Source organism: Elaeis guineensis, chromosome 7 (genome assembly GCF_000442705.2).
Source record: "Elaeis guineensis isolate ETL-2024a chromosome 7, EG11, whole genome shotgun sequence".
NCBI classification, from domain to species: Eukaryota; Viridiplantae; Streptophyta; class Magnoliopsida; order Arecales; family Arecaceae; genus Elaeis; species Elaeis guineensis.
In genome coordinates, this window is record NC_025999.2 from 59,385,869 (window position 1) to 59,457,957 (window position 72,089).

A 72,089-nucleotide genomic window follows, 5' to 3' on the forward strand; every position below is an offset into this window, starting at 1 on the left:
TTTTGGATCTGATAATTGAAAAATCGATGTGGATGCATATTTAAAAACTTAATAGCTCCACAGGATATACACTGCATACTTGATTATAAAATAATTATTAGTGCAAATCATGATAGTAAATACATTATCAATCAATACGTGATCTTCCATGCATCACAATACTAATGATATCTCATAATCAAGTTCTTTATATAAAATTTTACTTTATGAATAGATAAAACTTTATATCTATTTCTTGATTATCTTTATATCACATGATAAATAGTGATCAGTATAAAATAAAATAAACTAAATTTTATTATAAAATCTAATGTGATGACTTTATATATAGTGTCTAATAAATATCACTCATATATCATCATGGCAGCATTGCATTAGATCTTCTTGTTTATGTGGATAATATTATTCTTACTAGCAATAATAATATTATCCTTCGCTAGCTTATTATTGAACTTGTCAATTCATTTAAAATGAAGGACATGGGTTTATTATCATACTTTCTTAGCTAAGTGAATCGATCAAGTAACAAAATTTTTCTATATCAATCCAAATATATTCTAGATTTGTTATGATGCACCAACATGCTTAGATGCAAACTATATTCAAAAGTTGGACCACATGGATAGCCCTTCTTTTATTTTATCTGAGTATTGTTGGAGCCCTTCAATATATATCCTTAACATGGCCAAATATAGCTCTCTCAATCAATTAGATTTATCAATTTTCATAATATCCAATGGAGGTCCATATGATAGGAGTCAAATGCATAGTTCGATTTCTCAAAGGCATGTATCATCACTTTTGGGCTTTAGCTATGACCAAACCCATTAGAGCTTATTGTGTTGGATGCAAATTGGGGCTAGCAACTGCATTGATAGATACTCTACAAGTGGTTTCTTGCATTTTTCTTAGACCTAACCCTATTTCTTAAAGTGCGAAGAAGAAAATAATAATTGCTCGATCATCTACTAAAGTGGAGTATTGATGTCTTGATTAAACTATGGTTGAACTACCATAGTTATACCCTCTATTGTGTAAACTACATATTCCTCTCTTTTCAATTTTTTTAATCTTGTGTGATAATATTTTTATCTATCTCTCTCATTTTCAAGTCAGTTTTTCATGCAAGAACTAAACATATCAAGATTGACTATCACTATATCCAAGAATTGATAGGTCATATGCTTTTAGATGTTAAATTCATATCTTTTATAGATTGTTGCTAACATCTTCACCAAATCACTCCAATGGTATTTGGTTTCTATAGTCCAAGTTTCACACTCAACTGAATACTCAACTTAAGGGAGAATAATAACATGCTATAAATTCTCTTTATTCAAAATTCATCTTTTGAATTTTGTATACAAATTATTGTTGCAATAATAACTTTTGTCCTACTTTTTTCCATTCAAATTCAAATTCAAATTTTGAATCTAAATTGTTGCTGAAATATTTTTCTTATTTTTCTCCTATACATGCTTTATATATTCAATATATACTAAAAAATATCGCAATCAATAAAGTAGGATTTTAGTCATCACACTATATCCCTTTCACTTAGCACGATCTTAAAGGTCTGATCAGTGGGTGAACTATAAGGGATGTATAGTTAACTTTGTGTCTATAGTTTATGTCAATGACTCTTTACTATTTTATGAAGTTAAGGAATAGGTTACAAGATCTCTCAAATATATCTTATATAGTTGGGAATTCATCTCTGGTTTGAAAACTAATTTTGATAAAAGCCATTTTATTTACTTGGGTGCAACTATTTTTGAAGGAGAACATATACATAAGCTTTTGGGTTGTAATGAAGCTAGTCTTCCTATCACCTATTTTGGATTCTATTTGCATCATTCTGAAACTAGAAGTTCTTGATTGATAAAATAACCAAGAAGTTAAGTGGATGGAAAGGGAGACTTCTTCATATAGGTTTTTTATTAAATCTAGTTAATTATTCTATCAGGGATCCCTACATGCTAGCTTTTAGTTTTTAAGTTATCATTTTAGGTGCTGAGGAAAATTGATGTTATTAGACATACATTCCTATGGAATGGAAGGGTGGCTGTTGCTGGTCATGTCTGGGTACACAAGTAGAAAGATGTGTGCAAAATTGGTAAGATCAAGTGGTTTTCTATGAATACTACTTTGAAAAAGAAAATTATCAATGGCTGAGAATCATAGGAAATGTCACGGGCTGATGCCAAGTTCTTGTGCCTTTTTCAATCTAACAATGAAATCATAAACCATTTGTTTGTCAATTATAGTTACTTGAGACCTATTTGGGATGTCTTTTTACTAGAACCAAGAATCTCGCAATGGCCATCTACTGTGCACTCGCAATGTCCATGATTTATATTGAGAAAGACTAGAGACTGGCTTGGTTCACATTGGCAGCAGTTATTAGTTGACCTAGTTGGACCCATTAGAACAGGAGACTCTTCTTTTTTTTGATGAAAGGGATTTAAAAGCCACCCTATTTATTAAAGATTTAAAAGGATATACAGGAGAGACACTCTTGAAGAGAGAGAAAGAAGAGAATAGAAGTAGAAAGATACAAAGAAAATAAGTGTCATACTGGGTTTATGGTCCAAGTTTGCATTCAACCCATTTGCAAGAGTGATACGTTTTGTTCTTATCCAAAATGGATAATCGAAACAACCCCTTATTTCTCCCAATTGTACACCTCACCTCTCTCACATGATCCCACTTCACTGCCTTCATCTCTTGCACCACTCTTCTCTTGCATCCACTTAACATTGTGCCCTAACTCCCATTCACTGCTTCGAACACCATCATCTCTATCTTTGCTTCTCTGTCCTCTCTTGCCTACCTTCTCTTTCACCATCTCTCTCTCTATCGCTCATCTCTATTCCTCTCCTCCCCTCCATGTGCATGTACAAAACCAAGGGGAGGATATCATGCCCTCTCTCCCATCCTCTCATCCTCTCTCTCTCTCTCATCCACCCTCTCTTTTTGTAACACCCCACCCCTAAATATAGGATGGAAGTACTACACCCCATCCTTAAATAATAAGGACGAAGGGAATAACTAAATTGATAACCTGCTCACAATTAATTTAATCAATAACTCAAATTGCTAATACAGTTAATTCAGTTAACTCATCATTTCTCAAAGTCAATCCAATATTTCATTTAGCCAGCCATGGTTTGTACACATAGTTCCAAAAATAAGATATTTTTAATATTTACTGATTTCTATAGCTTAAACATATATCATATAGAATATCACAAAATATATTCTTCTCATAGACTAACATAACCAAAAGCAGATAGATCCCATCCACTAACTAGCACAACCAACTTCTACTAGTACAAGTGCTGACAATGCCACTTCTATGCTACGCTATGTTGCTTTATATCTGTCAAGAAAAAGTAAAAAACTACATAATGAGACCTAAGTCCCAATGAATGAATAAACTATCTAATAATGAAAAAATAGAAATGCTTAAGTTACTTATTTAACATGAGACATAAAATCAAGTGCAACACATTGAATTGGATATAGCTTATAAAATTAAAATTATCAATAAACTGTCAAACTTTGATAAGCTGAAAGTGAGTAAACTGGATAATGAATAATGCCATAACTGAAACTTCAAAATTTTTAATACACTTTCAAACTTCATGTACCAAACAATGATAACTAAATGATGAGTCATGCTATTGCTAGGCTACTGTCAATTACCCTATAGCGCATCTTTACCATGGATAATCGATACAGTACATCTGATAAGCCCCCACGAATATTCTATTTTGTCAGGAGGGGCCGGCTGACATATGCTATATGAAATGCTAATGCTGATGATAATGCTAAGGCACACCCGATGGGTTGATCACTCCCATGAATAGCCTTTACACTGAAAGCTGAATCATAATTCTAAACATTAAGAAACTAAATTTCAAATACTAAAAACTCATAATCAAATCAAAGTGTGAAATTGTCTGAACTGGTTACACATAAGTATATACAATAGAACAACTTTGCTATATAAATTCATTTTATGTTTCCATGATTGTCTAATATATATAAACTGAAAACTATCAAAAATTTAATCACTTTTCAATTGTATTACTTTTCATAGCAAAATAAAGTAAGGAAAATATCATAATTAGATGAAAAATCAACTCACCTCCAAGCTAGCTATATCCTCTGGATGCTTAATTCACTCAAAGTATCTCCTGAATTCTTATTCTTCTCCTAAAGAGTAGATACACACTGATTAATATCATATTAGCATGATACACAAATAGAAAAACACATACTCAACATCCTTATGCCCGTTCTTTAGCTATTCATATTTCTACTTCTGTTTCATCTTATTTTACTCTGATTAGGGTTGGCTAAATATTCACTTATGTTTAGCGATTTTCAGCAATTAAATCATATCTTATTCTCACAAGTGGCTTTAAGTTCAGTCAACACAATATCAATTAATTGCCAGACAATTCATATCGATTCCAATAAAATCAGCAGCAGCATTGATTTCCTCAATTTAAATTGACCATTTATATTTCAGTTTATTAGAACATCAAACTCCATAATTGTCATTCAAAGCTTAACTTAAATTCAGCATAGGATTTGAAATTCTTACCTCATTAGCTGAGACACCACAAGCTATAGTTGCTACTATGGTCTTCTTCTCCTTCCCACTGTCAGCCATTTTTTTTCAAATCAAGTTGTCAATAGATTCTCTTCTTCCTAGTTGAGCTCACGATCTACTCTAGCTTCTTTTCCTCTCTACTATTTTTTATTTTTACTCAGAACTCAAACAGCACCTAGGGAAACAAGTGAATAACCTATGAAATTGAATAAACTAAGAACTAGCTTATTATGTGTCAATTCATAAAAATCCCACAAAATTTTGACTTGTTGATGTGTTGCCCAGCTGAATTTTTGGCTATTTTTTTATTTAATCAACCTGCTAAGTCATCCCCTTGAAAATATTTTTAAAATCTTAACTTAAAATATCTTTGCTGAACCCCATCTCTCGGATTTGCCACAGCTTAGTTGACTCAGTCTGAGACTGAGTTGGCTCAGCCTACAATTTAGTCAACTCAGCTCAAAAGTTAGCTAACTAACCTGCACCATCACAATTCTTTTTCTGATATGCATTCTATTCTCTACAACTTAGCTGACCCTTCTTAAAACTTAGTCGACCCAATCCCTTGGGGTTCAGAAATTTGCTATAATTCATCAATTTACACCTCAAAATTACCATCCATGTCTACTTTATTTAAAGGATCCTTTAAAAGGTCATTTATTCTATGCTTAATTACCATCAAAACTAAATTTCAATGTCATGGTCAATGATCCTGCTCTTCCATCATCTCCTTCTGAATCTTCTCAAGAAATTTAAATTTTAATGCCACCTCTTTTTCTAGTTTAGGATGTTACACTTTTAGTCTCAATCCCCTCTCTCTTTGATTTAATCCCCTAAAGGGGTTTCACCATGCTACCTCACCTCTCTGATCATGCTGTGAAGGAAACAGGATGAGGTCAGTGGCTTATTTCCCTTATTATAATGATGGTTTAGAAATTAAGATTTTTATAAATTTTTAGTAATTATTTTGAAATATTAGCATAGCACTAATTTAATATGTATGATTTTGGGGTGTTTAGGTGCTGAAGGATCTTTATGAACTAATTATATTATCTAGATATTGATATCTACAAGGTAAGTAACATTCACTCTTTACAGTATTTGTTTAAAATTAATTACGTAAAGTATTATGATGACTCCAAATTCAATTGTACATGAAATTCTATAATAATTGTATTTCTCTTAATTAACTATATGATTTGAATCATCATAGTGGATCAAGCATATAAAATTATATTAGCTACATTTTTAGTTATAAAATACAAAGTGGTACTGTGAAAGAAAAGAATACTTTGATTCTGTGTGTGTATATATATAACTATGTTTGTGTATCACCTGACTCTTGACTATGAGATGAGTCTAAATTTATTATATTATGACCCCACCATGAGGTAATCATGGTGCTATCTTGCCATAAGGGTATAAATATGGTGACCCGACCATGAGGGTAATTATATATTTACCATAGGGATATATATGTAACACCCCACCATGGAGGCAATCATAGTGATACTTAACCCACAACGATATAAATATGGCCATAGTCAAGATTGTGGAGCTAAAATGGATTGGAACTTATTACCCAAGTACAAGCATATGAATGTATGTATACTTGATCATGAGATTGAGTATTTTACCCGACTATGACAAGATGGACTAGTTCATTGGTAAGTACCATAAATATATTAATAAGAAGCATCAAAACACATACTAATTAATCTTTACTCTTTAGAAATTGATGCTTCTTCTTACCTTTTGCAGAAAAGATGCTCACCATTTCAAAGAGCCCAATTCGCAGGCCTAAAGGAAGTAGATTTGACCCAAAACGGAGATCAAAAGGAGCCCAAAACCCATCCCGGAATTGGCCCAAGACCAGCTGGTTCACCATGGACCAACTGGTTGGTCCACAGGCTAAACCATAGTCCATTCATGCGGCACATGGGGGATGTTTGTGTTGGGAATAGTATCCCAAAGCCAATTATCAGCCTGTTGACGGTTGTGCTCTTTGTTGTATTAGTACATAAATTATAAATAAATAAAAATTATTTTGATATTTTTCATCATAAATTATCATCTTCTAATGAACTCCTGTATTGTGGTGAAGTTCTTAGGACTATTTAGACTCGACAAAGGAGGATTTGTCGTTTAGTCCTTAAATCTGTTTGCGACCAAATGATACGTTGTTACCAAGGACAACAATGTTTATCGAGCATAGGTCGTTGTGTGCCATATAGGATGGTTGTCCTCTTAACCAAGAAGTGTGGAGACACTGGTATGGCATACAGATGAGATGTAAGGGTACATCTGCACTGAACGTGACCGACTCTGGAGCTATCTCTGCTGTCAAGATTTGCTCCGATGGGATATGGGTATAAATGTCCCTCCGATCTGAGACCGCCACAGTGACTTGCAAGCAACTCACTGCACTTAGGTACTGGACTACCTAAATTTCTAATTCAGTGACGGAAGGCTGCTGGGTGTAGTCAAGTATTTGACTTGTCGGTGCGTGTGTCAAGATGGGATTGACCACTCCAGTTCAGGAGCTGTGTACAGTCGTATTTCAATATAACAAAATCTTGACCAGGGTAGTCCTAGTGAGGAGTCACAGGACTGATTGAGTTGAGCATGTCTCGGATGATCTAATCAGGGTTGACAATTTAACCTTGAGTCATCCTAAACACAGGGGTCAAAATGGATGAATTATACAGCAACCATATTCACATAGGTTCTGAGTATTGCGATTGTGACTATTCAATCTATCCGGATGTTGGGTACCATTGATAGATGGTCACTTCGTTTAGTACAGGAATTGGTTCCTGTGCTATCGGCTTAGGTTCGAACCTGCGGGGTCACACACATTAGAGGTTTCTATCTGATCTGATGGCTGATGAAGAGTCTTAATATTTATGGACTATGAGTCCTACATGTCTGGGACTCTGTGATCGAGAATCAGGATTCTCTGATCACAAGTCCCACACATTTTGGGTATCGGGGTCAAGAGTCCACTGGTTTGGGACTCTACGATCAAGGTTTCATATTGATGGACTTTGATATCCGATTGCCTATCAGATTTGGACTCAATATTTATGAGAGGTTTAATTAATGATTTAATCACTAATTAACTCAATTTGATTGAGTAATTATTTTTGGATCAAGTCCAATTGAATTGGATTCAGTTGGGTTTGACCCGATTAGGTTAAGAGTTGACCTAATCCTCGAGATGGTTTGATCCCTGATTTGAGGACTTAATCAATTTCTAATTTGATTAGAATTTTATTGAGCCTAATTAAGCCTAATTAAGTTAGGTTTAATTTAGTTTAATTATGCTTAACCTATTTAGATTAGGTTGGCTCAATTAGGTTCAAACCACCTTGACCTTTCTCCCTGTGCCACCTCACTTCTTCTGCATATATTTGAATTCACAAGAAGCAACTTCTCATGAAGTTTCTCCACGGAGAAGGCATCCCATGCCCACCCTTGTGTGCCAATTATCTGGATAAAAATAAGTTGGTTGGCCATTCAAATTCAAAAGAAAGTTTGAATTTGAATGAGCAACCAACTAATCCATGCGCCATGCTCTTATCTTGTGCGCCCCATATTTTACATGAGAAAGTATTTCTCGTGTAAACTCTCCATGCAAAAATCAACTCACACCCCTTCTCTTCTCATGCCCAAGTGGATAGGGATGAGTTGGTTTTGCATTTGAATTCAAATTTGATTTGAATTCAAATGTGCAACCACTTATCTTTATTCTCTCACACGGATAAGTCACGTTCGATGTTGTTTTAAAAGGAGGAGAAAGGTGGGGCGTGCGTAGAATTTTTTGGAGAAAAAGAGTGGGGCATGAGGAAGCCTTGTGTCCAAGTAGGAAGTCCATATCCTTTCAAGAGAAAAAGAAAGAAAAGAAAAAACAAGTGGGCGCAGGGTTTCCAGTGAGTTCCCTAGGGTTTCAGCCTTGGGTTCGGGAAGTGAGAAGGTGAGCTACGAGTGTTGTGAGCCTACCAAATTTTAGAAAGATCTTCAACATCCTCTCAAGCATGTCTGCTGATGATCTGGAGTATCTAAAGAATCAACAGATATCGATTGAAGGAGTTCAATCAGCATCGACCATTGAAAGGGCTTTACAACGAGCTAGCACTCGTGAGGAGCCGATCAGATCGGGAGCCTCGTGTGGATGATCTGCAGAGGCCAGACGTATTGTGTGGCTGTATCATGATGATCAGACTCTTTCGACGGTGATCAAATTACGGTGATCGACTACCCGCACAAAGGTATTATGTTCTGAACATAGAAGAGTAAATTATTTACTGTTCAAATTTGAATTTCAAATTTAAATCTATGCATGTTGTATATCATATTTAGATCCTAGTATAGGGTAAATACATGTTAATTAATTAGATTAATTAATATTTTTTACTGTTAAATCATAATTTTGAAAAAGTTTTAAAATTATCATTTTATCCCTGCACTGAATTTCGCTTCAAATGGTATCAGAGCAGGTTTTAAGATATGATATATAAATTTGCATGCGTAGATTAAGTTGTAATCTAAAAGTTTAAATTTAAAATTTAAAATTCAAAATTTAAAATTTGAATTTTGAAAGTTGTTCAAAATTCAAAATTCAAACATTTGAAATTCAAAATTTGAATTTTAAATTTTAAAATTTGAAATTTAAAATTTAAAATTCAAAAAATTGAAATTCAAAATTTGAAATTTGAAATTTAAAATTTGGTTGAAATTTTAAATTTGAAATTCAAAATTTAAAATTCAAAATTTGAAATTCAAAAATTTAAAATTTGAAATTTGAAATTTATTTGAAATTTGAAATTCAAAATTTAAAATTTGAAATTTAAATTTTGAAATTGGTATATTTAGATATACTTGATCCAAGTAGTAAGTAATCGAATTGGGTTGGTTGCTATGACCGTCCGGTCATAGGAGAAAAGTAGGGTTTAAAGGCCCTCTCTTCCCATTCAATGGGGTCTCCTATGGCGGTAGGGGTGCTGCTGCAATTATATCCCATGCAGATGAAGCAGCAAAAGGACTTAATTGTAAAGGTTCAATTGTAAAATTTATCATGAATGTGTTAGATTAGATCTAAAGGAATATTCATAATTTATTTTGATTGAGTTATTTTCTGTTATGTAATTAGCAATAGGATTGCTATTTATGAAATGTGCTGATCTATTTGTGAAATGAGTCAACATATTTGGTGAACAGAAAATAAAATCTTTCAAATTTGAAAATTATTTTCGAAAAGCCAAATCCTGACCCATCAACTCAAATACTTAATTAAAAGAATTAAGTGTTGTTAAGTTGGTCTAGAATTGTGAATTAAGACCTAAGACAATTGCATAAACTTGTGGGTCAATGGGTTAGATGGATTAGGTTCGTAATTGGGTTAGACCTAAGGTTAGCTTAAAGAAATGGATTAAATTAGAGTAATTGGTCAAATCTAATCAAAAATTGAATTAGATTAGGTCAAGGACACTCTAGACTCAACTCCAATAGTTGTAGTTGAATGGGTCCATATCTTTAACTAGACCAAGATGGACTTAATTCATGGCTACATGGTGGAACCTAATTTACTAAGTTGATCAAATTAAAACTAATGAACCGGTTGGTGTCTAAGATAAGTTCGGTAGTTTGACCAGTGGTTCTTAAGTGGGAGCTACTCGCATTGATTCGATCTCTGACGAGTTAATGACATATCCCCACCACTGATCTCACTTACCTGGCCAACCTGGTGAGTTAGGTTTTGATTAGATCACTTGGTGATTAGGGCTCACCCATGTCATTAGGTAAATCAGTTTGACTGATTTAGGTGCTCCTAATGCCAGCTTTAATTAAATCCTTTTTTAATCTGACTTAGTGAAGTCAGTGGGAGGATTGAAATTGGCTGGATATTTTCTTCTCATCTATCCTTTAATAAAATCCTCAAAAATTATTAGGTCCTAAAAATGATTAAGTTATAGTGATAACTAAGTCATAGCCTCCCATTAAGTGAGTGATAATGAGTCCATTTGTTTAATAATCATTGGAGGCCCAAAGGCCTGATGCTTATTAACTAATGGAATTATCATTTATAATATGATAATTTGGTTTGAGTATTTCTGATGGTGGTCAGGTTGGCTGGCCAAAGTCGGGCTTGATAATTTATTGGTCTGATTCACCAAATCAAGTCATGTTAATGGTTGGACCTAACCAGATCTTTTCAATGGAGGCCAAAGCCTACTGATTAGGTTCTGGGGCAAAATCAATTACTAGAAGTTGTTTAGAGAAACAACTGGTTATAAACCTACTCATAGATGCACATGGGTTGACCAACCAAAGTTGGGCTCGTGTGTAGTCTGTGTGGATTCTAGTACCCACTAAGGAATTAAAGTAATTCCTCGAATTGAAGGTTGAGGCTACCAATTCGTAAAAATACTGGGAGAAACTTTAGACTAAAGTCCAAGTCTTTAGTATTAATAATTTATGTACTAATTAAGGTCTGATTTTTCTTTATGCAGCTATGGCCACTACCCTGTCGCTCCGGTCATTATTAGATAATGACAAGCTCATGGGACCTAATTTCGATAGCTGGTATCAAAAATTAAAAATTATCCTTGAGCATGAGCGGATCCTTTATATAGTAACAGATCTGGCACCTGAGGAGCCAGCCCCGAACGCTAGAGGGACAGTCCGAGACACTTACCAGAAGTGGCTCAATGACTGCACCACCATTCGGTGCATTATGCTGGCGGCAATCAATGATGAGTTCGGCCGCAGGTTTGAGAACACCCAGCCGCAGGAGATGCTTCAAATTTTGAACGACTCCTTTGGCATGCCTGATGATGTTGAAAGGCACAAAACTAGTTGTGCCATTTTCAATGCTCGGATGAGGGATGGGGCCTCAGTCATCGATCATGTACTGTACATGATCGAAATTATTGAGCACCTAAGTAAACTAGGCTTTCCCCTGCACGAGCAGCTCGGTAAGGATGCGATTCTTAATTCTTTGCCCAAGTCCTTCCTCCCCTTCCTTACTCATTTTTGAATGACAAAGCCTACAGTGAACTACCACGGATTGTTGGGGTTGCTGCAGAACTTTGAGAAGGACCACCAGCTCCATAAGGAGTCGGTGAATGTTGTGGGAGGGTCTTCTTCTGGTCGTCGATTCTTTAAGAAAGGGAAGAAGAATAAGAAGAAGAAGAATAAGAAGGTGCAGCCGCATGCTGGGACGTCTGCACAGGATCAGACCAAGAAGCACAAGCCCGATCAGAGCCAGGCGGAGTGCTTCTTTTGCAAGAAGCAGGGGCACTGGAAGAGAAATTATCCTCTATACATTGCCTCCCTGGATCCAAACAGGCTGAAGAAGAAGCAAGGTAATTATATGATAACACCTTGCAACTTTTTTATTTGTGATACTACTGCCTGGGTATTGGATACCGAAAGCCCTTATCATATTTGCAATTCAATGCAGGGTCTACAGGTTAGTAGGAGATTTGATGATGGCGAGAGGTTCCTGAATGTTGGAGATGGAAGCAAAGTTCCAGTTCTAGCTTTAGAAATCATGAACCTTGTAATCAATTCTCATAATGTAATTCTAAGTGAATGTCATTAATGTCCCAGCTTTTTATTAAATATTATTTTTGTAGGCCTTTTGGCCATGTACGGTTATCAATTTTTAATAAAAGAAAACGTTTGCAATATCATTTTGAATAGTGTTACAATGTTTGTTGGACAACTAGATAATGGAATTTACTTACTGTCACAGCTTGTTAATGTGGTTCAAACCTCTGGTAAATGTCTTAGAATAGATAATGTGTCAGAAGTCTACCTTTGGCATTGTAGGTTAGGTCATATCAATAAGAACAGGATAAACAGGTTGGCTCAAGAAGGAATTCTTGAAGTTGGTGATTGTGAATTACTTCCAATCTGTGAGTCCTGTTTACTTGGGAAGATGACCAAGTCACCTTTTACTGAAAAAGGTGAGCGAGCCAGTGAACTCTTGGATCTGGTACATTCTGATGTATGTGGATCCATGAGCTCAAGTGCAAGAGATGGATATTTCTACTTCATAACCTTCACAGATGACCTATCGAGGTATGGGTATGTCTATTTAATGAAGCATAAGTCAGAGTCGTTTGAAATGTTCAAACTATTCCGAAATGAGGTAGAAAAACAAACTGTAAAGTGTATTAAAACTCTTCGATCTGATCGAGGAGGTGAATACCTTTCCAATGAGTTTCTGACATATCTTGGAGAGAATGGGATTCTCTCTCAGTGGACTCCTCCTGGAACACCACAGCATAATGGTGTGTCTGAAACGAGGAATCGGACCTTGTTGGACATGGTCCGATCCATGATGGGGTTTGCTGGTCTGCCGATCTCCCTCTGGGGATATGCGCTCAAATCAGCTTGTTACCTTCTAAATAGGGTTTCGAGTAAGTCTGTAACCAAAACGCCATGTGAGTTATGGATAGGACGTAAGTCAGTACTCTCGCACCTTAGGGTTTTGGGGTGTCCGGCTTATGTTAAACGTTTAATTACGGACAAGCTTGGACCTAGGTCTGACAAGTGTAATTTCATAGGATACCCAAAAGAGACCAAAGGATATTATTTCTACCTAACTGATGAGCAAAAGGTGTTTGTCAGCCTTAAGGCAATCTTTTTAGAAAAGGAGTTCTTTGATGAAGGGATTGTTGCTTCTAAGGTCGAACTTGAGGAAGTTCGGTAGGTGGAAAAACCGACACAAGTAGCTGAACCTGAACCGGATTTGGTTAGACCAAATTCGGAGCCCATTGTTGATGCACCCTTAAGGTGATCTGGTAGAGTACCACGTCAACCGGACAGATACTATGGTTTCTTGATCCGGGTCGGAGATCCTATCGAACTTGATGAAAATGATGAGGATCCGATCACCTACATGGATGCAATGCAGAGATCTAATGGCTGATGAAGAGTCCTAATATTTGTGGACTATGAGTCCTACGTGTCTGGGACTCTGTGATCGAGAATCAAGATTCTCTGATCACAAGTCCCACACATTTTGGGTACCGGGGTCAAGAGTCCCACTGGTTTGGGACTCTATGATCAAGGTTTCATATTGATGGACTTTGATACCCGATTGCCTATCGGATTTGGACTCAATATTTATGAGAGGTTTAATTAGTGATTTGATCACTGTTGGGTATAAAATATCCTCCAGCCGAAGTTCGTGATAGGAGTGACCCTCCAGGGATTCTACCGACGTCCGACCTTCGGCGACATCTTTTCGAACCTCTCCGACGGTCGAGCCTCCGCAACATTCCCAAGTTCTGCCGACGGATAAACCCCCACCAGCGTCGATCGGATTCTTTACGACGGACGGACTCCACCAAAGTTTCCACGATGATCGACCACCTTCTAGACTTCATCCGGACTCCTACGGGAGCCGGACTTCATCCCCGACTCCAACTATAGGTCGACTTCATCCGGACTCCTACGGGAGCCGGACTTCATCCCCGACTCCAACTGCTGGAAGACTTCATCCGGGCTCCTACGGGAGCCGGACTTCATCCCCAACTCGGACTGCAGGTAGACTTCATCCGGACTCCTACGGGAGTCGGACTTCGTCCCCGACTCCAACTACAGGAAGACTTCATCCGGACTCCTACGGGAGCCGGACTTCATCCCCGACTCCGACTGCAGGTAGACTTCATCCGGACTCCTACGGGAGCCGGACTTTGTCCCCGACTCCGACTGCAGGTAGACTTCATCCGGACTCCTACGGGAGTCAGACTTCGTCTCTGACTCCAACTGCAGGAAGACTTCATCCGGACTCCTACGGGAGTCGGACTTCGTCCCTGACTCCGACTGCAGGTCGACTTCATCCGGACTCCTACGGGAGCCGGACTTCATCCTGAACTCCTGTTGCAGGTAGACCTTATCCGAACTTCTACGGAGATCGAACTCCGACCGAACTCCTGTAGCGGACAGATTCTGGACGAACTCCTACGACACACAGATTCCAGCAGTCGGACCCCTCCAGCGGATGAACCTCTCCAGCGCCATCCGACACCCACTGACCGGTCGACCCTCTACCGAATTTCATGTGAAACTGAACTTCGTCTGCAAAAAGTCTCTGACTGAGCTCCTACAGTGAATGGCCCTCGCCTGTAGTATTAACGCCCAACAACACCCAATGGTAGAAGGCTCGCCAGCAACATCCGATCTCCTCTCAGTTGGATAGCTACCTCTCTCCACCAGATGCTTCAACCGAGCTTCGACCGACAGGCCTGGTTTCCCTGATAGGCCACAGTAATGGCCACAACTCTGCTCCACCTCCTACGACGGATTCCGTGCGGCTCCACCACTCCTCACAACAGGCTCCACGTGGCAGGCCACAGTAATGGCCACAACTCTGCTTCACTTCCTGCAACGGATACCGCGCGGCTCCATCACTCTCTGGTAGGCCACAGTAATGGCCACGACTCTGCTCCACTTCTTGCGACGGATTCTGTATGGCTCCTCCACTCTCTGGCTAGTCGCGTCAACGGACGTCGCTCTACTCCCCGCAACAGGCTCCACGTGGCAGGCCACGGTGATGGCCACGATTTCACTCCACTACTCCTCATAACAAACTCCTGGCCCCGAGTGGTCCATTGCCAGACGGTTACAAACGTCGCTATCAGTCTGTTGCACCCTCCACCTATAAAAGGGGGACCCCAGATATGTTATTCTTTAAGCTCTAATTTCTATCTCGAAACTCTGCAAAAATTTTTGTTCGAGCACTCCATTCTTGTTGAGGCAGAGAACTGACTTGAGCGTCGGAGGGTCTTGTCGGAGCAACCCCAACTCTGGTTTAGACTTCCTTTGCAGGTCCCGATGGCAACCGTGACTCCCCCGACTCCAGCTTCTCCGACGTCGGTGGATTTTTGCACCAACAGGATTGGCACTAGAGAAAGGGGCCCTATGTCTTCGCAGTACCTTTGTTTTTAAAGGAGTGGTCAACGGGATCGCCTCCGGTTATCTTCTCCAACATCCTCTTCTCCTTCCTCCATTAGATCTTCGCCCGATGCCTCCCCGTAGTGCATCCACTCGGTGATCCATGGCCTCCGCGGCTAGATCTCAGGCTCCGGCCTCACCTCCAGTTTCCCAGGCTCCTCCTCCTCCTCCGGCAATGGTGGTTGGCACGGAGTAATTCGACCTACTGGTTCAGCAGGTCAGAGGCCTCACTGAAGTGGTGCAGGCCATGCAGCAGCAGCAACAGCCGCGGGCGTCAGTGCGACTGGAGAGAACGACGCCGGAACTCCAAAATCCGATGGTAGGACGGGCCACTTGGGCCAGCCGCCCCATCTTTCCCGAAAGGACGAATTCGAGGGTGGAGAGCCCTCAGTCAGATCACGATTCTACTCCTGGAAGATCTCTACCTCCATTCTGTCAGAAGACCCTCGAGACCCGCAGTCGAGAGGATTTCTTGGATCAAAAGCTCTGGGAGATGAACCGGTGGATCGAAGAACTCCACCATGCTCCCCCCACTTATGGTGAGGACATTTGTACTGACCCTCCCTTCTCTCAAATGATCATGCAGGAACCGATCCCGCCAAACTTCAAGCTCCCTCAATTTGAAAGCTATGACGGGACTTCAGACCCGATTGACCACCTGGAGGCCTTCTGGATAATGATGCTGCTCCATGGTGCACCAGACGCCATCCTGTGCCGAGCCTTTCCATTCACCTTGAAGGGAGCAGTGAGAAACTGGTACTCGGTGCTGAAGTCGGGTACCATCTTTTTCTTTGATCAGATGAGCCACCAGTTTGCGGCTCATTTTGTTAGCAGCCGGTGTCCCCGGAGGGGTTTGGAGTCTCTCATCAACATCAAGCAAAGGGAGGGGGAGTCCATTCGGGCTTACGTCAACCGTTTCAATGTCACCGCGTTGGAGGTCCGGAACTTGGATCAATCGGTCGCGATGGCCGCTCTGAAAGGTGGCCTTCAGAAGAATGACCTTCTATTCTCCCTGGAAAAGAAGTACCCTAGGAATTTTGCTGATCTGTTGGCTCGGGCTGAAGGGTACGCCCGAGCAGAAGAAGCCTTCAAAATGAAGGATGAGGAGACTGCAAGAGAGCGACAGGTGGGAGACTCGAGTAAGCCCGCAGTCAAAAAAGGGTCGAGAGAAGCTCGGCCACGTTCTTGAACTCCTCTCGGGCACAAGTGCGCCCAGACTCCTCCCCGAGCATGCAGGCAGAGAAGCCCGGAGCACCGGGTTCGGCGGGGCTCTCCCCCAGAAAGATTTCGCAGCTATGCCCCCCTCAACGCATCGAAAACCCAGGTGCTGATGGAAGTCAGAGAGCAGCTCCCAAGGCCAGAAAGGATGCGCATGCACCCCGAGAAGTGCAATCCTAATAAGTTCTGCCTCTACCATCGTGACCACGGCCACGACACAGAGGAATGCATTCAGCTCCGAGATGAGATCGAGGAGCTCATCAGACGAGGTCGGCTCGACAGGTTCATTCGATGCTGGCCTGAGGGTAGAGAGGATCGACCAAGGGCCCTGCCGCAGCTTGAGCCGTCGAGGAGGGAAGAGCAGTCCGAAGATCGGCCTCCAATTGGGATCATCAACTCCATCTCTGGAGGACCTTGACAGGAAGCAGACCTTCTACAGCCCTGAGATTTGAAAAACTTGTAGATGTATTACGAACGACTTCGCTTTAAATCAAGATTCCCTTCAGATTTGCACGTCTTTTCCCTTTTGGCATGGACTTGTAACGACAGGGGACGACCCCTTCGGACAACGAAAACAAACCCTAATGTGCGCAAAGTTGAAAGTTTGGTTATTTTTAGACCGGATGGGGGGAGAGGCCCATCAATGCCCATATGTGCCCCCACAGCCCTGTTAGGGACAGGGGGAGAACCTCGCCCTAGCAGGAGCAAAGTTGAAGGCCCGGTTCTACTTAGAGTGGACGGAGGGAGAGGCCCTGCAACACCCATATGTTCCCCCACAGCCCTATTAGGGACAGGAGGAGAACCTCGCCCTAACATGAGCAAAGTTGAAGGCTCGGTTACACTTAGACCGGATGGAGGGAGAGGCCCAGCAACGCCCATATGTGCCCCCACAGCCCTGTTAGGGACAGGAGGAGAACCTCGCCTTAGCAGGAGCAAAGTCGAAGGCCCGATTCTACTTAGACCGGATGGGGGGAGAGGTCTTACAACGCCCATATGTGCCCCCACAGCCCTGTTAGGGACAGGAGGAGAACCTCGCCCTAACATGAGCAAAGTCGAAGGCTCGATTACACTTAGATCGGATGGAAGGAGAGGCCCAGCAATGCCCATATGTGCCCCCACAGCCCTGTTAGGGACAGGAAGAGAACCTCACCTTAGCAGGGGCAAAGTCGAAGGCTCGGTTACACTTAGACCGGATGGGGGGGGAGAGGCCTTACAATGCTCATATGTGCCCCCACAGCCCTGTTAGAGACAAAAGGAGAACCTCGTCCTAACCGGAGCTGAAACCGATTACGTTAGAAATAGAAGAAGAACCTCATCCCGACACCAATTAAGGTCTGGTCATCCAAGACCAGATAGGAAAAAGGGAGCCTTCTCAGCGATCCCTCCACGCTTCCGCGACCCCGCTAAGAGTAGAGGGAAAACCCTCACTCAAGAAAAGAAAAAGAAAAAGGAGGGAAGGGTTAAAAAGTGAAAGCGACGAACTACATCAGCGATAAATGGAAAACAAATTACATCAAAAATATAAGAAACCTCGTCTCAGCGAGGATGGGGGTTCTCATCAAAATCCCTGATCTCCAAAAGAGCTCTCAACACAGGCTAGGGATAAGACGGCTTCCTCAGGGCGACGAGAAGCTCAGACCTCCGAGCTCGAACCCTGAAAGGGGGCATCAAGCTCGAGTGGTCCTGAGCAAACCCGCGGCCATAAGCAAAAGGATGGGTCGATGCGACGGCGATCGGGTACCTCCGAACGACACCGATATCAAGCAAGGCAAAAGCCGAAAGAAGCTCGACAAACGATAACTCAACATGCGAGTAAAAGAGGTAACAGAAAATTCTCCTCTCATGTCATTAACTAAGTACGCATTACAGAGCCCTTGAGGCTGGAGAATAAAGATGACAAGAAAGGCAAGCCGACGTGGCGCCGACCAGGAATCTCCAGATGGCATCGGCATCGAAAAAAAAAAAGAAGAGAAGGAGAGAGATGAGGGGGAATACAACAATAACAATAGTGAATGAAAGAAGTTCGGACAAGGTAACAAAAATCTCTTTTTCATTCTCGATTAACAAGGTGTACGTTACAAGGCCCTGAGGACCGAGGAAAAAGAACATTACTACAAGACTCGAAAGGAATACATTGGAGACCACTTTAAGCTTTCGACTTCTCTTTTCGGTTCTGTCCTTCTCAGCGGTATTTTCCAGTGCGTGTGATAAACCCCTCGGACCCTAGGGGGAAAAGGGGGGATAGAATTCAAGGGGCAGCGACAGCAATGGCAGCGGCGATGATGACCTGTATCGGGAAGAACCGAAAGTACCCCGGAGGCCGCGATGATGCCGGAGGCATGCACCACCACTGCGTACTCCATGACAACCACCATCCTAGGTACTCCGGCAAGGTCGGCATGCGCTACTTCTACCATCCCCACAACAAGTTCTACTGTCCCACCGTCGGTGCCGACCGCCTCTGGTCCCTCGACCCCGACGATGTCAAGAAATCTGCCACAGCTTATGACGACAACTCTGCCCCCTTGACCGGTGTCGCCCCGTTCAACTACTTCAAAATTCTCGGGCGGAATGCGCTCACTGGTGGGTTTTGTTGTTAAATCCCTATTGTTGAAGGAATCCTCCCTTGAGCCCCCTTCGAGGCTGCGGGAACCCTCAGTGACAGTTCGACAGCCGCTGAACTTGCAGGCCACTGTTTTCCCCCTCCAACTCCTCTCGATCCATAGCATCCTCTCGAGATTGGCCTCCGGGGCAGAAACCCTGACGGGAGAACTCCTCGAAAGGGCTCGGAAGACTGAAGGCGGTGGGGAGCCGACGAAGATTGGCGCGAAGAATGCTTAGAGTCAAAAGGATGCCGATGGGGTGGCTAAACTCTCAGGCAGAAGAAAGGCGTCGACTCTCAGGTGAGGTGAAGTCCCCGGAGGGAAGGAGGGGGCTTAAATAAGTGACGGGGCCTGGCACAGTTATGGTGGTGGATATCCCTAGGTCAACCAATGCCCGCCACGTATCCCACTCACCGTGGCGTAGGGCTGACCGCTAGCGGGACCATTATGGTGTGGCGCTTGGGACTACACTCCGGTAGAAATTTTGAAAGGACTCTTCGGATCACCCTAATTGGAAAAAGACTCCAGCACGCGCGCATTAAATGCCAGGGTATCTGAGGGCGATCGTGCACAGGATTCAAGGGGACAACTTCGACTGTGAAAATTTTTCTGTACTTCCTTCGTTCGAAACTCGAACTCGAAAGTAGGGGGACTGGTGTTGGGTATAAAATACCCCCCAGCCGAAGTTCGTGACAGGAGTGACCCTCCAGGGATTCTACCGACGTTCGACCTTCGATGACTTCTTTCCGAACCTCTCCGACGGCTGAGCCTCCACAACATTCCCAAGTTCTACCGACGAATAAACACCCACTAACGTCGACCAGATTCTTTACGATGGACGGACTCCACTCAAGTTTTCACGATGATCGACCACCTTCTAGACTTCATCCGGACTCCTATGGGAGCCGGACTTCGTCTTCGACTCTGACTGCAGGTCGACTTCATCCGGAGTCCTACGGGAGCCAGACTTCGTCTCTGACTCCAACTGCAGGAAGACTTCATCCGGGATCCTACGGGAGCCGGACTTCATCCCTGACTCGGACTGCAGGTAGACTTCATCCGGACTCCTACGGGAGCCGGACTTCATCCCCGACTCCAACTGCAGGAAGACTTCATCCGGACTCCTACGGGAGCCGGACTTCATCCCCGACTCTGACTGCAGGTAGACTTCATCCGAACTCCTATGGGAGCCAGACTTCATCCCCGACTCCGACTGCAGGTAGACTTCATCCGGACTCCTACGGGAGCCGGACTTCGTCTCCGACTCCGACTGCAGGTAGACTTCATCCGGACTCCTACGGGAGCCGGACTTCGTCTCCGACTCCAACTGCAGGAAGACTTCATCCGGACTCCTACGGGAGTCGGACTTCATCCCCGACTCCGACTGCAGGTCGACTTCATCCGGACTCCTATGGGAGCCAGACTTCATCTTGAACTCCTGTTGCAGGTAGACCTTATCCGAACTTCTACGGAGATCGGACTCCGACCGAACTCCTGTAGCGGACAGATTCCGGACAAACTCCTACGACACATGGATTCCAGCAGTCGGACCCCTCCAGCGGATGAACCTCTCCAACGCCATCCGACACCCACTGACAGGTCGACCCTCTGCCGAATTTCATGTGAAACCGAACTTCATTTGCGGAAAGCCTCTGACTGAGCTCCTACAGCGAATGGCCCTCACCTGTAGTATTAACGCCCAACAGCACCCAACGATAGAAGGCTCGCCAGCAACATCCGAGCTCCTCTCAGTTGGATAACTACCTCTCTCCGCCAGATGCTTCAATCGAGCTTCGACCGACAGGCCTGGACTCCCTGACAGAACACAGTAATGGCCACAACTCTGCTCCACCTCCTGCGATGGATTCCGTGCGGCTCCACCACTCCTCACAACAGCTCCATGCGGCAGGCCACAGTAATGGCCACAACTCTGCTCCACTTCCTGCGATGGATACCGTGCGGCTCCACCACTCCCTGGCAGGCCACAGTAATGGCCACGACTCTGCTCCACTTCCTGCGATGGATTCCGCATAGCTCCTCCACTCTCTGACAAGTCGCGACAACGGACGCCGCTCCACTCCCCGCAACAGGCTCCACGTGGCAGGCCTCGGTGATGGCCATAATTTCACTCCACTACTCCTCATAACAAACTCCTCCTGGCCCTGAGCGACCCACTGCCAGACGGTTACAAACGTCGCTATCAGTCTGTTGCACCCTCCACCTATAAAAGAGAGACCCCAGATATGTTATTCTCTAAGCTCTAATTTCTATCTCGAAACTCTATAAAAATTTTTGTTCAAGCACTCCATTCTTGTTGAGGCAGAGAACTGACTTGAACGTCGGAGGGTCTTGCCGGAGCAACCCCAACTCCGGTTTAGACTTCCTTTGCAGGTCCCGACGGTGACCGCGACTCCCCCGACTCCAGCTTCTCCGATGTCGATGGATTTTTGCACCAACAATCGCTAATTAACTCAATTTGATTGAGTAATTATTTTTGGATCAAGTCCAATTGAATTGGATTCAGTTGGGTTTGACCCGATTAGGTTAAGAGTTGACCTAATCGTCGAGATGGTTTGATCCCTGATTTGATCAGGGGTTGGGCTTAATCAATTCCTGATTTGATTAAGATTTTATTGAGCCTAATTAAGCCTAATTAAGTTGAGTTTAATTTAGTCTAATTGTGCTTAACCTATTTAGATTAGGTTGGCTCAATTAGGTTCAAACCACCTTGACCTTTCTCCCTGCGCCACCTCACTTCTTCTGCGCATATTTGAATTCACGAGAAGCAACTTCTCATGAATTTTCTCCACACAGAAGGCATCCCATGCCCACCCTTGTGCGCCAATTATCTGGATAAAAATAAGTTGGTTGGCCATTCAAATTCAAAAGAAAGTTTGAATTTGAATGAGCAACCAACTAATCCATGTGCCATGCTCTTATCTTGTGCGCCCCATATTTTACATGAGAAAATGTTTCTCGTGTAAACTCTCCATGCACAAATCAACTCACGCCCCTTCTCTTCTCAAACCCAAGTGGATAGGGATGAGTTGGTTTTGCATTTGAATTCAAATTTGATTTGAATTCAAATGTGCAACCACTTATCTTTATTCTCTCATGTGGATAAGACACGTTCGATGTTGTTTTATAAGGAGAAGAAAGGTGGGGCATGCATAGAATATTTTGGAGAAAAAGAGTGGGGCGTGAGGAAGGCTTGTGCATAAGTAGGAAGTCCATATCCTTCCGAGAGAAAAAGAAAGAAAAGAAAAAATAAGTGGGCACAGGGTTTCTAGTGAGTTCCCTAGGGTTTCAGCCTGGGGTTTGGGAAGTGAGAAGGTGAGCTACGAGTGTCGTGAGCCCACCAAATTTTAGGAAGATCTTCAACATCCTCTCAAGCATGTCTACTGATGATCCGAAGTATCCAAAAAATTGGCAGACATCGATCGAAGGAGTTCGATCAGCATCGATCGTTGAAAGGGCTCTACAACGAGCTAGCACTCGTGAGGAGCCTCTCAGACCAGGAGCCTCGTGTGGACGATCCGCAGAGGCTAGACATACTGTGTGGCTATGTCATGATGATCAAACTCTTCCATCGGTGATCAAATTATGGTGATCGACTACCCACACAAAGGTATTATGTTCTGAATACAGAACAGTAAATTGTTTACTGTTCAAATTTGAATTTCAAATTTAAATCCATGCATGCTGTATATCATATTTAGATCCTAGTGTGAGATAAATATATATTAATTAATTAGATTAATTAATATTTTTCACTGTAAAATCATAATTTTGAAAAGTTTTAAAATTACCATTTTACCCCTGCACTGAATTTCGCTTCAGTTTGCACTGTCTATGTGCATTGTAACTCGGTGTACAGACGGGCGAGTGGATTTGCAGGTGTGGCTTCATGCTAGAGTGCACATAGTTTAAACATGCCTGAGATGTGGGAGCTAGCGTGCAGACGTGGTTGGCAAGTCGGTGCAAGAACGGGTCAGGCACGATTCAAATGCATAGGTGCAGTTGCTAAGGTTTGGCAGGCGGGCGATGGGTCTTCATACAGGTCTTTGCGTGTGGGATTAAAAAAGGAAGAAAATTTTTTTTGGAAAGTTTTATTTTCTTCTAGCTGCTCCTTAGTCCCATATTGCTAAGGCAGTAAATTATCAAGCCTCCTAGCCTCTATAAAAAGTCTCTAAGGCTTCAACCTATAGATATTTCTCTCTCTATGCTATAGCTCTTGTAGAGACCCTCATTCCACCCCATAGATTTTTTAGTCATCTTACTCCCACTTTCTTCCATCCTTTTAATACACGAGAAGGAGAGTCAGCTAGAAAAAGATGAGAGAATCAGAAGGAGAGAAAATTCTATAGAGAAAGCTGTGAGAGGAGATCATAGTTTAGGCATTTTCTTCTTTTTGTTTTAATTTCTATTTTGAATCCAACTCTTAGCCCTGTTAATGGTTTAGGAGTTAGGAGTTTATTGTAATAACAAAGTTAAAATTCCAACAATAAAATTCTATTTTAATATTTCATTAATTGTCACTTATGTAATTTAATTTCTACAGAGTTTAATTTCAGCATAAAGGATAGTTTGATTTCCTTACTCTTTTCCTTCTTATTTAATTTTTGTCTCCCTTCTATTTTCTATAACTTTAAATTCTAGCAAATAGCATAAGGTTTCCTTCATATTTTTAATCATTTCATAACTTTTAATCGTATCATGTCTTACTAAGCAATTTCTCTGGGGTTTGCAAAAGCTAGACCATAGTTAGAAGCCGATTTTCTTTGAATTTCTTCTCATGTTTTTAATGTATAGATTTCTTCTCCTTTCTTTTCTTCTTACCAGGAGTCTTGATGAACTATAGTTGGGTTGAAACCCCTTCATAGTCCATACTTGATTTGGTGCAAGAAGTGATAATAGTAGAAGATTCATAATTTCTACAAATCTTCTTTTTCTCTCTCTTGTGGAAAAGCTTGATGAGTTATAGTTGGATTAGAGCCCCTTCATAGCCCATATTTGGATAACAAAAGAGAAGAAGTAAAGAGAGATCAAAGTCTTCTTTCCTTTCTTGCTGTAAAATCCTGATAGGTCATAGTTGGGTTAAAATTCTTTCATGGCTTATGCTTAGATCAACGCAAGAAAGAAAAATCTCTTATCTAGGGTAAAGCAAAGTGCTTGATGGATTATAATTGAGTTAAGTCTCTTCATGGTCCATACTTGTTCATGCTTTGCACTCTAATAAGAAGACCTATATGACATCCCATGAGAAACTATGAGAATGGCTATCTAAATCATTGGTCTAGTAGATTCAAAAGTCTTAGATCCTTTAGTTGATATATTATTGCAATTATTTCTTTTATTGCTTCATTAGTAGTTACCAGCAAACTCTCCCTCTTCTTTAAAGCTTATCTGAGCAAGAGTTTGAATACACTTCAAACACTCAATTCCTTATGAGATCGATCTATACTCATCAGACGTGCTACCTTGCATACCGTGCACTTGCGGTTATTATTAAGACACGTCAAGTTTTTGGCACCATTGCAGGAGAATTGGCGTATTTTTAATTTGTGTTTAAATCTTTGCTTTTTATGCTTTTTAGTTTTAGTATTTCTTTTCTGTCTTCCTTATCTTACTTTATATTAAGTTGGTGAGTGCTGAAAGTCAGGTACATTTTCTAACCTATTCCTTCCTTTTTGCATACTCATTAGATCTTTGTTGTTATTAATTTTTATTTGAAACTTGTTTGTTCTTATTGGTTATGCATAAGCATATCTAAACTACTTTAAGGACACGAACCTATGATTTCATCATCCTTCCTTAGCCCACAAATAAATTTCCTCATTTGCATTAATCCTAACCTTTAAATAAAATCAATTAGATGCTAACTTTAGGGACATTCAAGCTCATTAGGATAAGGGAGCCCAAGAGTTGGATCAGATTCTAATTAATCAATTAGTTGGTGTCTAAGGAAAGTGGTTCAGGATTAAGTCTCGAAGAATGATGATTCTTTAATTAGGTCCGTTGCAAAAGCATGGAGAGCCTTCTACCAATTTTACACTTATCTGACTAGTTGGTTGGTTAGTTTTAATTTGGAGTGCTCAAAGACAACCTTATAGTTAGGAGCTGTCTAGATTTACGCTAATCCTAATTAGGTTTGATTGTGTAACATGTTTGTTAACCAAAAGAAAATTTGACTTCCCATCTATCTCTCCTTCCTCTTCTCTCTTCCTCTTTACATTAAATTAAAATATAAAAAAAGCAAAAAAAAAGAAAACAAAGTGACTTCTCCACTTCTCTTATGGAGAAAGACATCGGGTCGACTAGTTAGAATTGATTCGACTCCTATTTTGGACCTTAAAGTCTCTAAATAGAAGAAACTGATCAGTCCCAAGTCCTTAAGGATTTATGTTACTAAATTGGTTCCATCCTACCATCTTCCATCAGGTTGCCCCAACCTACTGCAAATAACTTCAAAAATAAATCTCAGATTATTAATATGCTTCTAAAGTTTATTGAAATAGAGGATGCATATATATTCATTAAAAAATTTGAAGAGATTTGTGCAACCATGAGGCTGCAACAACTTTCGAAAGATGAGATGAAACTAAGACTCATTAATTTTGCCCTTAAGGATAATTAAAAAAAAGGCTATACAGCCTTCCAAACCAATCTGTCATGACTTGGGAGGATTTTATTCTAGTGTTCTTAAAGAAGTTCTTCCCCCATCATAAGATAGCTAGAATTAGAAATGAGATTAATCAATTCTACCAACTAGCTGATGAATCATTTTGAAAATCTTTTGACCACTTTAAGAACCTCTTGACCTAATGCCTACACCATGGAATAGAGACCTAGAGGTTGCATCAAATAGTCTACGAGGGGCTAGACTCAAATTCTAGAACCATGATAGAGTCTATGTGCTAAGGTCAATTTATATACAAAGAACTCAATGAGGCTTGACAATTCACCTAGGCGAGAAAAATTTATAGTGAAAAATAACTATGGAGCTTGAAAGATCCACCCTCTCAACGGTGGAATTCATCAAATGCCAACATCTCTGGCCGTAGAGGCCAAAATTGTCACTTTAACACATAGGTTACGGACCTTAGAACTTTAGAGACCAGCCAATGTAAACCAAGTGCCTGCACCTATGTGGTCGGATGTAGTGCACCAAATCATATCCTTGAAGAATGTCCTCTCCTGATGAACCCAATAGAGAATGAGTGTGCATAGGCAAATATCACATAACAAAGACCAATGAATAAAGGTTTACCCATGGCTATGGCATCATAGGTTGGGTCATGCAAGTATGAATACTTTATCAAAATTAATTGCAAAAGATTTAGTTAAAGATTTATTCTAATTAAATTTTGAAAAAGATCATATTTGTGATGCATGTCAATTTGGTAAACAAACTAGAAAAAATTTTAAATCTAAAAATATAGTTTCAACTAATAAGCTACTTGAGTTGATTCACATAGACTGATTCAGACCTACTGGGACTACAAGTCTAGTAGAAAATAAGTATGGACTTATGATCATAGATGACTTCTCTCATTTTATTTAGATTTTATTTTTAGCACACAAAGATAAAATTTTTTCTGTATTTTCAAAATTCTATTAAAAAGTTTCAAATGAAAAGTACTCTATAATTATTAGAATTTGAAGTAACCATGGCACTGAATTTGAAAATCAAAATTTTGAAACTTTTTATAATAAAAATGGTATAGAACATAATTTTTCTGCCTAAGAACACCTCAACAAAATGGTATTGTTAAGAGAAAGAATAGAATCTTAGAAGAAATAGATAGAACTATGTTATGTAAAGAAAATCTTTCAAAATATTTTTAGATTGAAGCTATAAATACTGCTTGCTATATTTTAAATCATATTTTGATTCGTTCAATTCTTAAGAAAACCCCCTATAAACTTTGAAAAGAAAAAAAAAACTTAAATATTAGTTATTTTCATATTTTTGGATGTAGATATTTTATCTTAAATAATGAAAAAGATAATTTTAAAAAATTTGATGCTAAATCAGATGAGGGTATCTTTCTTGGATACTCTACATCTAGTAAAGCATATAGAGTCTTCAATAAATGTACCTTAGTTGTTGAGGAGTCTATTGACCTTTGAATTGATTTTGATGATAACAAAAGTATTTAAGTTTAAATTATTAAGTTACTAATATTATTTATGAGGATGTATAGTTTCAAATTTCAAGTGCTCATAATTTTCAAGTATTTTTTGATAACTAAATAAAGAACCATCACTTAAAAACTTAGTAAAAAAACTCTAGACTAGACACATCTTGAAAATTTTTTTAATGAGGATTAAATCAAGTTAAGAAGGCAAGTCTAGCCTAGAAATTAAATGAGAGAAGAAAGACTGTTTAAGAATTCATAGCACACTTGGCACATTAGCTAAGTTGACCCAGTAAAAGTTTGAGTAGACCTAATCTCAGTGTGGACAAAAGACAGAAAGCTATGTTTTGGAATATAGGAGACTTAATTGACCTAAAATTTAAGTGAGTTGACCAAAATAAGATCTTAGCCAACTCAATCATAAAGTTAGTCGACCCAGTCTCAGAAAGCAGTAGAAGATAGAAACCTAAAAATTCAAGTAGTATTTAGTGAGCCGACCAAGTTTCAGATGAATCAACCCAAATAGGAAGTTAGTCGATCCAGAGGACTAGTGAGCTAATTCTATCTTAGAAGACAGACAGAGATAGAAACATAAATTTTAGTTCAAGTCTACTGAGCTGATCAAATGGTCACTGAGTCAACCCAGAGATCAACTGAGCTGACGCAGATAGGGTCTAAGCCAACCAAGATGCAGTGAAGAAGTCAAGATAGAAAGCCATCTTTCAGCCATTGATACTGAGTCGACCCAAAGAGTTTACGAGTCAACCCAATGAGGAATTGAGTCGACTTAGAGAAAGATTGAGTCAACCTAATGACTGTAACAACTAATTTTTCAGAACTGTAGCTTTTTTGCATCAAATCACTTCGAACAGCTATTTTCTTTATTCTAATGGCTAGAGCACTTAATACAGTCTCTCCAGATAACTTAAAATGGTGAAAAATCTCAAGAATATAAAAAGAAAACCCTTTGAAGCATAGAAGAGAACTTTTGAAAGTTATATTGAAGAGCATTCAAGTTATTTTTCAGTGTATTCAGGTTTGTGAGCAAAATAGTGAAAGAAAGGAGTAATTTTTAGATATTCTCTTATCCTTTCATTATCCTCAAATTGAGAGAAGTTAGGCTATCAACATTGAAGATCATGACCTACCTCTCTCAAGCATTCAAGGAGAAGAAATCAAGCCAACAAGCAACCAATTAAAATTCTCTTCTCTTGGGCTTCTTTATGTTTATTTTTCTAAACTTTAACTCTTGTATTAATTGTAGTTTTGTATTTCTTTTCAAGTTTCTTAGGGTGAGAAACTTGGGATGGTCCAAGCTTTGAATTGGATATTGTAGTGGTTTGATTGGTGAGCTAAAGTCAAAACCAATCGGGGTTGATTGTTAATTCGAAAAAATAATCATTGTAAGGTTATGGTTAGCGAGCCAAAGATAAAATCAATCGGATTAGATGGTGAATCTAAAAAAATAATCGAACTATAATCAAGCTTAGTGATTTTAATTGAATTCTCAAGTGGTTTACTTGGGGAGTGGACATAGGTGCTGAGTTTGGCATCGAATCACTATAAAATTATAGTATTTGTGATTGTGTGGTTATTCTTTTACTATTCTCATTCATTGCATATCTTTTAATTTATCTCATTAAGCATTTAGTAGCTTATTCTGCATAATTATCTTTTAAATTTTTAAATATCCAATTCATCCCTCCTTCTTGGGTAGCCATTCTTGGGCAATAGAGTCTATCCATGTTATCTTTGATGAGACTAACAATTTATCCTTGAAAAAGGAAGATGCTTTTGATGATAATATAGAAAGCTTAGAAAATGCTGTAAAAGAACTCAACCTGAAGGGCAAACCCAATCAAAATGAAAAGGAAGACTCACAAGATGGTGACCATGAAGAAATTCAAGAAGAAGATATGAACAAAAAGTATAATGATCTATTCGAAGAATGGAGGTATGCCCACAATCACTCTAAAGATCTTATAATTGGTGATTCTTCATAAAGTGTAAGAACTAGATCCATCTTTAGATAAATTTATAATTATCTTGCTTTTGTTTTATAAATTGAATCTAAATGCATTGAGAAAGCAAAAAATGATCCAAATTGGATGCTTGCCAAGCAAGAAGAATTAAATCAATTTAAAAGAAATAATGTCTGGACTTTAGTAAGTAGATCAATTAATCATCAAATAATTGGCACTAAATGGATATTTAGAAACAAACTTGATGAGAAAGATAATGTAGTAAAAAATAAAGTAAGACTTGTAGCCAAGGGATATAATCAAGAAGAAGGAATAGAATTCGATGAAACTTATGCTCCTGTAGCTAGATTAGAAGCAATTAAGTTATTGCTTGTATTGGCCTATTATATTTACTTTAAATTATTTCAAATGGATGTAAAGAGTGCTTTTCTAAATGTATATATTGCTGAAGAAGTTTTTGTAGAACGAGCACCTGATTTTGAAAATCATATCTTTTCAAATCATGTGTACAAACTTAATAATACTTTATATGGATTAAAACAAGCACCTAAAGCTTGATATGAAAGGTTAAGTAAATTTTTGCTTAAAAATAACTTCATTAGAGGTAGTGTGGACACAACTTTATTTCTATATAAAAAAATAAATCATTTACTTATAGTTCAGATTTATGTAGATGATATTATTTTTGGAGCTACTAGTGAGGAATTTTATCAAAAATTTGCTGAGCTTATGAAAGGTAAATTTGAAATGAGCATGATGGGAGAGTTGGCATTCTTCTTTGAGCTTCAAATAAAATAAACAAAGAAAGAAATTTTTATCAATCAATCCAAATATGTTGGAGAGATACTAAAGAAGTTCAGAATGGAGAATGCAAAGAAAATTGGCACACCAATGAGCCTCACATGCAGACTTGACAAAGATGAAAATGATAAATGCATAGACCAAAAGCTCTATAGAGGTATGATTGGCTTATTATTATATTTAACTACTAGTAGGCCTGATATATCTTTTAGCATTTGCATGTGTGCTAGGTTTCAATCTAATCCCAAAGAAAATCACTTACTTACTGTTAAGAGAATTCTTAGATACCTAGTTGATACACAAAACCTATGATTGTGGTATTCAAATCAATCTTCAATTGAACTAATTGGTTATATAGATGCTGATTATGGAGGTTGTAAAATTGATAGAAAAAGTATAAGCAGAACATGTCAATTTTAGGACTAAATCTAATATCATGATATAGTAAGAAACAGAATTCAGTAGCATTACTACTATTGAAGCTAAATATGTTGCTGCTAGAAATTGTTGTGCACAAGTTCTATGGATTAAGAAATAACTTGAAGATTTTGGTATAAAATAAAATAAAATTTTTATAAGATGTGACAATACAAGTGCTATTAACTTAACTAAAAATTTCATTCAGTACTCTAGAACAAGTATATTGAAATAAGATATCACTTTATCAGAGATCATGTTCAAAATAATGACATCATACTTGAATTTATTTCTACTGAAAATTAATTGACCAATATTTTTATCAAACCTCTTAGTGAAGATAGGTTTAGAATGATCAGAGGTGAATTAGTAATTTATGATCCCTTTTGAATGAAAATCTCTTCAATAACTTTTTGCTTATCTATAAGTTGATTTTATGTAAAATTTTCTAGATATTTTTAGATCCATTTCAATTTCTTTTTGAACCTTTTTATATTTTTGAAACTGATACTCGAGCCAGCTCGGCTGTGCTATTGAGCCGACTTGACTCTCGAGCTGACTTGAATAGGAAATCAAGCCGACTTGATGATCGAGGCCCAATTTTTTATATAAAACTTTCGACTTTTCTAAAACCCTATTCACTTCTCTTTCAAGCTTGCTCCATCTCAAACCCTCATGACTCATCCTTTAAACCCTCCAAAGCCCTTTCTACTCCATTTTCTCTCCAAACCCATAGGAATCCGAGCAATCATGGCACCCCAAGCTCGAACTACTGTGGCTAAGAGGCAGGGTACGAACGAGGCACATAAAGCATGGTCCAAGCACAGGTGTTAGCTTGAAGACCTTCATCCTACTCCTTTTGCATCCATCTCTCCTCCAAATCACATCTCCATGGCTTCGTGAGTGGTCAGCATGGGTAGAAAGGTCAGTTTCATATTTTTGGATGAGGAGAACTACATTAGCTCTTGGATCCATCGGCAGGGTTGGGAGAAGATTTGTTCAATCAAGGTACCAACATACCCCAATCTTATGTGGAAATTTTTTGAAAACTTGCAAACGAACAGGGACTGTGTTTGGTCTATGGAAAAGGGAACTGAGATTGCCCTAGACTAGGAGCAATTAGAGCATCTATTGGAAATGCCATGCACTAGAATCCACCTTCCTTAGCTTGAAAATGATTTTGAAGGTCTACGAAGGATTTTAGGTAGAGAAAATGTTGAAGACTTTGACTTTCACAGAGCCAACCTTCTGCCTACTAGGCTGAGACTTCTCCATAGTAGTCTTTGCAGGATCATTTTCTCTAGAATTGGAAGATTTGATTGGGTAACAAGAAGAGATCTTGCTATTATGGTTTACATAATTAAGGGGACTACTTTGAACCTATCATATTTGATGATTGAACAGATCAGGTGTGCTCCTGGGAGGTTTAAGACCAAGGCCTGTTTGCCTTATAGAATGGTCTTCATCTTGATTTTCATTGATGCTGAGATTGACTTGGATCATTTTCATGGTCTAAGATTTGTTCACTCACTTCATTGCATAGGATATCAGAAAATAAATGGTCAGTGGGTAAGGGAAGCTGAGGGAGCACATGTTCATGCATCTGGATCATCATCATCATCCTCAGACTCTGTCGGCCCATCCTCACTAGCTCCAGTTGTCAGACCTTCTTCACCAGCACCAGCACTGACCCACGCATCAGTAGTAGGGGAGCATCTACTTGGAGCTCCTGTCTCTCCTCACACCCTTTTATGCATTATGGTTTCAGTTCTAAAAGGGTTGTGGAGCAGATTATGGAGAGAATAGGAGCTATGTTTACTGACTTTAGATAGTAGATGCTTCAGGATCTTGAAGAGCATAGGATATTATCTCAGGGACAGTTTGAGGAGCTTAGTCAGTAGATCAGTGGCTTGTCTCAGTGGTTAGAGATTTTGGAGAAGACTCAGAGTCAGACTTCTGATCTATCTTTGGATATTGAGTGCCTAACTCAGACGACTGTCCAGGTTGCCAAGAGAGTTGAGGATGCCATTATCTCTGAGCAGGATAGTGTTGCAGAGGGTGGAGTCTCAGATCTGTCAGCTCATTGCTTGGATTCCCTATCTCGATCTCAACCACCTCCTAGCAAGCCTAGACCTACCCCTAGTCAGCCTCACCCATCTTCCTCTACTACCAGACCCCCCTTCAATGCTGTCGTTCGACCTGGCATTGGCTTTTCTTCCCTTGGCTTCGGGCCTTCTGCTAGGACCCGAAGGACCCGAAGCAGGAGAGCTACTTTCTCCTCCTTATCCTCTAATCCTCTTGAGCCAATCATAGAGATTCTATCTGATGAGGAGTAGCTTTCTTAGATTTTATATGTCTTGTGATGTCTCTTATCTTTAGTGTTTTGCTTCATGATGTAGTGTAATGTCAAATGATGTATTGTTTGTGAGGCAATTTTTTGTAAAGAATACAAGTTTGTAATGTTATCTATCAATGAATATTTATTTCGGTTTATCTTAATTTCTTTGCACTTATTCTTTTTGATGTTGACAAAAAGAGGGAGAAAATTAAGTAATTAATTTAGCACATCGATTCTTGATTTAGCATATTATTTGTAATTGAGCTCTACAAATCTACTAAATTTCATATATATCATTTCATAGAAAGCACTTATTAAGGAGGAGCTAACATTTCAAGCATTTATTAAGGGGGAGCTAAAATTTCAAGCACTTATTAAAGGGGAGCTAAAATTTCAATGACTTGATACCTCTTGAAAATTTTTTGCAACTAGGAGTGAAAACACAATTCTTCTATATAGTAGATCAAATCAAAAATTATTTATGCATATAGTGTATATTTAAATATAAAAGTTTATACCCTTGATACTGTACATCTTTTTACATTGAGCAATTAGTTTATATATACATAACTATATGCTCAATATTTTATCATTATCAAAAAGGAGGAGATTGTTGACCTCAAGAATAATTTTGATGATCACAAAATATTAGAGTATAAATGGATACTAATATCTCTCAAGTGTGTCACAGAATATTTTTGTTAAAAAAAACACTATTGGAAGGCTCTAAGAATGATTGAAGATCATTTGAGTCAAGTAAAAATCAATTTTAAATACAAATGGCTCAAGAAAAGTGCTTATGAAGAGTTGGAGCCAACTCATCTGTGAACCAAGCCAGCTTTGGCATGAATAGGGATTGGCATATTGGCTTGGCACGAAGCCGAGTTGACTCAGATTGAATCTGAGCCAGCTCTCTCAGATTGATAGAAGGCTATTTTTCAGGTTTAGAGAATCGAGCTGGCTCGATCCAAATCCGAGCCAGCTCTCTCAATGGAATAGAAAGTTGATTTTTGATTTTTGAGATTCGAGCCGACTTGACCAGAATCCAAGTTGGCTCTCTTAAAGGAATAAAACAATATATTTTTGAAGATTGAAGCCAAGTAGACTCAAAATACAATGGAGCAGGCTCGAATTGAAATCGAGCCGACTCGAGGCCATTTCGAGCCGGCTTGAGTGTATTTGGCAGACATAATGATTAGTTCTATAGAAAGTCCAGTTTTGTCCTAACTTGATTCTAACGGCTATTTTTCACCTCCAATGGTCAAAAATGGCTAGTTTTGTGTTCAAATTACTCAAAACTTGGAGGGAATGAAAAAAACTTAAAAGGGAGAGCAAGGAACAAACAGAAGTATAACTATTCATGAGAAAAGAGTACTTTTGAGCATTCATTAGCTTTCAAGAGAGTTCACCTACTTCAAATTAAATTATTTTTGATTTTTCTAAGTGTAATCAAGGAGAAGCAAAGGGCATTTACTGTAGGTATTCAAAGCTTCTTCAAGAGAGCTTCAATGACAACAAATCAACTATTAAAAAGACTCTAAATTATTATACTATTTTCAATTCAAAAATTTTGTAATAGTTTCAATGGGGGATGAAACTTGTAGGATTTGATTGTTCCAAACTTGGAGTTGGTTTGAGAGCCTTGGGATAAGGCATGTAAAGATTTTGATTGGTTGACCTATATTAAAATCAATTGGATTTATTTGTATGGTCGGTCAAAGCAAACACGTTGCAATCAAGTTGATTATAGTGAAATTCTCAAGGGATTACTTAGGAAGTGGACGTAGGTGCTTGTAATGCACCGAACCACTATAAACTTATTGTGTTTGTGTGCTTGCTACCTTGTTTACCTCATTTTCTCTCTGCTTATCTTTTATTCATTGCATAATCTGCACTACTTAGTTAAAATTTTTAATAACCCAATTCACCCTTCTTCTTAGATTGTCTAGCTGGACAACAGTCAAGTACAAATATATGTCATAGAAAGAATACAATGTGTCAGCCATATTGGCTTCTAGAGCATACATCTAATAATCTTTCATTTGCACTAAAGCCAATCCATTACATATCTAAGTCCCATCTTCTCAAGATGGGCTTCAATCTTTTGTTGGCTAAGCAGCTTAACTGTAGATCCGCCATATTATTCATGGAGTCTACTCTCTGCATCTCGACATATTTCTTCTTGAAGTATTCACATATGATGTAAAATTGCCGCTCAATGTGCTTAGACTTCTGGTGAGATTTGAGCTCTTTAGTAAGGGCTATGACATCATTATTGTCATAGTATAGTGTGATGGCATCTGATGGTATAACACCAAGTTTCACAACAAACTTCTTGTACCGAAAAGCTTCCTTTGCAGCGATATACTTAATTTCTATATTAGAGTCTGCAATGATTAGTTGCTTGAAACTCTTCCAACTTATTGAACCACCATTGCACAAGAGTACACATCCTAATATAAATTCTCTATCATCAATGTCAGACATAAAGTCTGAATCAGTGTATCCTTCAACCCTTAATTCAAATCATCCTCGAAAGACTAAGAACAAATCTTTTATTCTTCTCAAGTACTTAAGGATGTTCTTCATAGCTATCTAGTATTCTTCATTTGGATTCAACTGATATCTGCTCGTGACAGTTACAGTAAGGGCTATATCGGGTCGTGTAAGGGCTATATCAGGTCGTGTAAGGGATATATCGTGACAGTCATAGTAAGGGCTATATCTGCTCGTGACAGTCACAGTAAGGACTATATCAGATCGTGTATATAACATGGAATACATGAGGCTCTTTATAGCTGAAGCATAAGAGATCTTTCTCATGTGCTGTATCTTCTCAGATATATTAGGTTATATTTTTTTAGAAAGATAAATGCCATGCCTAAGGGGTAACAATCTCTTTTTTGAGTTTTTCATGCTGAACCTCTTCATCACTTCCTTTATGTATATTTTCTATGAAAGGCCAAGCCTCCTCTTAGATATATCTTTATAGATTTTTATTTCAAGAATATAGAATTCATGGAGAATTTCTTAGATAATCATCTTTTAACTGAAGTCAGTATGGGAATATTATTCCCAATAAAGAGGATGTCGTCCACGTACAGTACGAGAAACATAACAGCACTCTCACTGATCTTTTTGAAGATACAAGGTTCCTCTTCATTTTTAATGAAGTCAAATAATTTGATCGCATCATTAAAATGAGTGTTTCAACTATAAAATACTTGTTTTAATCCATATATGGATCTATATAGCTTGTAGACTTTGTAATCTCCATCACTAGAAGTAAAATCTAAAGATTGCCCCATGTAGATATCTTTCACAAAATATTCATTCAAAAATACAGTTTTCACATCCATCTACCACATCTCATAATTATAAAAAGTTACAATACCAAGCAGTGTGCAGTTGGACTTCAGCACGGCTATAGATGAAAAAATATCCTGATAGTTAATGCCTTCGTGTTGATTATAATCTTTTTATATGAGCCTAGCTTTATAGGTCTCTATCTTTTCATCTATATCTATTTTTCTTTTATAGATCTATTTACATTTAATAGGTACTATACCATCTAGCAGATCTATTAAGGTCCATACATGGTTGGAATGTATTGAGTCAATTTCTGACTTCATAGTATTTGACCACTTTTCAGAGTCAATGTCTGATATCATCTCGATTTACATCCAATAGGTAACATACCATCTAGCAGATCTACTAAGGTCCATACATGGTTGGAATGTATTGAGTCAATTTCAGACTTCATAGTATTTGACCACTTTTCAGAGTCAATGTCTGACATCATCTCGTTATAGATTTTAGGATCATCTTCATATTCCCTATCTCTTATAAGGAATATTTTCTCTACATTCTTAATGATCATACCTATGTATCTTTTAAGAGGATGAAAGATCCTACTAGATCTATGAGGTGGTGGAGGAACAACATCTACTGACTTAGTATGAATAATTCTAAATGATCTATGACTCATTGCTCTTCAGAGACTTTCTCTTTGAGTTCAATTTGCCTCCCACTATCTCCATCTTGGATAAACTATTTCTCTAAGAATATAGTATGTCAGCTTACAAGCACATTGTGATCCTCTGAAAAGTAAAAATAATATTCTAACGACTCTTTAGGATATCCTATAAAATAATTTTCATAGACCTAGCCTCTAACTTGTCTTTCTGTTGTCTTTTGACATAGGCTGGACATCCTCAAATCTTAAGATGACCAAGATTTGATTTTTATTAAGCCATATTTTATATGGCATAGTAAGAACAGACTTAGAGGGTACTCTATTAAATAAATAGATTATAGAAAGTAAAGCATGTCTCCAAAGAAATAAAGTTAAATTAGTGAAGCTCATCATGGATCAGACCATATCTAATAGAGTCCTATTTCTCCTTTTTGATATCCCATTAAGTTGAGGTGTACTAGGAGGTATCCATTGTGAGACTATGCTATTTTTTTTGAGATAATTTCAAAATTTTTCATTAAGATATTCTCCTCCTTGATCTGATCGAAGAACCTTAAGAATTTCTTGATTTATTTTTTTACTTCACATCTAAATTCTTTAAACTTTTCAAAGACTTCAGATTTGTGTCTCATAAGATATACATATCCATACCATGAGTAATCATCGATAAAGGTAATGAAGTAGAGATAACCACATCTGATCTATACATCAAATGGGCCACACACGTCATATATACTAGAGCAAGTATCTCAGTGGTCTTCTCTCTATGTCCCATAAAGGATAATTTGATCATTTTTTCTTGAAGATAGAATTCACAAACTGGATATGACTCAGAATTTAATAATTCAAGGATGCCATCCTTTTTTAATTTGCTTATTTTATCTTCTCCAATATGATCAAGTCTGAGGTACCACATATATCAATGGTTTATCTCATCTCTAGGTCTCTTAAATCTATGGCACTTATTATTTGCTCGGATATGTTCATAGATACATCAATATGTAAATGGTAGAGACTGTTAATTAAAAAATAATATGCAACCACTTTATTTCTAAAATAAATAGAACAATAATCTTTATTGAAATTAAAATTGTATTCATCCTATGCTAGTACAGATACAAAAATCAAATTTCTACTAGCAATTGATATTGGATGTGTGCCCTAAAAGCCAATCTTTACTGACACATATTTTTCTCTAGGACATATTTTGTACTTGTTGGGCAGTCTTAATAATCAATATATTTATGTGTCCATGATTTATCCTAGAAATTAACAAAGATAATTTGTATATTCTTAAAATATTAAGAATTTAAGATATATATCATTAGTGATTAATTTTAAATACTTTCGATCGAAGGATTGTCACGGAGGACAGTGATCAATCCATTCAAGATCGATACACGGATCACCTTCCTTTAGGATAGATGAGTCTTGAGTCTGTGATGTAGAGATACTGGGATAAGGATGCAGGTGGTTGTTAGAGAATAACTTATACTGAGCATGACCAACATGAAAAATCACTTGGATGTCTACTCATTCGTCAGTGATCTTTCTCGATGCTACAGTAGTATGACTGATTCTTTGACCTACGGTGTGTTGGCTATTCGTAGTGAGGCTATATAGTTTGACTGCATATTTATTTGGTCCCTAACCATATTGGTCCTTGCTGTGTATGTTGGCTATGTAGGTTCAAGTTCGCTGTTTGAAGTAGGATACACCTAGATGGAATCTATCGACTTTGATAGAAAAGGAGAAGTCTTATATGATTCATAAGACTGAGTTCAAAAAATATCTGGCCAGAGTAAGTGTAAATACTGAAAAAAATTTCATGAGATTCACAAATGAACTCGAGTCGAGCTAATCTAGCATATGACTGACGATGGGGTTTGAGGAGTTCTCCATAACCTCCATCAAGTCGGGACTCTCGATAGAGAGATTGTATCACATGATAACTGCTCCTAGGGATTCACTTTTCTATTCTCCTGGGTTGCCATTACATGTTGCTAGATATCACTGATAGATCATGAGAACTTACTAAGATCATTTTTGGATCAACGATCTTTGTTGAGGTGAGTTGGAATTATTTTAGCCATCGAAAAGAGTTTCGATGATACTGTGATGGAGATCACGGCATGTCTCACTATCAGACAAAATAGAATCTAAGAGGTCGCACAAAAAATGAGCTTAACTGATCAATGGCTTGGGTTATATTTGAATTATCAATTAGATTGATAGTTTGAATTTTAGAAACTGCTAATTTGTAAGCATTACAGTTTTGACAGCTGCTAATTATTAGCGTGGGACTTAATTATAATTGTTATAATTTTTTTAGATTGATTAAATTATAAATTAAGTTTTAATTAAATTAAATTTAATTTAATTTAATTTAATTTAATATTAATTGATTCAATTATCCAAATCAGATTTGGATTTCAAGTTTATTGGATCAGGCTTGACATCTTTTTGAATTCAGTTGTTTCGGACTCGATTTGAATCAGATGAACCATGACTCAGAGAGTCCAAGTTCTCTAGGATCTATCTCTAAAAATCATATCAAAAAGAGAAGTGGGGCATTATTTTTCTCATCCTTCTTTCTTCACGCACGTGAAAGGAGAGGGGGCGCCAATATTGGCACCAGCTTTATCTGGAAGTCTTTTTCATCCAAATTTTATTTATTTAAATTTGATTTAAAATAAGATAAAAATCTCTTAGATTGGAGTATGAAAGTATTTTTTTATGTGATAAAAAAATTAGAGAAAGTGGTTGTGCACTGGTTTTGTGCATGAGAGATCATGCGATTTGTTTTTTGGTGCATCACTTATTTCCTTCCTCTTTTCCATGCCATTCTTGCCTATTTGGATAAGATTTGATCTTATCTCTTTGGGGCATGAGGAGAGGTGGCATGAATTGATTTTGGTGTGACAAAAAAAAAAATTAAAAGAGGATGCGTGAAGGGAGGTGGTGTGGTTAGATGCGAGAGGCTTCTTTCTTACATCTTTCTCTCCTCCCCAACCTCTTTCTTCCTTCTCCATTCATGTCCATGCCCAGATCTGATAGAGATCAAATCTAAGAGAGAAAAAGAGAGTGAAGAAGAGAAGAAGAAGAAGGATTCTTCTTCTCTTCATCTTGATCTAGTTCAAATCCCGTCAGATCTGCGTGAAAGAGTTCGCACAGCGATCTGCTACTTCAAGGTCTAAGAAGAATCAAGATCCATGATGAGGAGCAAGATCTGCAAGGTGCTAGCACATCGATGATCTCGATACTCTGATCAGATGGCTCTACGTGGATACCAACAGAGGTCGGCGCATGCGTGGCTACGATCAGAACTCGGACATCGCAGGATCGAGGTATGGAGATTCGATCTCCATTTTATTTTTCTAACAGTTTATTTTTTATTTTTGATATCAGATCATGGGTATATGTTCATATCAAGATCTTTACTATGATTTTCAAATTTAATCTGATATGTAAATAAATTAAAATTATTTTAATTTATTTATTTTTGCTACATAGATATCTAAAAAATTTTTGAACTACACGTACGAAATTGTAGTGTATTCTTTAGATCTGATATCTAATTTATAAAAATTAGATCTAAAAGTTAGTTAGATGATCACATCATTCTGAAATAAGATTGTCTTGGCATAACCCCTGTTATGCTGAACGGTTATCTAGAATGATGTAGAACATCGATTAAGGTCAGATCTATTTTTCTACATGCTGTAATATGATTATAGAATTATTTTAGATCTAAAATTATTTTAAATCTGAAATAAATTATTTATTATTCAATCTAAAATTATTTTAGATCTGAATATTTTAATTTGGGTGTAATTTGGATCTAGTATGGTTTGCTGAAATTTTTTTACATGCATAGAATCAATGTTATGGTTCATATGTTTGACATGTGAAAGATATATTGATCTAATTTTTTAATTGATTACATATGTGATATGTTAGATTAAATTTTAGTAGTTTAGTAATCGAATTGGGATAGTCACCATGACCATCCGATCATAAGATGATGAAGGGATCAAAGTCCCTCTCTTGCCCATTTGATGGGTTCTCTCTTATGACGTGTAGGGATGCCGATGTGATATTTTTTATGTAGATGAACAGTAAATAAAAAATTATAATTATTATATTTTTTAATTTAAATCAATTATGTATGTATTTTTATGTTTTTAGATCATAAAATATTATATTTGATATATTATTTGACACACGATCTAAAACTTAATTTCTACAAAACCCTAGATCCAAAATCTTAGGCTTTGTTTGCATGAGAGCATGAAACTATGACTGGTATGCCTGTGGAGTTGACTCAATTTTAATTGGGTCGACTCGAGTGCTTGGTGGGTTGACTCATTTTTGTTGGGGTCGATTCAAGACCCTGGTAGGTCGGCTCATTTGCTAATGAACTGACTCAATTGTGCATTCTAGGTTTATAGATTTTATTTGTCTCAGTGTATACTGACTCACGTGACAAATGATTCGTGTATTAGGATGAATGATTCGACTATGCAAACAATCATATTATATGGGATACAATATAAATATTTAGATTAAAAAATATTTCGAGATCTAAATCCAAATCCATATACATAATGTACTTAATTAAAATTAAAATTAAAATTATAAGATCTAAATTATGAATTTAAGATCTAAATTTTAATGCATAAAATATGGACTTTCGGATATGGGTTGAACAAATTAGGTTTAGAGACTTAACTACGATAGGGTCATTGATTAGATCAGGTAAGAATCCTTTTCGATTTTGAGCAATTGATCGAACCTAATCAAGAGTTGATTAGGATTAGGTCAAAGAGGCTCAAAATTAAATTTAGTTGTAGTTGGTAAAATTGATTCACATGTGATGTGAATTGATTAAGTCAAGATCAATTTGCTCAGCGGTTCGAGTCCAGATCTATAGGTTAACCTAATTAATTTTAATCAACTAATTTGATATCTAAGGTAAGTATTAGATGTGGTTATTTAATTGATTCTGTTGTTTGACCTAGCTAATTCATTGGTGTCTAAGAAAAGCAACGAGAGGACCCCCTCTCATCTTTACTTACCTGCCATCTTGGGAGATTATGTTTTGTATTAGGTTACTTGTTGATCTGAGTTCACCTATGCTGACTAGGTTGATCAGACATGAAAAGTGCTGACCTAAACTAGATTAGTTATTACATCAGATATATGTGACTAATTAGAATAGACCTGAACCCAAATCTCCTTACTGAATATTAAGTCTACTGGTCTTCCATCATTGTAGAGATGCGGGTGCCTTTTTCGATGTTGATAGTTCTCGACTGGTTATAGTGGTTCGGTTACATCGAAAAGATACAACCACTCTATTGGCATCAGATGCCTGAGGTAAAGATAGAGTTGGTCCAATAACTGTTAGGTGAGGATCCAATGATGGCTTTGCACTCGTTGGTGAACGGTGGGTCGGACTTAATAAGAAATATGCTAGTAACTGTTAGATGAGGCCACAGGACTTAGAGATTAAGTCGCTACAATATGCTTGGAGAAGCATCTAGATAAAGAGTTGTCTACGCAGTGATATACGTGTCACCAATAACTGTTAGGTGAGGTGCCATACATCGATGGGACCACAGCACCCACTAGAACTATTATCGCATTAAGGTTTTTATTTCTCTACCCGAGTAGTATGAGAGACTCAAAAAATTAGTAAGAGCCTTTTGTTTATTTTTAAAATCTCTAGAACAAACTATTATAAGTACAATCATCTAATTAAAACTTTACTCTCTATGATTAAGTTTTCACCTTCCAACAATCTAGCTCTAATCCTAGATATTAACCACTTAACCAAAATCAATTACATATTTTGGCTTATAAATTTAAGAATAGTTTTTAATTTTTAAAAATTAAGTCATGTTCTTGACGAGGTTAATCCAATGTCATCAGCTTGTTCAATCCATAGTCAACGAGCTATACTTGACAAATGGTTGGACATTGACAATTAGGTTAGATGCTATAAATTGGATTTCATAGTTGATGAGATCCAAAATATGCATAAAGATATGTAGACTGTCAATGAATGCTGATTCATCTGTAATAGTTGTGAGATGATCAGAGTCACACAGTGCATGAGATGCATGATGGGCAGTTTGTCCATGATCGATGATCGAGGACATTGAAGAGCTTGAAAAGCTCAACATAATTATGCATAAAAAAATTACTAATAGATTTGATCCTGTAATTTCTGATTCATATGGATAGTTTGTGAAACTATTATATGAATAAATATTATAGCACCTTAACTGAATTGGTCGATATATTGGTAATTAAGAGACTTTGAAAAATTCAGAGGTACATACCTGAAAACCTAAAAAAATATTTACATACCTTCAGAAGGTATGTCGAATTACTCAAAATTGATCTTACAATTTTCTCTTTTTTATTAGAATTTAGTGCATATTACGTATTTTAATATAAGGTTTAAGGAAGGGAGAGGACTGAGGGAAGGTGAAGTGACTCTTTTGAGTCGGTAATTGTGCAAAAATTGCACCGAGGCTGTGAGCACCTAATATCGATGATTACCGTTTGGATTTAATTTTTGTCATTTGCATGGTGTGATGTATTTGTAAAAAATTATTTGAGCAAAATAGTGAATGCCATTAGATCTGAGAGATTCAGAACCAGATAACCTGAAGTATATAGATGGTTCTTTTGGCTAGGTCATGTATGAAAAGAAATGATCTACCGACTGGAGAAAATGGGTCTTTGGGCTCATTGACTGTTAAGTCATATCTAGTCTGTGAATCATCTCTTTGAGGATTCATGATCAAGCTATCCTTTATGGGTTAAAGGACTAGGACCATTGAGATATTTATCCTAGTAACATATGATGTGTATGGCCCATTTGATGAGCTGGATTAGGAGGTTGTCACTACTTCATTATCTTTACCAATGAGTAGTCATTGTATAGGTATGTATGTGAGATATAAATCTGAAAGATTTGAAAGGTTCAAAGAATTCAGATATGAAGTAGAAAAGATAAATTGAAAAACCCTAAAGGTACTTTGATTAGATCGAAGATGCAATACCAAATAAGAAATTTGTCGATTATCTAAAGAGGATGGTATAGATTCATGATGGAATTTTTCTTGTACACCTCAGCTCAATGGTGTATCTGTGAGGAGCGATAGCACTATATCAGATATGGTCCGATCCATCATGAATGTCACTAATTTAACTATTATTTCTTTAGGAGCAAGATTTAATTTTTGAAATTTAAATGAGATTTCCTCTAAAGTTGGTTTCACTACACCATATGAGATATGATATGGTGGATAAGTTAGAGGATAGATTTGTGAGAACTCGTTTACAGGATATCCCAAAAGGTGTTTGAGATATTACTTTCTCTTCTTAGTGGTTCACAATGTGATTGTGAGCAATCATACTATTTTCTTGAGAACAGTGGGAGGATGAACTCAAAGAGAAAGTATCTAAAGAATGAGTCACAAAACCTATACAATCTATTTAAGATGAGCCAGTATATGTGGTACTTCCTCCACCTCATCAATCTAGTAGGATCTCCTATCCTTTAGAAAGATACTTAGTATTCTTACAAAGGGTTCAGAAAAAGTATTTCTCGAGGGAGATTGGGAACATAGGGATAATCCCAAAATCTACAACGACATGATATGAGGAATCATATAATTACATAAAGATTAGTGGGAGGGTTCCATGCTGACATCGGTTATGATGTGGTTACATATAGAATTTTTTTTTCAAATATCTAAATCAAACATTCTGAAAATAAAAGGTCTATAGAGATAGATTTTAAAAAAGATATTTGATTTTCATAGATAAGTACATAGAAGAGGTGCTGAAAGGTTCAGCATTGAAACCTCCAAGAGGAATCCGTTATCCTCTTGGGCATAGGTATATGCCATGCTATGTACTTGACTTAGTATATCTTGCTGTGAGAGTCACGAGCAGATATTAGTCGAATCCAGATTGAGAGCATGGATTGCTGTGAAAGTGTCCCTACGTACTTGAGAAGCACTAAAGGATTATTTCTCATCTTTGAATAAAGGTTAGAGCTAAGAGTGGGAGGATACGCTAATGCTGATGGTAGAATATCTACATCAGCATATATTCTTAAGTTATGTTGGTTCAATATGATGGAAAGATTCCAAACAATCGATTAATGAAAGCTGAATATGCTATAGATGTGCAAGATACATTCTGGTTCTTATGATAATTGCAGACTTAGATGTCATACCACTAGATGCTATGATATTATACTGCAAAGATAATGGCCTATAGCCTTTGCTAAGGAGCCAAGGTCTCACTAGAAGTCCATGCACATAGAACAGATATATGCGAATACCTCAAGTAGAAATACATAGAGGTGAAGAGAGTAGACTCCACATGATAGTGGTAGGCCCAAGTTATTGAGCCAGCTAAACACTGAACCCTATCTTCAGAAGATGGAGCTTAGGTATATGGCATATTGGCTTTAGTGTAAGTGAGAGTTTGTTGGATGTGTGCTCTAGAAGCCAATCTTGACTGACACATACTTTTCTCTAGAGCATATTTTATACTTGTTGGGCAGTTTTAATAACCAATCATGTTTATATTTTTATGATTTATCTTAGAAATTAATAAAGATAATTTTGTATATTCTCAAAGTATTGAGAATTTGAGACATACATCATTAGTGGTTAATTTCTAAATACTCCCGATTGAAGGATCGTCACGAAGGATAGTGATCAATCTATTTGAGATCGGTGCATGGATGACCTCCCTTTAGGATAGATGAGTCTTGAGTCTGCATTGTAGAGACACTGAGGTAAGAGTACAGGTGGTTGTTAGAGAACAACTTACACTAAGAGATCATGTGATTTATTTTTTGGCACATCACTTATTTTTTTTTCTTTTTCTTTTCCATGCCATTCTTACCTATTTGGATTAGATTTGATCTTATCTCTTTGGGGCATGAGGGAGAGGCAGCATGAATTGGTTTTGGTGTGACAAAAAAAAATTAAAAGAGGACACATGAAGGGAGGTGGTGTGCATTAGATGCGAGAGGCTTCTTTCTTACATCTTTCTCTCCTCTCCAATGCCTCTTCCTTTCTTCTCCACTTCATGTCCATGCTCAGATCTGATAGAGATCAAATCTAAGAGAGAAAAAGAGAGAGAAGAAGAGAAGAAGAATGGTTCTTCTTCTTTTCATGATGATTTAGTTCAGATCCCGTCGGATCTGCATGAAAGAGTTCACGTAGCGATCTGTATCTTTAAGGTCTAAGAAGAGATCAAGATCTATGGATGAAGAGCGAGATCTGTAAAGTGCTAGCACACTGATGATCTCGATGCTTCGATCAAGCAGCTCCGTGTGGATACCAGTAGAGGTCGGGCACGTGCGCGGCTACGATCAGAATCTGAGACATCCACGGGATCCGAGGTATGGAGATTCGATCTTCATTTTATTTTTCTAACAGTTTATTTTTCTGTTTCAGATATCAGATCATGGGTACATATTTATATTAAGATTTTTACTACAATTTTCAGATCTAATCTGGTATGTGAATAAATTAAAATTATTTTAATTTATTTATTTTTACTGCATAGATGTCTAGAAAAATTTTTGAACTCCACGTACGAAATCGTAGCGTATTCTAACAATTGGTATATAATAATAGTCCCTAAGAACTAATTTAAATTCTGATGATAATCACAGAGGATAGGTGCCAACAGCTATAGAAGCAATTCTTACTCTATAGTCAACCGAAGGATCATTTCACCTTTCCTCAGCCCTCTATTTTCTATCAAATCCTACATAGAAGTACATAAATGAGCACTAAAATTAGAGTTTATGACTCAACTAGAAGTAGAAGAAATCATTAGATTTGATTCAATAATGAGCATATCTGACATACCTTTAGAAGGTGTGTCCCCTTTCTTTTTCTTTAAGCTCTCCAGGTATACAAGATAGTTACTTTTCTAGTGGCCGTCAATATTATAGTGAAAATATTTTTCCTTGTCAGCCGCCTTCTTGGGAGCATCCTTCTTTGGCTTATTTTCTTTCTTTTGTTTCTTCATAGGCTTCTTATTCTTCTTCTAAGCAGACTTTCTCTTGAAAGTAGATGCCTGCTCTATAGTAAGAACAGTGCCCCTTGAATTTTTTAAGATCTTCTCAGTGGTCACCAGCATATTCAACAATTCAGGCAAAGTGCTATCAATCTTATTCATATAGTAGTTTATTATAAACTATCTATATAAACTAGGAAGGGATTGTAGGATCAAATCTGCTTGTAATTTCTTATGCATGGTCATGCCAAGCTTCTCAAGCTCTTTTAGGTCTTTAATCATTGTCAGATAATGATCATGGACTAACTGTCTATCGTGCATCCTAGTATTGAAGAGTCTCTTGGACACTTCATAGTATGCAGTAGGCTCTGCTCACCATATAACTCTTGCAGGTGAGTTATCATTGCCCTGATGTCTTCATATCCTCATGCTAGCTTTGGAGTTCATTAGACATTGACGCCAAGACATAGCACTTAACCTTATTGTCATTATTCATCTATTTTTCAAATGCTATTCATTGTTCAGCAGTTGGATGGTTTGGCAAAATAAGAAGTCCTGATCGAGTATATAGCCTATTTTTCTGAGTTCAAAACTATTTTGAGATTTCTAAGCCAGTCTTTACAGTTGTTTCCAGTTAATCGATTGGTTTCAATAATTCAAGCTAAAGAATTGGAAGTTGACATTCTGAATTACAAAGAGAAGAGATTTTAATTAGACTTTTGTACTTGATTTTTAATTTATTTTAGGATCTTTTAAAACAAAAATTCCTTCCATTATTTCCTAAAATCTCTTGCACTCTTTTGGTAGTGAAACAAAAATCATCCACGACTAGGGTTTCAAGTAGGTATTGCAGTCCCACTGATACACGTGCACCTTATCTGACAGATATTGATGGCACACATGCCGATGAGTTGATAACTCTTATCTAATTCTTTTCAAGCATGTTGCAGTGATATTCGGTTTTTAAGTCATGAAGGCCTCACCTGATAGATATTGACCCCATTCTTTAGTTAAGTCAGACCCACCACTCAACGTAAGTGCAAAGCCATCATTGGATCCCTCATCTGACAGATATTAGGCCCAACTCCATCTTCACCCTGCAACATCTCATGCTAATAGAGTAGTTGCACCCCCTGATGCAACTGAATCACTGTATCCAATCGAGAACTATTAATACTAGAAAGATGTTCATATATCTACAATAGTGAAAGACCACTAGACTTAATATATGTGTGAAGATTTAATTTAGATCTCATCATTTTACTTGTTTAATTTTCATCCGATGTAAATCCATTATTACCATGGATCTACTTGAGACATTCTAACTTGGTTCACTAAGATCAGAATCATGGTGCAAATGCAACATGTGTAGTGAATTCAATACTAGGCACCCAAGGAAACTTAATCAATCAAATTATCCAGATAAGTTCAAGATTGGTGGGAGGCTTCTCATGCATAAGTAATGATTCTAATTAAGTAACCATCGTTCTATCACTTGCCTTAGATACCAATTGATCAATTAATTTCAAATCGATTTAGCCTATTAGCTTTCACCATCACAGATTGCAAAATTGCAAACCAATTTGGTACATGTTCATGATACACCCTACTTCAAGGGTCGTAGTGATTAAGGAGATCACTATATGTATCTATGAAAAACACCCGATCGATTATCATATAATCAAGATAGAATAATCTTATGTTCATGTTAAATTTCTTAAGATGTTTTATCTTATCAATCTCTTTTCATTTTAGGACAACCTGTCAATATAACGGGCTTTTACCGTTATGCTAGGACAATCTTATTTTACGATAATCTTAGATTGACTTATTAAACCCTATCAGTGCTCAATCAAATTATATTAATTTGAAAACATATATACCATCATAGATTGCATCAAGATTGGTCTCTATCTACGAACATCATCTCATGCATGAACATACAATAAAGGTAAAATTTAGATCTAATAAAATTTAGATTATATAAAAATTATATATAAAATTTTAGATGCATAAACATAAGAAATTAGATTTTTTTAGATCTAAAAATAAATTTTTAGATCTTGAAAATAATTACATGAACATCAAAAATTTGAATTTCAGATTTGAATAGATTTTCAAATCTTGAAATCCATCTCCTGATCTTTAAAAATCTAAATTTTAGATCTAAAAATAATTGCATGATCATCAAATGTTCTTGATTTCAAATCTTGAAAATAATTTTTTAGATCTAAAATCAATCTTATGAACATTAAAATTTAGAATATTAGATTTGAAAATAAATTTTTAGATTTGAAATTTAGATCGTAATCTTACAATGGTAAGATGGCTCTGATATCACTTGAAGAAAAACTATCACATGGTGATAAGTATGCATGCAGAAATTTCAAAACAAATATGCAGCAGAAAAAAAAAAATAGATCTAAATATTTTTAAATCTAATTAGATCTAATCTAATTAAGCATGCATGAAGATCATATTTTAATTTTAGATATTATTATTATAAAAATTTTGTGGTGTCCCATAGCCTTGAAGGTGATCACAGGTGGAGCCGGTTCGATAGGCTCCAGATTCGTTATGACGAGAATAGTCATAGACTAGGACAGGAGTGGTCCTAGGGTGGAAATGGTGCATAGCTCTCCATAGACTCAAGATTTAGATGATGAGGACTTCGAAGGGCTTGGTTGGGACTCTGGATACTTGAGGATACAAGGTAGAGCAAAAATTAGAGCTAGGGATGAAGCTATGAGAGAAGTAGTTTCAACAGATTAGTCGACTCAGACAGAGACTGGATCGACTAAGTTACAGGTGGGTCGACTCAGTCCTAATTTGGATCGACTATATCTCAAAAACAAAAGATAGATTTTTTAAAAAAAAATTACATGGTAGTCGACTCAGTCCAGTCTGAGTCGACTAAGTCTTAGGTTAGTCGACTCAGTCTGAGACTGGGTCGACTCAGTATCACGAGCAGAGCAGCATGGATTTTCTATTTAGGTTTGGGATTGGGTTTAATCCTAGAAAACTTAAGGCCTGGTTTGAACGGTCTTAAGGGGTTAATTCATGTATGGGCTAGGGTTTAGTCCAGGGGTTGAGAGCATGCAAGCATGGATGTACATAGGCCTGGATTAGTGTTTTCATATGGGTTAGCTAGAGAAATTTTTGTGCCAGGGTTTATTAGGATTTGAGAAATCCTAGGGTATATAAACCCATTATTGTAACAATTAATGTGTGTGGAATACAATATGGCCTTTCTTCCCTAAACCCTCATCCCTCTCTTTTACTTTGGTTGCACGCCATCCTAGGAGAGGAAAACAAACCCTAGCCGCACCTCCTTGGTAGGAATGAAGGGAACCATTGGTGCCATCCCTTTGGTGCTATTCACCGGTGATTTTCAGGTCTTCACATCCTAGAAAAAGTGCTGTTGTAATTTCATGATTTCATGCATATAAAAAATTTTCAAAAAATAAGTACGCAGTGAAAATTAAAACTTTAGATTAAATCTAATTTAATCTAAGCATGCATAAAATCAAATTTTAAAGCCATATAATAGGATCTACATATGTGAAATAGGATTTCGATACAAAAATCAAATAGAGAAGAATAAATAGAGAAGATCTAATCTTCATACCTTAGTGCGGATCGATCTACACCACAAATCGATGATCGTGGATATCTTTCAAAGGTCCATTGAAGCCGTACAAGCATCTGACCTCTACGGATATTCATACAAGTCTTCGATCTGATCAGAAGTTTCTTGATCTCACTAGGATACTGGCTTTCTTATAGAGATCGCATCTTAATGGTTGAAGATGAATCTTCTTTTCTTTCAAGACCATCTTAGAGAAGAAGAAGAAAATAGAAGGATAGAGATCTCTACACTAGAGATCATGAGAAGAACACTTTCTTCTCTTTCTTCCTAAAACCCATGCACAAGATCTCTATACTAGAGGTCTAGGGAACACTTATCTGACTCTTGGATGAAGGGAGAGAAAAATCTATGTCCAACTCTTGGACAAAAGAGAGAAAAATCCTAACAACCAACCTTTGGTTGTTGTAAGAAAGAAAGGATGGGGAGATAGCAACAAATCTCATGCCCACTCCTCTTGTACCATGCCCTCTCTCTTTTCTCTATTTTTTCTCATGCACAAGGCTTCTCTTAGGCATCCAAATTTGATCATATCAGTATGCTAGCTGCCCCTCTCTTATCCCCTATTTAAACAGGGTTAGCTAGGGTTTAGTTGAAAGACCATGTTGCCTTGGACTCTTGAATTATGCCACCACCTCTCTTTATGTTTGCACCTCCATAACACATGGTAAAAGTGAAGTCTCACTTCTGGTTTCACACCCCTTAAAGCTCCTTTTAAAAGGCATCCAATAGAATTTGAGTGGAACTTGGTTTTGACTAGGTCAAATCTTATCAACAGGTTTCAATTTGAATCCTATTCAAACTTAAAACCAACCTAATCACCAAGAGAGGAAGGGATGGTGTGTAACTCATCTTTTGGCATGGAATTCTCTGATACAAAACTGATTTTGCATGAAAAAAATAAGGCATCCTTCATTGTGGCATGCATAAGGGTGGGGTTTCCTTGTGGCATTAGGAGAGAGGGAGTCCTAATCAATTGGGACTCCTCTTTAGGTGGGTGATTTCAGCCAAATCAATTTTAATCTAGTTAGAAATTGATTTGACTCAAGTAGATTAAAATTCTAATCTAATTAGGAGCCCAATCTATCTAAATTAAAATTTAATCTAATTAGGAATTAGATGGCATCCAAATTCTAATCAAATTAGGAATTGTTTTCCTGTACAATTGGGTTATCTTATAACCCAATTAGGTTGATCAAATCAAACTTTAGGTAAGCCAAATTGAATTTCATTCAACTAGAGTTTATCCAAACCCCATTGCTCAATTAAATTGAGCCAATTAGCAATCAAATTACTAATTAGTCCTCCTATAACTCACTAACTCTTTAGTGGGTTACTTAATTATAACTTTTACATTGAATTAACTATCAATCACATTGATTATTAAATCCTATCGTGATTCACAATCGTAAGTCAATCATCTGATCAGTCAAAAATCTCTTTGTGTGTGACCCCATAGGTTCTATTTTGATCGATAATGAGATATATTATGATCTCTATCATAATATCATTGAAACTTCTTTCGATGGATCAGAACCATTCCAACTCTACCCATCAAGGATCATCGATCATCAAGATGATGCTCATGGATCTCACAATCTATCAGTGACACCTAGAGTATGTAGTGGTAACTTAATAGAATAAAAGGTGATGAACCTCTAGGTGCAGTTAGTGTATGATATAGTCCCTTTATCGTGAGTCCCAATCAGATGGTAGGTCATGGATAAATCATCAAATCTCAGCATCGGTCATATAATAGATTCAATTAGCTCAAGTCCAACTGTGATTCTTATGAAATTTTTTTTTATCAATCATATTGCTATGGTCATAGACTTAATGACTCAACTTCTTAAATCTCATAAGACTACTCCCTTCTGTTAGGATCGATAGATCCCATCTAGATGCACATCCTACTCCTACAGTGGATCAACTATTGTCAACATCTACTACAAGGACTCATTGAGTCAATACTTATATGTAGTCAAACTCCAGCAACCTTACTATGAGCAGCTGTGGCATTGCAGGTTAAAGGATCAGTCACACAACTGCAGCATCGAGAAAGTCACTAACGAGTGAGCAACATCCATATGACTTTTTGTGTTGGTCATGTTCAGTGCTAGTTATTCTCTAACAATCACTTGCACTCTCACTCCAGTATCTCTACACTGCAGACTCAAAACTTATCTATCTGAAGGAAGTGATCCATACATCGGTCTGTCTGGATCAATCATCATTTTCATGATGATCCTATGATTAGGAGCAATTTAAGAATTAACCATCAATGACATATTTTTAAATTTTTAACTCTTTAAAACTGTGTCATCATCTTGTTAATTCCTTGAATGATTCATAGACATATAAAATATGAATGATAATATAACTACCTATTAAGTATAAAATCATATCCTAAAAATATGATATGCATCAGTCAAGATTGGCTTCTGGAGCATACATCCAATAAGTGTGCACAACAATTGTTATCAGAGCCAGTTGTGTAGAGAAGGAAGGAGACGCCAGGAGTTGAAGTTCCCTACCAAAGGTATTTTTTCTTAAACAGATCTATGTTGTTTGTGATTGTAGTTTTGAGACATCATGAGCAGCAGGATGAAAATTGATTTTGAGAAGTTTGATGAAAGAAAAATTTCTCGATGTGGAAGATAAGGATGGAGGATCTGTTGGTTCAGTAGGAGCTAGATCTGGCTTTGAAGAAAAGTCAGAGAAAATGACAGATCAGGCTTGGAGTTCTCTAGAGAAGAGGGCCTATTCGTTGATTAGGTGGTGTTTGGCAGTCTTAGTGCTGTATGATGTGTCAGAGAAAAGACACCCAAAGGATTGTGATCAAGGTTGCACTCCCTGTATATGGAAGGAACATGTGCAACAAGCTGATGCTAAAGAAGCAACTCTATAGCCTTTGGATGAAAGAAGATAGAGATATATTGGGACATGTTTAGCGATTCGACTAGTTGAATACTGATTTACTCAATTTAGATGTGGCTATGGAGGAGGAGGATAGGTCTCTGATGTTGTTGTGCTCGCTATCCGAAAGCTTCGATCCATTAGTAACGACTCTGTTGTATGGAAAGAGATACTATTCTATGAGGAGATAGTATCAGTCCTTCGAATGAATGAGCAGAGGGAGTGGATGGTGAGGGGTAGTACGGAGGTTGCCTAGGATGCCATGTTAGTCAGTGAAAAGCCTAGGAGGGGGAAGGATAGACGTGAGGCAGTGGAGAGGTAGCATCTCCAAGGAGAATCAATGAGGTAAGGTGCTTGTGTGCAAGCAGCTAGGGCACATGAAGAGAGATTGTCCATAGAGGAAAAAAAGGGAGAAGGTTCCAAATCGGAGTCATCCTGTGCAATGGCTAAGAGTGATGGATTAGAGATCTTCTAATATTATCAACTGGACACAGGAAGGAGACAGATCGATGGGTACTGGACTCTACTAGTTTTTATCACTATATATCTCATCGGATGTGGTTTGCTTCTTACACACAGTGGATAAAGAGAAGCGAGTAATACTAGGAGATGGAAGCTTTTATGGTGTAGCAGGAGTGGATTCCATCAGGTTGAGGATGTATGACGGAAGGATACGGACCTTGATAGATGTGCATCATGTCTCAAATCTCAAGAGGAGTGTAGTATCACTTGGATACTTGAAGGAAAAGGCCTTTATTTTAGAAGCAAATTAGGGGTGCTGAATGTCTCCAAGGGCGATAGGATTGTGATGAGAGGGAGGAGGTTGAGGAGTTGTCTGTACCAGATGGTGGGATCTGCTATTTTTGAAGAGCCTGAGGTTATTGTTTCAGCCATAGAGGATCGGTCGAGGTTCATCAGTGTAGATTGGATAGCTAATGGTGTGTTTATTGGATCTATCTGTTGCTGGATCATCGGATCACAGGAAGGTAGAGCACCGAGGATAGGTGCATCCACACGTGGAGGAGGAGGAGCACCGTAGAGAGATTCCTTCATGGGTGATGATGAAGATCATGGCCATGAACGGGCTCTAGGTAAGGTGGTGCAAAGGGAGGTGGAGTCTCCCAGTCGCTCGGGCAGTGGTGAGAGGGCACTAGGAGAAGGCCTAAAGGTGTATGCATCGGAGTTAGATGCTACAGTGGCGACAGGATGTGGGGAGGATATGGAGACCTATGTGGAGGCTTCCACAGTCTGGACCATAGGTGGGTTGGAGGCAGGGGAGTGCAGCTGCAATCACTCAAGATTTTTTTGATGTTGTGGCGAAGCATATCATAGGAGCAGTGGCAGTTAGAGCCATTGGGCTAGTGGTGATTAGAGCCACTAGAACAATGATGGGTAGAGTCACTAGAGGTGCGATAGGTGGAGTCACAGAGGCAGCAGTGAGAGCAACTGTTAGATCAATGATGGGCATAGCTATCGATGACAGACTTATAGAAGAGGTATTCGGATGTAGGATAAGTTCTTTAGCCATAAGGGAGGTGGTGGTAGTCTTTTGGACAGCTCTAAGATTGAGATATACTGCGATGGTGAGGAGGTCTACACAATTGGCTTCACTCCAGATTGACTAGGTTATGCAAAGGATCAGAGCTCAGTTGAGAGTGGTACTCGCCAAGGCTTTGGAGGCATGAAGGTGGAGATTGTAGGGATTATGTGGTGCCCTATTGCCTTGGAGGTGATCACAGGTGGAGCCGGTTTGATAGGCTCCAGATTCGCCATGATGGATGTAGTCATAGGCTAGGATTGGGATGATTCTTGGGTGGAGGTGGTAAATAGCTCTCAACGGACTCGAGGTTCAAAGATGAGGACTTCGAGGGGCTTGGTTGGGGCTTTAAATACTTAAGGATACAAGATGGAGCAAGAAACTAGAACTAGAGATGAAGCTGTGAGAGAAAAAATAGTTTCAGCAGGTTAGTCAACTCAGACTGAGACTGGATCGACTAAGTCACAGGTGGGTTGACTTAGTCCCAGTCTGGATCGATTATGTCTTAGAGAAATAGGAGACAAGCTTCTCAAAAAAACTGGCATGATACTTATGTTAGTCGACTCAACCCAGTTTGAGTCAACTAAGTCCCAGGTTGGTCGACTCAGTTTGAGATTGGGTTGACTTAGTGTCACGGGTAGAGTAGCATAGGTTTTCTGTTTGGATCTGAGATCGGATTTGATCCTAGAAAACTTAAGACCTAGTTTGGGAGGTTTTAAGGGGCTAATTCATGTATGGGCTAGGGTTTAGTCCAAGAGCTTGAGAGCATGCAAGACATGGGTGTACATGGGTTTGGGTGAGTATTTTCATGTGGGTTAGCTAGGGAAATTTTTGTGTCGGGATATATTAGGGTTTGGGAAACCCTAGGATATATAAACCCATTATTATAATAGTTAATGTGTGTGGAATACAATACAGCTTTTCTTCCTAAAACCTCATCTCTGTCATTTACTTTGGTTGCACACCATCCTAGGAGGGAAAACAAACCCTATTTGCCACCTCCAAGGTAGGAAAGAAGGGAACCCTTGGTACCATCCCTTTGATGCTATTCACTAGTGATTTCCAAGTCTTCACATTCTAGGGAAAGTGCACAACAATTATTACATTGACAAGATTAAGATCTAACCTAATAAAGATCTGATTTTTACCTTTGTGCTGGTAGTTTTCACCATGATCTAAAATTCATGGATGTCTTCGAGGTTTCTTGAAGCCATACATGCGTCTGGCCCCTACAAGTATCTACACTGACTGATCTTGATCAGGAGAATTTGAAGACCATTAGAGAGCTAACTCCCTTGCAGTTCTCTCTACCTTCAAACTGAATCTGGCTTCTTCTTTCTTTTCTTGTCAAGAAACTAGGAAGAAGACTATTGTGAAGAGGATGGAGAGGAGAAAAAGAAGAGGAGTCTTCCTCTTGGGCAGCAAGAAGAGGAGAAGAGGGGGCACTTAATCTTCTTCATCTCTTCTATTGGAATTTGGGGTTTGGGACATTAATATGTATTTCAAAAATTTTATTTTCTAAATATCACAGTGAAAATAAGATTAAAATATTTTTAATCTGAATTATGCATGTATAAAAATATAAAATCATATGGATCTATCTCATATGCTGAAATTGATATATGCTGAAATTCAGATTGTGATCAAATCACATACCTGTTTCGCAATCTTTTTCTTCAAATCTAGATCTAAAAGAGAAGAGATTCTCTCTTAACCATATAAGTATCTGGCCTCTATGAGTATCCACATAGGATCAGCCTGGAACAGCCCTCTTTAATCTGAATTTTTTTTCTAAAAATTCAGCCTGCTGAATCTAAATGAAGCCTGGATCGCGATCAATACTTGATCTCTTTTCTTGATCTTCTTCTTCTCTTCTTCTCTAGAGTTTTTTCTTACTATGTGCTACTACCAGATGCTAGAAACCAGTAAGAAAGAGGCACCCAACAGCCTTGAGCATGGAACACCTTGGGACGCATGTCCCAAGAGAAGGGGCATGTAGAATGCCTAGGAGAGAAGAGAAAAGGGGAGGAAAAGAGCACGTGGAGACCTTCTATGGGCATGGAGGCTGCTTGTTTGGATGCTCTAGGGACTTTAGAGGAGGTCTCTTTAAATAGGCATGAGGATTGAATCTTATTCAATCTCATAAGACAAGTCCTACTTGCATTGGATTTCCTATTAACTTAAGTTATCCAACTTATTTTAGGAGACCCTTTAGGCACCAATAACTGGAGCCCTTGCACCCATAATTAGACATCCCAAAATACACCCAAGAGACGTCCCATAGGAGAACTAAAGGCCCTCTAATCAATGAACACGTCCAACTTGATCAAATCAAGGTGGCGCCCAAGAATAACTATCAAGAAAATTAATTAGAGACTTGCACCCTTAATTTATATGATCTACAACCTTAGACACCCAACAATTAGAGTCTCATGAATCTTATTTATATAGATTATTAGTATATAATTAAGTTATAATTATCTTATCAAATAAGTAATCCCAACGAAAAGAGAAATTGGGTCCATGTGCTAGCAAGATTATCATGAACCCAATGGGTTTCTCTAAATCCAACTGACATTTCATAAGCTCAATTGCTTATTCCAAACCTTATCCCTTTGTTGTGTGATCCCATAGGTTCAATTCTATCTGATAGTGAGATATACAATAATCTCTATCAAAGTATTATTGAAACTCTTTTCAATGGGTCGGAATAATTTCACTCTAACTCAGCAAAGATTGTCGATCCAGAACAATCCTAGTGAGCTCTCACAATCCATCAATGACACCGAGCAGTATATAGTGAAATCCAGTAGAACTAAAATAAACCTCTAGGTGTAGTTAACGTATGATTCAGTCCATCTATAATAAGTCCTGACTTGATGGCAGATCATGAATAAATCATCAAACTTCATCATTAGTCATATGATAGATTCGATTAGCTTAAGCCCAATTGTGACTTCTATGAAAACTCTTTTCCATCAATCACACTACTGTGATCATAGAATTTTGAATTTAGCCTCTCAAATCTCATAGGACTATTCCTCTCTATCAAGATCGATAGATCCTATCTTGATGCGCACCCCACTCCTACAGTGGATCAACTGTCACCAACATCCCCTGCAAGGGCTCATTAAGATCCATGTTTATGTGTCAGTCAAACTCCAGTAGCCTCACTATGAGTAGCAGTACCATCTCAAGTGAAAGGATTAGTCACAAAACAATAGCATCAAGATAATCACTAATGATAGAATAGAAATCCAAGTAATCTTTCATATGGTCATGCTCAGTACTAGTTATTCTCTAACAACTACCTATACTCATTGCCTTGTGTCTCTACACAGTAGACTAGAGACTCATCTATCTTGAAGAAAGTGATTTGTGTGCCAGTCTATCTGGATCTATCACCGTCCTTATGATGATCCTATGATCGAAAGCATTTAGAAATTAAATATATATCTCTAATACTCAACCCTTTGAGAATATGTATCGAAACTAATTCTATGGATGATTCAAGGACACATTACATTTGAATGAAAAAGAACTTATCTTTTTATTGATCATATCAATATATCAAGTATAAAATTATGTCCTAGATTTATTACAATGGGTCAGCCATATTGACTTATAGGACAAACATCTAACAATCTCTCACTTGGACTAAAGTCCACTGGCTACAAATCTAAGTCCCATCTTCTCAAGGTGGACTTTCATTTTCGGTTGGCTCAGCTTCTTAGTCAGTGGGTTTGCCATGTTATCCGTGGAGTCTATTCTTTGTACCTCGACATATTTTTTTTTGAGGTAGTCGCATATGATATGATATCGTTACTCGATATGCTTCGATTTCTGATGAGATCTTGGCTCCTTAACAAGTGCCATTGCTCCATTGTTGTCATAGTACAATGGTATGACATCCGATGTCATAACCTTAAGTTCCATGATGAACTTCTTAAACTAGAAGCCTTCCTTTACAGCATTCGAAGTAGCGACATACCTAGTCTCCATGGTCGAATCCGCTATGATGGGTTGCTTGAAACTCTTCCAGCTAACTGCATTACCATTACAAATGAACACGTACCCTGATATAGAATTTCTATCATCAGGATCAAATATGAAGTCTAAATCAGTATACCTCTTGACTTGCAACTCAGAATCACCTCCAAAGATCAAGAACAAATCCTTAGTCCTTAAGTACTTAAGGATGCTCTTCACAGCTATCCAGTACTCTTTATCTAGATTCGACTGATACCTGCTCGTGATACTCACAGCAAGGACAATATCAGATCGAGTACATAGCATAGCATACATGAGACTCCCTATGGTTGAGGTGCAAGAAATCCTACTCACGCATTGAATCTCTTCAGATGTGGTCGGACACATCGTCTTGGAAAGACTAATACCATGCCTAAGAGGTAAGAGACCTCTCTTGGAGTTTTTCATGCTAAACCTCTTCAGCACCTTCTCTATGTACAGCTTTTGTAACAGACCAAGCATCTATTTAGGCCTATCCCTATAGACTTTTATTTCGAGAATATAGGATGCTTTTCCTAGGTCTTTCTGAAGGAACCAAATCTAGGGTTTCAGAGTTAGATCTTGAAACTTTTTCAAGATCAGGTAGCGAAAGATTAAAATAAATCAAAATTTATCTTATAAAATCAAAAAATTTCTAGATCTAAAATTCTATTACATGATTACTGTTGGGAATAGTGTCCCAAAGCCAATCATCAGCCTATTGACGGTTGTGCTCCTTTTGTATTAGTACATGAATTATAAATAAATAAAAGTTATTTTAGTATTTTTTCATCACAAATATTTCATATTCTAATGAACTCCTGTGTTGTGGTGAAGTCCTTAGGACTATTTAGACTCGACAAAGGAGGATTTGTCGCTTAGTCCTTAAACCTGTTCGCGACCAAATGATACATTGTTACCAAGGACGACAACGTTTATCGAGCATAGGTCGTTGTGTGCCATATGGATTGGTTGTCCTCATAACCAAGGAGTGTGGAGACACTGGTATGGCATACAGGTGAGATGTAATGGTACATCTGTACTGAACGTGACCGACTCCGGAGCTATTTCTACTGTCAAGATTTGCTCCGATGGGATATGGGTATAAATATTTCTCCGACCTGAGACCGTCACGGTGACTTGCAAGCAACTCACTGCACTTAGGCACTGGACTACCTGAATTTCTAATTCAGTGACGGAAGGCTGCTGGGTGTAGTCAAGTACTTGACTTGTCGGTGCGTGTGTCAAGATGGGATTGACCACTCCAGTTTAGGAGCTGTGTACAGTCATGTTTCAATTTAGCAAAACCTTGACCAGGGTAGTCCTAGTGAGGAGTCACAGGACTAATTGAGTTGAGCATGATTCGGATGATCTCATCAGGGTTGACAGTTTAACCCTGAGTCATCTTAAACACAGGGGTCAAAAGGGATGAATTATATGGTAACCATATTCACGTAGGTTCTGAATGTTGCGATTGTGACTATTCGACCTATCCGATCATCGGGTACCATTGCCAGATGGTCACTTCGATTAGTACAGGAATTGGTTCCTATACTACCGGCTTAGGTTCGAACCTGCGGGATCACACACATTAGAGGTTCCTTTCTGATCTGATGGCTGATTATGAGTCTTATGTGTCTGGGACTCTATGATTGAGAATTAGGATTCTCTGATCATGAGTTCCACACATTTTGGGTACCGGGGTCAAAATTTTGAATTTCAAATTTTGAATTTGAAATTTGAACTCTTTGATCAGGGTTTCATATCGATGGTCTCTGATGCCTAATTGCCCATCAGATTTGGACTCAATATTTATGAGAAGTTTAATTAATAATTTAATCATTAATTAACTCAATTTGATTGAATAATTATTTTTAGATCAAGTCCAATTGAATTGGATTCAGTTTGGATTGACCTGATTAGGTTAAGTGTTGATCTAATCGCTAAGGTGGTTTAGTCCCTGATTTGATCAGGGGTTAGGCTTAGTTAATTCCTGATTTGATTAGGATTTTATTGAGTCTAATTAAGTCTAATTGTGTTGGGTTTAATTTAGTCTAATTGTGCTTAACCTATTTTGATTAGGTTGGTTCAATTAAGATCAAACCACCATTTGAATTTGAATCCTTGCACCACCTTAAATCACTGCGCCCATTTGAATTCACGAGAAGAAACTTCTCATGAATTTTTTCTCATGCAAAACCCTTCTCACACCCACTCTTGTGCACCAATATTTGGATAAAGATGATTAGTTAACCATTCAAATTCAAAGCATGTGTTGCTCCTAGATTGATTTTGATGATTACAAAGCAGATTGAAGGGATACAAATAATTTTAAATTGAAAAAGTCCTTATGCTCTTCAAGGGCAAAATCGTAATTTCACTAAAATCCTGATTTGATAGTATCATTTGGTAGAACAAGTGATTTGTAATCTATTGGTGAAAATTTCATTGTGTTTGGACTTATATTTTTGAAGTTATGAAGGTTTGAAGTGCATGAGTCGACTCATGAGTCAACTCATGGCACTATGAGCTAATTGGCACGCAAAAAATTCTCATGGCACGCTGGATTTTTGGCTTGGCACGATCTGTGAGTCGACTCATGAGTCGACCCACAAGGCATGAGTCGACTCATGAGTCGACCCCTGCTGATTTGAGCCAAGAATTTCCAGAAACTCATTCTCTGGTCTTTGCAACAGAAGTCGACTCATGAGTCGACTCCTGAAGCATGAGTCGACTCATGAGTCGACCCCTGCGATGGAAAATGTCAGCAACGGCTATTTTTTTTGTCCATTTTAATTGCCTTTTATGCTTCCTAAAATTGCTCTAACGGCTCTTTATCTGCCTAAATTGTTTTCTCTTGTTTCTTATTGCTATAAAATGTTTCAAATGGTGAAAGAAATTGCAGATCAAAAAGGAGAGATCAAACCTAGATACAAAAGGATCCAAAATCTACACGAGAAAGCCTGAGATCAACGAAATACCCAAAAGAAAAGGAGAGAGGATCCACAATATACAAGAGAGATTGTGAAAGAGAAAAGCAAGAGCATTCAAAGAGAGGATCTTTCAAGCCTATTGTTCAACCTTGATCAAGAGATCTTTCAAAGTCTTCAAGAAGTCCTCAATCAAAGATCATCTTCTTCTCAAGCATTCATTCAAGCGTTCATCCACCTTGAGAAAATCCAAAAAGGGTTTCTTCATTTGAGTAAAGTATTTTTATTGTTATATTCGCTCATTTAAGGAGCTGTTATTGTATTAATTTGTGCTCTAAATTTTCTTACTCTTTGTGAGTAATTATTCTTGTTTTTGGAGGATTTCCAAAATAAGGGAAGGTTGATCCGAACCTGAAATCGGAGTGTTTTGGGTTGACTTGTACCCGGAAAATAAGTAGACTAGCTTGGGATAGCTAGTGTCGGAGTTTCCGACTTTTGTATTCGGGTTGAATACAAGTATAGTGGATTGAAATTCTCAAGTAGGAGCTTGGGGAGTGGATGTAGGTGCAAGGTTGGCACCGAACCACTATAAATCCTTGTGTTTGTGGTGTGCTTTATTGTTTCTCTTTAATTCTTTATTATATCCTTGCATTCCTGCTTTAGGTAATTAATCTTGAATTAAAGTCTTTGTTCTCATTCATCATAAGTAATTAATTAAGCTTAAAATTTTTAGAAACCCAATTCAACCCCCCTCTTGGGTTGCATAGCTGGGCAACAAGTGGTATCAGAGCTCGGTGCTCTAACCCTTCTTTGATCTAACAATCAAAGAGCCAAAGATCTATGGCAACCCATGTCGGTACTTCTCTAGCCGAGGGGCAATCTACAAACCGACCTCCACTTTTCAATGGGTCTAATTACACCTATTGGAAAGCTCGGATGAAGATATTCATACAAGCACTCGACTATGATATGTGGAGTACCATAGTGAACGGTCCTCACACACCCACCAAGATTATAGATGGTGAGGAGTCAACCAAACCCGAGAAAGAATGGGATGAGGTTGATAAGAAATTGGCACAATTAAATGCCAAAGCCATGAATATTCTTTATTGTGCACTAGATGCAAGTGAATTTAATCGCATTTCTACTTGTGCATCTGCTAAAGAAATATGGGATAGGTTAGAAGTAACCCATGAGGGAACAAATCAAGTAAAAGAGTCTAAAATAAACATGCTTGTACATAAATATGAATTATTTAAAATGGAGCATGATGAGTCAATAACTGCTATGTTTACTCGTTTTACTGATATAATTAATGGTTTGAAGAGTCTTGGCAAATCTTATACTAACAGTGAGCTTGTAAGGAAGATTCTCAGGTCATTGCCTAGAACTTGGGAAGCCAAAGTGACTGCCATCCAAGAAGCAATGGACTTGAACACTCTACCTCTAGAAGAGCTTCTTGGATCCTTGATGACTCATGAACTTAGCATGAAGCAACATCAAGAGGATGAAGTCAAAAAGAACAGAACCATTGCCCTCAAATCCACAACTTCGCCTGATTATGAAACGGATGACACTGAAAATGAAGAACAGAATGAAGAGATGGCACTCATCACCCAAAAATTTAAGAAGTTTCTAAGAAAAAGGAAACAGGGGATGAGAAAGAAGTTCACAAAAGGGGAACAAAGCAAAGAGAAAGAGAAAGATCAACCCCTCATATGCTACGAGTGCAAGAAGCCGGGACATTTCAGATCCGAATGTCCACAACTGAAGAAAGGTCCCAAAAAGTTCAAAAAGAAAGCAATGATGGCGACTTGGAGTGCGAGTGATGACTCAAGCTCTGACGAGGAAACCTCAACAGAACAAGCCAACCTGTGCCTGATGGCACACGAAAATGAGGTAACTTCTGAATCCACTAGTGAATTTACTTTTGAAGAATTGCATGAAGCATTCTATGATTCAATTGATGAATTAAAGAAACTAGGGAAGAAAAACAAAGAACTGAAATTGAAAAATCAGTCCTTAGTGAAACAAGCTGAAACCTATAGTAGATAAGTTCACCTTAAGTTCAAACAAACTAAATATGATCCTTGATAATCAGAAAGCTATATATGATAAGGCTGGACTTGGCTATAAACCTCTGAAGAAATAAAAATTTCTGAAGGATATTTATGTAAATTATTCAAGTAACAAGTCTACAAATATTACTTGTTTCAAATGTGGAAGAATAGGACATAAATCATACACATGTCTTATTAACAAATATGCAAACACAAAGAAAATATGGGTTCCAAAAGGAATCATTTTGACTAACCTAAAAGGACCCAAGAAAGCTTGGGTACCTAAGACAGAAACTTGACCTTTGCTTGCAGGTGTGTCTAGCATCCCAAGAAGGAAACAGGAAATGGTATCTTGACAGTGGATGCTCGAGACACATGACTGGTGATGAATCACAATTCATCACGCTTGATGCTAAGGATGGAGGGATGGTCACCTTTGGAGATAATGACAAAGGAAAGATCATCGGGATAGGTAACATTGGTATCACTCCCTCCAAATACATTGAGAATATTTTATTAGTTAAAGGTTTAAAGCATAACTTACTTAGCATTAGTCAATTCTGTGATAAAGGGTATAAAGTAGTTTTTGAATCATCTGTTTGCATTGTGACTAGTCCTATTAACGATGGCATTAAATTTATAGGACATAGGCATGGCAATGTTTATATGGTAGATTTGAATGATTTAGCCAAATCAGACATGCAATGCCTAGTATCTTTAAATGCTAAAATCAATGAGACTAGTTGGCTGTGGCATCGTAGACTTGCACATATTAGCATGTACTCTCTTTCAAAATTAATTAAAAAGGAATTAGTTCTTGGTTTGCCAAAATTGAATTTTGAAAAGGATAGAATTTGTAATGCATGCCAATTAGGTAAACAAACTAGAGTTTCATTTAAATCCAAGAATACTGTTTCAACTTCTAGACCCTTAGAACTCTTACATATGGACTTATTTGGACCAACTAGAACCACTAGTCTAGGAGGAAAACGATATGGCTTTGTAATTATAGATGACTACTCTCGTTTTACTTGGATTTTCTTTTTGGCACACAAAAATGAAACTTTTCATATTTTCACTAAATTTCATCGAAAAGTCACTAATGAAAAAGGATTTTCAATTCAAAATATTAGAAGTGACCATGGAACTGAATTTGAAAATCAAGATTTTGAAAATTTTTGTGATGAAAATGGAATAGGCCATAACTTCTCTGCTCCTAGGACACCCCAACAGAATGGGGTAGTTGAAAGGAAAAACAGAACCTTAGAAGAAATGGCCCGTACCATGCTTTGTGAAAGCAACCTTCCAAGATATTTTTGGGCGGAAGTAATTAACACAGCATGTTACATTTTAAATCGTGCTTTGATTAGACAATTTTTAAAGAAAACCCCCTATGAACTTTGGAAAGGAAGAAAACCAAATATTGCATACTTTCATGTTTTTGGTTGTCGATGTTTTGTATTAAATAATGGCAAAGAAAAACTTGATAAATTTGATGCAAAATCAGATGAAGCAATCTTTCTAGGTTACTCCTCCACTAGTAAAGCATTTAGAGTTTTCAACAAAAGAACTTTAGTAGTTGAGGAGTCCATACATGTTGTTTTTGATGAATCTAACGATCTTCCTTCAAGGAAGAATGAGGGTGTTGATGATGCAGATCCACTAATAGAAGGTATGAAGGAGATCACTCTGAAAGATTCAGCAACTCCAAAAGACAAGGATCAAGAAGACGAACAAAATGAGAGAGGTGAAGAAACTCAAGAACAACCTCAAGGTACAAATGACCTACCCAAGGAATGGAGGTATGTTCACAACCACCCTAAGGAGTTAATTATTGGTGATCCTATGCATGGGGTAAAAACCCATTCTTCACTTAGAGATGTAGTTAATCATTGTGCTTTTGTATCTCAACTTGAACCTAAAACTTTTGAAGAAGCTGAAAATGATCATAACTGGATTAATGCAATGCAAGAGGAACTTAATCAATTTGAAAGAAATAATGTTTGGACCTTAGTATCTAGACCTAAAGATTATTCAATAATTGGCACAAAATGGGTCTTTAGAAATAAATTAGATGAGCATGGAAATGTAATTAGAAATAAAGCAAGACTGGTTGCTAAGGGATATAATCAAGAAGAAGGAATTGATTTTGATGAAACCTTTGCACCTGTTGCTAGATTAGAAGCTATTAGACTTCTACTTGCATATGCTTGCTTTATGAAATTCAAATTATTTCAAATGGATGTTAAAAGTGCATTTTTAAATGGATATATCTCTGAAGAAGTATATGTAGAACAACCCCCTGGATTTGAAAATCATGCTTTTCCTAATCATGTCTTTAGATTAAATAAAGCTTTATATGGATTAAAACAAGCACCTAGAGCATGGTATGAAAGGCTAAGCAAATTTCTACTAAATAATGGTTTTTCAAGAGGTAATGTAGATACAACCCTATTTATTAAAAGAAATCAAAATGACATGCTAGTTATACAAATTTATGTTGATGACATAATTTTTGGGTCTACTAATGAATCCCTTTGTCAAGACTTTGCTAAGCTTATGCAGGGGGAGTTCGAGATGAGCATGATGGGAGAACTCACCTTCTTCCTCGGACTCCAAATCAAACAATCAAAAGAGGGAATCTCCATCACCCAAAGCAAGTACACCAAGGAACTACTCAAAAGATTTGGAATGGAGAACTGCAAACCAATTGGCACACCAATGAGTCCCTCATGTAAGCTTGACAAGGATGATGAAGGTAAATGTGTAGACTTAAAATACTATAGAGATATGATTGGCTCATTATTATATTTAACTGCAAGTAGGCCTGATATCATGTTTAGTGTTTGCTTATGTGCTAGATATCAATCTAATCCTAAAGAATCTCATTTGAATGCTGTTAAAAGAATCCTTAGATACTTAAATGGTACTCAAACTCTAGGGTTATGGTACTCTAAGGACTCACAAATTGATTTATTAGGATATTCAGATGCTGATTTTGCTGGATGTAAATTAGATAGAAAAAGCACAAGTGGAACTTGCCAATTTCTTGGAGTTAACCTAATCTCATGGTTTAGCAAGAAACAAAATTCGGTGGCACTGTCTACGGCTGAGGCCGAATACATTGCAGCCGGAAGTTATTGTGCTCAAATCTTGTGGATTAAGCAACAACTCGAAGACTTTGGAATCAAACTTAATGAAACACCAATAAGATGTGATAACACAAGTGCCATAAATCTATCTAAAAATCCAATTCAACACTCAAGATCCAAACATATTGAAATAAGACATCATTTCATAAGAGAACATGTTCAAAACAAAAATATAACTCTTGAATATGTTTGCACTGAAAACCAATTAGCTGATATCTTTACAAAGGCCCTTAGTGAGGATAGATTCTGTGAAATTAGGAGAAATCTAGGAATTCTAGATCCATATGCCTAAATTTTTCTCAATTTCCAAGAATTGATGTCAAAAATTCTTAGAGCTCAATTTTCAACATCTATCCTGGTCCCAAAAGCTCAAATTTATCATTCTAAAAATTTATCTTTGAGCAAAACTCCTTCTCCCAAAATTTCAAATTTTTTTGGAATTTATTCATATTTTTTTGAATTTCTGAACTTCATGAGTCGACCCCCATGAGTCGACTCAATGGCAAACTTGTTATTTCCTCAAACTTCCCACGGGCTCATGGTTTATATACTGGAACCCTGTTCGTGAGACGACTCATCTTCTCATCGTCCTCCTTCCAAAAGCCATCTTCTCCAATTCTTTTTGCTCCAAATCCAAGGATTTATTTCGAGGCAATTCTCCCTCCTCCTCTCCACCAAAAATCGCCATCTTGAAAAGGGATTTTTTGTGCTTTCTCGCATTGTTTGGCACGGTTGGAACGTGCCCTAGCACTTCACCGATCTTCTCAAATCCACTTCTTTTCTCCACCAAAATCCCTCTTCACTCTCTTGTGATCCCTCCTCCACTCATTCAAGTCTCCTTGCCTACTACTATATTGAATATGGCTCCGAAGATGAAACTTTCCCAAAGAAGAAAGTCAATCCGTGAGCCTGAAGAAATTGTCCGAAAGAAAAGGCATGCTCAGTCTTCAACTGCTCCCACTCCAGTTTCAGTAACTGCTCAAGGTCCCCTCAATCCTTTCTAAGCCCCAGTAAGAATCCTCTTTCAGATAGAAAAGTCGAAACCGGAAAGAATATAGATTTTCGGTTCTTTGAGAAAGAGGGCTTTACTTTTGCAAGTAAGATTAAAAACCAAGGATGGGAACTCTACTGCTCCCTTAAGGAAGTCACCTATGTTGACCTAGTTAGAGAATTCTACCAGAACCTATATTATGGAAATGGGTCAGTGACTTCAACTGTCAAGGGAATTGATATCTGCTTGGATTCTAGGATATTGGGAGAAATACTTCAGTTGCCTAGTGAAGGTTACTCTTATATGGAACTCCTAGTAAAAGAAGAGGGGATCAGAATTATTTTAGGAGAAACTTATTCAGGAAGTTTAAACAAATTGGAAGCAAAGTTTTGTCCATTGAGATGAGGATCCTGCATCAGATGGTAACAAAGCTCTTCTTTCCTAGGAGTGGAAGACATGACTTACTTTCTAACAGAGATGTATGTATCATATTTCATGTCATCACTCAGACCCCCCTGAACCTCCCTGCACTTATGATAGAGGCCATGAGAGAAACTTTGAACAGATCCAAGGCACACTTGCCTTATGGTATGGCCCTTACTAGAGTATTTAGGAGGTTTGGAGTTAGCTGTGAGGGGGAGGCTTCTACTAAGCTCTCTCATGTGGATACTTTCAACCAACACACCCTGCACCGAATGGGATTTACAAAGACTGATGGTGGTTGGATCAAGGGAACTGAAGAGAGAACTGAAGAGAGAACTGAAGATAGAGCTGAAGACAGAACTGAAGGCAGAGTAGAAGAAGAAGGTCCATCTTCTCCTGTACATGACTTCAGGACAGCATCACCAGATACCCAGTTCTTTCCTGATACAGAGGCTGGCCCTTCAGAGTTTACTAGGATGCCCACACCAGTGTATCAGCCAGAGAGTAGAGTACCTCATTCAGAGTTCAGACTGGCTGACGATCAGATCGAGCATATATCACAGCGTGTGGCTTCTTTGCTGTCTAGCCAGTGGAGTAGTACTTCTTTTACATCTGGAGCCACCTCTTCGGATCAGACCATTACACCCCACATCTCCACTGTGTTTTAGATGATATCAGATCAGTCCATCCGGATCCAGCAGCTTGAGGACACAGTCTGGAGACTGACTGACAGAGTTCTAGACTTGCAGGGGCAAGTCCTTGCTTTGGCCCATCCCAAGCCACAGGAGTCAACTATTGAGGTCACAGACCTCACTGCAGAGGCTGGCAGGCTCAGAGGAGCACTAGAAGGTGGATATGAATTACTGAGAAAAGAGATCCGAGGATCGAGTGAGCATGCTACCACTCAGTTCACTGCTCTACTTCAATCTGTTTCCAGAGCACTGAATGTACTTGATTCTATCAAACTCACCCTTTCTGTTCAGTCCTTAGCATCTCAGCGTACTCAGCCTCCCAATTCATCTCGCTCTCCTGCTCGTGCCAGAGGCAGACGGGGTAGAGGACGCACTTCTGATCCATCAGCTTCTCATCTCATATCTGATGACTCCGATCCTTGACTTGTCTTGATCATTACTAGATCCTAGGAGTTAGTGTTTTGTTCTAGGATCTGTATTTTGGGGCCATGTATTGACAATTAGCTGGTTGATTATTATAATATGAACTATGTATTGAAACAATTATGATTTTAATGGAATCATCTTTTACTTATATTTCTACCTTTTGTAATGATGTTGATCATATTTTGATTATATATATATTCTCCTTGTTGAAATATTATCTTCTCTTTGTTGTTGTTTGCTGTTGATAATTGCTATATTAAGGGGGAGCAAACATCTGTGATAAACTCTAAAGGGGGAGAAATTAAAGAATGTTTCAGAAAAAGGAGAAGTTAACCATGTCTGATGATGTCAAAAAGGGGGAGAAATTAAACAAAAAGCAACTCATTAAAAGCAAAACCCTAAATTATGAGAAAAAGGGGGAGAAATTAAACAAAAAGCAACTCATCAAAAGCAAAACCCTAAATTATGAGAAATTTGGCATCAAACAGAAATTAAACAAAAAGCAATCCAATTATGAGCAATTAAACAAAAAGCAACCCATCAAAAGCAAAACTATAAATTATGAGAAATTAATGAATGAATTGAAGAATTTAAAGAACAATATCAAAAGTACAATGCTAAGTACAATGCAATTATGTAACTTTTAAATTACTTCTTTACATATGCTCTGATTTACTTAAAAAATTTAAATATGCTCTGATATACTTCAAAATTTAAACTTGCTCTGATACATCTTTTGAAATTTTATTTACCTTGATACATCTTAAGAAATTTAACTTACTCTGATACATCCTAAAATTTTTTTAACTTGCTCTGATACATTATAAAATTTGCTCTGATACAGTGTGAAATTTTCTCTGATACATTATAAAATTTGCTCTGATGCAGTGTGAAATTTTTTCTGATACATTGTAAAATCTTTTCTGATAACATTGTAAAAATTATTTTTTCTTGCTCTGATATATTGCAAAATTTATTTTTTTTTCTCTCTTGCTCTGATACATCTTAAACTCAAAATGATCTAATACCCTTTTCAAATCTTTAAGAAAATGGACAAACTATTTTTGCATAAATATTACATGCCAAAAAAATCATACTCTTTTCAAGCATATATATCTATAATGCATTCCTTTGAAATTAATGCATTCACATAAATATTTTTGTTCAAATGTTTTGTCATCATCAAAAAGGGGGAGATTGTTGCTCCTAGATTAATTTTGATGATTACAAAGCAGATTGAAGGGATACAAATAATTTTAAATTGAAAAAATCCTTATGCTCTTCAAGGGCAAAATCGTAATTTCACTAAAATCTTGATTTGATAGTATCATTTGGTAGAACAAGTGATTTGTAATCTATTGGTGAAAATTTTATTATGTTTGGACTTATATTTTTGAAGTTATGAAGGTTTGAAGTGCATGAGTCGACTCATGAGTCAACTCATGGCACTATGAGCTGATTGGCACACAAAAAATTCCCATGGCATGCTGGATTTTTGGCTTGGCACGACCTGTGAGTCGACTCATGAGTCGACCCACAAGGCATGAGTCGACTCATGAGTCGACCCCTGCTGATTTGAGCCAAAAATTTTCAGAAACTCATTCTCTGGTCTTTGCAACAGAAGTCGACTCATGAGTCGACTCCTGAAGCATGAGTCGACTCATGAGTCGACCCCTGCGACGGAAAATGTCAGCAACGGCTATTTTTTTTGCCCATTTTAATTGCCTTTTATGCTTTCTAAAATTGCTCTAACGGCTCTTTATCTGCCTAAATTATTTTCTCTTGTTTCTTATTGCTATAAAATGTTTCAAATGGTGAAAGAAATTGCAGATCAAAAAGGAGAGATCAAACCTATATACAAAAGGATCCAAAATCTACACGAGAAAGCCTGAGATCAACGAAATACCCAAAAGAAAAGGAGAGAGGATCCACAATATACAAGAGAGATTGTGAAAGAGAAAAGCAAGAGCATTCAAAGAGAGGATCTTTCAAGCCTATTGTTCAACCTTGATCAAGAGATCTTTCAAAGCCTTCAAGAAGTCCTCAATCAAAGATCATCTTTTTCTCAAGCATTCATTCAAGCGTTCATCCACCTTGAGAAAATCCAAAAAGGGTTTCTTCATTTGAGTAAAGTATTTTTATTGTTATATTCGCTCATTTAAGGAGCTG